This window comes from Equus caballus, chromosome 21, assembly GCF_041296265.1.
Source record: "Equus caballus isolate H_3958 breed thoroughbred chromosome 21, TB-T2T, whole genome shotgun sequence".
NCBI lineage: Eukaryota > Metazoa > Chordata > Mammalia > Perissodactyla > Equidae > Equus > Equus caballus.
The window spans coordinates 43609796-43681884 of record NC_091704.1 but is presented as its reverse complement, the minus strand read 5'-3'; the positions used below and the strand labels follow the sequence as shown (position 1 = coordinate 43681884).

General features: G+C 40.4%; 1 long non-coding RNA gene across 1 annotated transcript; it reads right to left on the bottom strand.

Moving 5' to 3' along the window:
- Positions 1–16104: 16104 nt before the first annotated feature.
- LOC138919720 (uncharacterized) lies at positions 16105–70421 on the bottom strand. Its single transcript, XR_011430170.1, has 3 exons — positions 69954–70421; positions 29733–29834; positions 16105–16856 (listed from the first exon to the last, which is right to left on the bottom strand). It is a non-coding gene; the product is annotated as an uncharacterized lncRNA (long non-coding RNA).
- Positions 70422–72089: the final 1668 nt, after the last annotated feature.

The following is a 72089-nucleotide window of genomic DNA, read 5'->3' as shown; positions in this document are numbered from 1 at the left end:
CTGGGAGACAGAGCATGAATGCTCTAGGCATGGCCAAGTGTTGATTATCCACAGATGGTCCAGCTGCAGATCCATCAGCAAATTGTGGTTATAAGAAACTCAATTGCTGGTACTAAGGACACTCTGTTCAACTCAAAGTTTTACTTAAACTTTTTATACAGTATGTACCAAACCCATACCATGTGCCAGAGTTTCATATCATCTCATACTTTCTGTTTAACTCTTACCCTATGTTATTGTGTTTTAACTCTTTATGAACTTCCGGGACTTATAAGCTCCTCTAGTATATTGTCTAGAAAACAGGGACACTGACCTGAAAGAGCCGCAGATTCCTACATCATAGTGTCCTCTGAGTATCGCTGACAGGAACTCCTTGGCATCGTGTGTTTAAACAGGGAAAATAGATGCACAAAAAATGCAGGCTGCAAAGGCTTAAACTTGTAAGAAAAATTGAAAAAAAATTTTATAATGAAAAAATTTGTCTTGGGGCTGGCCCTGTGGCCGAGTGGTTAAGCTCGCGCGCTCCGCTGCAGGCAGCCCAGTGTTTCGTTGGTTCGAATCCTGGGCGCGGACATGGCACTGCTCATCAAACCACGCTCAGGCAGCGTCCCACATGCCACAACTAGAAGGACCCACAACGAATATACAACTATGTACTGGGGGGCTTTGGGGAGAAAAAAGGAAAAAATAAAATCTTAAAAAAAGAAAATTTGTCTAAAGTTTGGGCTAGAAGTTATTAATCCCTAAAGACTTTCTTCAGTCAAGAAAATTCATTTAATGCAAAATTTCTGTTGACTAAAAAGGAGAAGGTACTGTACTCCTCAGGATAATAACCAAGCACCTTGCCAGGGGAATTACATGCATATATTACAAGCACATTTTTACATGTAATATAGACATTACAATGTACGGTATTTTTATTATTATCCTCATATTACAGAGGAGAAAATTAAGACAGAGGAGGTTAAAAAACTTGCCCAGGTTCATATAGTTAAAAGAAGCAAAGTTAGGGTTTAAATACAGGACTGTCTGACTCCAATACTTATCATACCCATAACTATTATGCTACATTCCTAATAGTTTTGCTGAGACATTGATTGCCTCAGACCTCCTGGGGACAGATGGAGTCCCTAAGCCCAGTTGCCTCTAGACATGAGCAGTTACATCTGATCAAGCCTCTTCCACTTGCCTCTCCCCACAACCTGAGCTGCACAAACTACTACCATTTTCCAAATATCTCATGACATGGAAAACGTTGGGAAGCCTTAATTTAGCCACCTAGGAATCACCTTTCTGATTAAAAGGTGAAAGTCATTGGGTAGAAGGAAGCCCAAAGAGTGACCATGTGCTGAGGCCCCCCTCTTTCCTATAGACAAGGAAAACTAGATTAAAAGGTCAGGAGCTGGTGGGGTGCAGGATGAGGAGGGCTGTCAATCTCATGTGAGCTTGGGAGGGTAATTAGGCTAAATGCCCCTAAGCACGAGTGAGAGTTGCTTAAGTCAAGAGAGTCTTCATGGCCGTTGTCAGAAGGCGGTGTCAGTCCAGAAAAGGGTTCAGTAAACTACGACCAGATCTGTGGGCCAATTCTAGCCTATGATCTGCTTTTGCGCAGTCCATGAGCTAAGAATGTTTCTTACATTTTTAAAGGGTCATAAGCAAAACAAAGAAGAATATGTGACTGAGACAATTTGTGGCCCCCAAAGCCTAAAATATTTGCTATCTGGACCCTTACAGAACAAGTTGGCCAGAACCCCTGGTCTAGAATCTACTCTGTGATCACCACAAGAAAGCCATGGGCCAATGAATGTGAAGCCAGAATAAAAAACATTGTAAGATGGCAATAGCCTTACTGACAATTTTCTAGCCTTTATGTCACTCTTTAAGACAGATTTACCTTAGCCTTTGAGAACCAAGTTTCGGTATTTGGTTGGAAAGCCAACAGAAAAATAACCTCTTGCTTCCAAATTTTGCACCTTCCAGTTTGATAGGTCTCTGGGTATTTTGTGAGCTTTCCCCAAACAGAGTCTGTGAGAATGAACAGCTGCAAAAAGATGTTTCCAAGAGGGGACATGAGGGATCTTAATCATAAAAAAGAAAGAAACCAATTCTTTAATACCTACTACGCATCAAGAACTTTCACACCTGCTGAACAAAAAAACCCCTTATGATCTGCCTGCATTTTACAGATAGCATTTTGCAGCCCTTTGGGTCTCCAAAGGGCTAAGTGACTCATCCAAGATCAAAGAGTTGGTAAGTGGCAAAGAGCTGGGCTGCGATTCTCGGTTTTCTGATTCCAAGTCCAGTGCTCCTTTTTCTACTCTCGGTTCCAGATAGTGAATTTGAATGTGTTCCGGACAGAGAATCCAAAATCCAGAGTCACAGCTAGGCCCTGCTTCCTCTCTGATTAATGAGCATATCAGACTAGAGGACTGCAAGGTCCCTCAAAGCTCCATCCTTCTATGATTGTTTCTGAGAAATGATGCAAATGAAATGGAAAAGGAAACTCAGGTAGGTAACTTTATGCTCCTGGCTTAACCAACTTCCTTGGAGTATGAGGTCAATGGGGATTAGGGGAACTTGTGCAGATCAATTTAAGTGAGAAATTTATGACAAAAATATGAGTACCAAAGGCTTTCAGGGCTGACGGTATGACAGCCTGACTTAACAAAGACTCTGTTCTACTACAAACACGTGTAAATGCTGGATAAATATTTTAAAACCTTAAAATACATAGTCTGAAAGAAAGCCAAGACAGTTCCCAGGTGCCAGAAACAAAAAGGAAATTCAAAACCAGAGAAGTAAGCTCCAGCTGACATGTGAGGGACCAGGAAAGAATCAGGCCTGGATACAGGCCCCACAGTAAATTCAGCCTGGAGGCTGTTCGGGTTGGAACTGAGACCTCTGCTTAAAACCGGGACTCTCAAAAATCCTTCCAGGACTTGAAAAGAGAACTAAAAGAACTCTGTCTACCAGCCAGAGAAACAACTAGGAAGCAAGCTGTGGGAAAAAATATGCGTCCTGTGAAAAGTCCCAAACTCAATCTGGGTATGGGATACAAATTTAAGCTATCTACATGTTATAAGAATTTCAAACATGAAATTAACATAATCACTGGTCCATGACCAGCGGAAACCATGGGAACTGGAGAGAAGTAAACACAAGACTACGCTGTAAGGAATTATCCAGAATCCAGGGTACATGGGACTTTTACTAGAAGAAAAAATAAAAGCTTACAGTATTCACTAACTATGCGATTAAAAAGTAACAGGGAGGAGCATCAGCTGATAGAACACATGGAAGAATAATCAACCCAAGAACTAGGAAAATCGAGTAATCTGAAAGACACAGCAAAATAAATATGTTTAAATTGAGGAGATAAAGGAAAGCATAGTGAAAATCAAAATGATAGGACTCACATATTAAGTAGAATTTCTAGAACTGAAAAGCATAATCATTAACCTTTTTAAATCAAGTTAAATAGCAGATTAGATACACTTTAAAAGAGCTAGTGACCTGATAGATTGATTTGAGAAAATCATCCAGAATAAAACACAGAAAGGTAAGAACATAGAAAATATCAAAGAGAGTTTAAAAGACACCGGGGTTGACTGATATATTTGGAATTTTAAATCTAAACCAAGTATAAATTCCAGAAGAGAATGGAGAGAAGGGGGTCAGAAAAAACTTAAAGAAATAATGGCTGGGAATTTTTTAGAATTTAAGAAGGCCATTGATCCCAAGTAGCACGAAAGAAAAGAAAACAAACAATAAAGCCATGCAGCTACACACATCGTAGTCAAACTTTTAAACAAAAGAGAAACTCAAAAACTCCTGAAAAGAGAGAGAACCTAAAAACAAGTGACAGCTAGGCTGACCACAGAATTGTCATTTACAACAATAGAAGAGTTTCTCTTATACCCAACTAAACTGTTGTTCCAGAATGAGGATGAAATAAAGATATTTTCAAAAATAAGGCTAAAAAAATTCATCATTGACATCCATTGCTGAAAAAACTACTAATCTGATGTGTTTCAGAAATGAGACCAAATTGAACCCCAAAAGAAGTATGAAGAAATGATGAGCAGAGCAATAAATAAGCGTTGACTTACAACAATAATAAGAGCTAATTTGGAAGAACCAAAAGCAAATTAAATTAAAATACTGAGGAAAATTTACATGGAAAATGGGAGGAGGTATACTAAATCCTTGTATTTTGGGAAAGGAAAACAAAGAAACCTTGAATAAGTAGTAAAGTATGCATGGTAAAATTTTTACTGTAACCAGTAAAATATTTGAAATATAAGGAATCCTTTCAAGATAATAGAGGGAGGTGGAGGAATAGTGTAATGAAAACAAACAGTATAATAAAAGGAAGAAAGACAGAAAAAGAAATAAAAAAGTAAAAGGAGCACATGGGCAAGGAGTTCTGGAAATCCCCTTTTCAGAATCAAATTTTAAATTCATAAGTCCCCACTGAGGTTGGGCGCCACCTAGTGGTGACTGTCTACTCTGCCTTAAGTACTGACTGAGAGGTTTCCGGGTGTAGTAGCTGGCTGGGGAGCCACCTCCTGCCTCCCCTACCCGCCGTTTCACCTCTGCCCAGGCCTCTCTCACCTACACAGAAGATGAGAACTTTACTCCACCTCCTGATGTAGAACAGGGCCTGGGCAGACAATAGGAGCCCATCGCCAACTGTGTTAGACCACAATTCGTGTTTTGGCCAGAATGTATCACATTCAAAAAGAATAAAAGCTGAAAATTAATATTCAGCATTCAACTCAGAGCTGGAAAATAGAGTATTCCAAAGTAATAACAAAGAAGGTCAACAAAATCTAAGTTTTTTTTAAGGTAAGTAAAATCAACATCTGGCACAGAAAAAACATATACAATATTAAAAATTTTTAAATGAGGCATACTTAAAGAAATATATTTTTAAATATGTAATATTATGTCAATCAAGTTTAAAATAGATTAAATGGACAATTTTATTACTATTAAATCATTTTCTTTTTACATATATCAAAATATATACAGAGCTATGCATGTAAATGATTATATGTGATCATATACATGATATTTTAAGTGGTCTTATATTTGCTTGTCTATGTCTTGACTTACCCCTTCCCCTACCAGCACACATATACCCAAAGATATCCTATGTGTATGATAGGATACACATTCACCATGAGCAAAACAAAAGGTATTTAGTTTTCTTCTCATAAGAAGAAGTACTGGAGATACTCCTCTGCTGCTGGCAATTCTTTTGGCCTTTACTTGATGGTCTCAAGATGGCTGCTGCAGCTTCAAGTATCAAGCCCACATACCAGTCAGGAAGGATGAGAAACAGAGATAAGACAATCAGTAGAATTCCACTTATGTCTCTTAAGCCAGAACTGTGTCACATAGCCATCCCTGGCTGGAAAGTAGCTAGGGAAAAGGGGATTAGGAATAGGCTTGGACCAACAAATCGACATTATCTGCCATACCATGTTCACAAGTTAATTTGTATCCTTCCATATTTTTCTTCATGTTCCTATAATCCTATACAGATATATACACACACATGTTCATATATTCACGGTTACAATGAGGCAAGGAAGTACTAGGAGGTTACACATGTAGTCCTCGTTTCTTCCTTGTGCGGAAGCAGTCCTAGCTCCTCCTACTGACCAGGGTCAGTGTGGCAGCCATGAGAATGTGCCTGGCAGAACTCCAACTGCAGGGAGTGTAACTGACCAAGGGCCCCAGCTGCTGACTCTGAAATCTGAGGCTGTGCCTCCCACAGGCTGCTCCCTGCCAGTGACAGGGCACTACAGGGATACTATGGTGACCCCTTCCTGGGAGACATGGGACTCATTTGATGGGTGAATTTGGGTCAAGATCTCCCCAGTGGCCTTGATGAAATTTCTGGGACTGCACAGAAGTCTAGGACCATCCCACCCTACCTTCATTCCCCCTCCACTTCATTCAGGGTCAGGCTTGCATCAGAGTCTGACCACTCTCCAAGCCTCAAATGACTCATTTTCTTTCCTAGACTTTTGTCCAATAAAATCCCTACATATTTAATCCTATCTTGGTGTCTACTTCTCAGAAGACCCAGACTAACAATCAGTTACCACTGTCAGTATGGTGACTTTCTTCTTGCACACTAGAACCTGGACACAACTGTAACTTGTAGTTGAATGGGAACCCTGCTGAGTCCCCTGGCAGGAGTGTTCCCATTTTGGGCACCAGGACCTTCAACTCTACAGAGATCAGATTTACAGGGGCAGGAAGCACAAAATCTGCCAGTGGGATCACTCCTGCTTCCACCCCTTGGTTCTCAGACCCACTTGTTCTTCCTACTGGTGACACAGCATCATACACAGGTCTATGATTTAATACATACACTACATGCTGGAAGATGGCACCTCATTATCACAGAATATTGCCTCTGAGCTAGAGCATCAGCTACAATTTTAGAAGACTGTTCTGCATTTCCAAGATACCAGCTGCTTCTGGATGGTATGGTATGTGATACAAAAACGGACCCCATTTTCATGCCCCATCTCCTTCACTATGAAGTGGGTCCCCTGGTCAGATACTAAGTTGTGTGGGTTTCCATGCCTGTGGATAGGTATTCTGTAAGTTCCTAGATGATGGAGGCTAGATAAAGACTCTGTAGGTGAAAAAGGCAACCCTATACCTAAAACTGGTGTCTGTGGTAGTCAGCCTCCGAGACGGCCCCCAACGGTTCTCTCCTTCTTGTATTCACATCCTTATGAGTCTCTCCTGCATTGAAAAGGGCTGATCTGTGTAACCAATAGGATTTTGCAGAAATGACATGTGTGACTTCTGAGGCTGTCATAAAAGACATGTGGCTTCTACCTTGCCCCCTTTTGGATCACTTGCTCTGGGGGAAGCCAGCTATCGTGTATTAAGACACTCGAAGAGCCTTATGGAGATGTCCACATGGTGAGGAACTGAGGCCTCCTGCCAAGAGCCAGCATCTGACTGAAACCTCACGGAGTCCCCTAGCCAGAACTGCCTAGCTGAGCAACTCCCAAATTCGTGACCTACAGAAATCACAAGAAATGAGAAATGACTTTCCTGTATTAAGCCACTTAGTTTTGAGGTGATTTATTATACAGTATTAGATAAGTAACATAATTCCCAAATCAGCCTGAAGTTTTCGATATCATTACCCACCCTGACTCCTGAAAAATCCCCCTACTTCTTTTTTGACATGGAAGTCAAAATCATTCTAACTATGTGCTAAGATAGCCTCTTTAATGAATCTGATTATTCTTCATGAATCTTTCATGTTTGGACTGTATAGAAATTACAGAAGAAGGTAATTCAATATCTGGATTATTGAATAAAAATAGACATTCTTCCCCTAGGTTTTTTCAAAATGTAAACATACTAAATCTACTAAAACTAACTATTGGAAAGACAGAGAGAGAAAAACTGATGCCATTAGTTGCCTTCTTCCATCTTGTTTTATTCTTTGCATAAACCTAAGATTCTGTGGACCACCAGAGTGCTGAAAACCCTATGGCCCTAGAAGACTTCCAATACTTAAAACTTTTTCTTATGATATTAACAAATGTGATGTTGGATATTGCATAATAAAATATGATAACATTTGGAAAATCAGCATAGCTTAACGAACCAATATTTCCCAAATGACTAATGCATGATGTTACAAAATTATGCATGGGTAAAAGATATGTTAAAAGTGTGTGATAGAACAATAGATTTAGTGTAAAGAATATTAAAAGTTTATTAATGGGGTTTTAGATTCCATATTGCAACTAATCTTTAATAACGTCTCGCTTTTCAAGTTTTATGTAACACCAAAGAAAAATATTCACAATATCTGAGAAGACTATGAAAATACTCCTCTCTTTTCCAATTAAATACCTGGGACCAGATTTTCATCACAGACTTCAATCAAAACGACATATTGTAACAGATGGAATGCAGACGCAGACATGAGAACCTAGCAATCTTCTAGCAAGCCAGACGTGAAAGAGATCTGCAAAAACGCAAAACAATGTCACACCTTTCTCTAATTACTTTTTGTTGTGGAAAATATGGTAATTTTCGTGAAACTATGCTGTGTTACTATTTAACGGCTTTATTCTTCTTATGTTTAAATTAATTACTATGTTTTAGTGTTCTTATTTTTGATTTCTAATACAGAATACATTGATAGACTTAACCCACAAAAACAAAAGCTCTTGTGGGAAGCGGGGATCCTCATTAATTTTTGGTGCAAACAGGTCAGAAGACCAAAGAGTTTGAGAACTGCTGACTTTTCACAACCCCATGAAGTTGGGACAATTGTTATCATCCTCATTCGACAGATGAAGAAACTAAAGTTTAGAGAAATTAAGTAATTTGCTCAAGATTATCCAGGAGGTGGCAACAGCAGAGGCAAGACGGAACCCAGGCTCCCTGGCTTCAGGCCCAGATTCTCCGTTATTGCACTACATTGCTGGAGTTCAGTCAGACGACGCAGCTCTAGGTTGCCTTCATGTTCCCCCTCAACTTTGCCCACTCTTAGTGCACAAAGTCTCATCCTTGCTCTCCCAGGATTACTGGGAAAGGCAGCATAACCTCTCCCAAATAGGACCTCCATGAGTGGAAGCAGGTTGGTAATTGTCAAGATCAGTACCATGCTGGGTACAGAAAGGAGTGGGAGAGGCGGTCCATTCTCACATGTCGTCCAAGTTGTTGTAGGTATTTGTCCAGATCTCCCAGTTCTTAGTCTTCATATTTCACGATAAGGTTGACGTTGAAAATTGTGACTTGATCTGAAACCGGGAGCTGATCGGGTTCTTCCTCCTCCCATTTTAGTTCTGCCCTACCTGACATGGTAGACACTGGACTCATGTACCTACTTAAATTTAAATTCAGATTCGTTAAAATACCATAAAATGAAATTTTCAGTCCTCAGTCTCACTACCATATTTCAGGTGCTCAAGAGTCACATGCCCTACAGGTATCTCGTCGATGCTGGGGACCTTGGAAATCCATGTGATCTAGAGAAGGACGTGCTGGCTTTGCGGTGAGTTGAACCTGGGCCATCAAACAATGATTATTCCCCAGGTGGAGGTGGTGGTGGTGCTGGTGCCGGTGGTGGTGGTGAGGGTAATGAAAGATGCTGAGGACTAGCATCCACCCTTGGGACTGACAAGTGTTGGGTTTCTCACAGCACAGTCTGCAGACTCTGCATCAGAGTCCCAGGTGGGCCTCAGCCCCACTAAGCCAGAATCTCTGGGAGGAGGAATCAGGGAATTTGCCTTTTTCATGGCTCCTTGGGTAACTATTAATCACCCCCAAAGTCTAAAATAACCATGATAGATTAAAGCTGTGGTAACATATTAAACATCCACACAAAAGAGTAAGAAGCTTTGGCTCTCCAGCAGCCTTAAAACTCTGAATGTCCTTGCACATTCCCATCGCCTGTCCTCCACGTTCAGCTCCAATCCTTGGGAGTCTGGCCCCAGTGAGCACAGCCTCCAGGCGGGAAGATCCACAGCCTCTACCAGGCAGCAGGATTCCCAGAGGTCGGGCACACAGCATGTTTCTTCTGAGAAGGGCTTAGGGCCTCACAGGCCTACTGGGGAGAAGGACCAAGTTCCCATTGGACCCCTATCTCTTACGGCTACACTAACACATGCCGAGCTCAGCAACAAGCTGCATTCTGGCCAGGCAGTCTCAGTTCTCTCCCATTAGCACTGGGATTTATCATTTCTCAGAACAAAAAACCCTTAAGTCTTCCCATGTCCTCTGTAGGGGTACTGACATGGGCCTCACCCTCTTCTGGGTTGTTGGTCAATAGGCTGAGGCCGAGATTTTAAAGAATTTCCGTGGTGAGTCTATAGGAATCCAATTGCCTAAGCCTCTCCTTTTATTTTCCTTTTTGTTAGGTCTCCTTAGGAATTCTCTGGGGTGTGAACTCCAAGGAGGCATGCCTGCAATCAGGTGTATGTTCCCTCTGCCTTAGGAGGTGGGGAGGGGACTTGAATGTGGGTCTGAGTGGATGGAGAATCTCATTAGTCAGTGTGAGTGCGACGGGTGGGAAAAAAAAATTTACACAGATGGCAAGCTTGGAAGACTCAGAGAATTTTCTGAAATTCTCTTCAAAGCATGCAGTTGGGTATTCTCATTTCAGGGGATCTTTGCTATAACATGACTTTCCTTGGCTCAGAGTACAGGGTTACAGAGGCCCTCACTGGGCCACAGCCAAGGATGTCAGATTAACAGAAGTACTGTGTGAGAACATAGTGTCACTCAGAACACAGGCCTGGAAAAGAGATCCCAGGGGCAGTCATGCTGCAGGGTTCCAAGCTACTATCAGGCCAGATCGGGAAGTTCATGATGAGAGAAGACAGAAGATGCTGAACCTCATGGGACCAGGTGACTGCAATGCAGGCTGAATATTCTGTAAGCCAAGGCAAGGCTCACACAGGCAGAGTTGCTGCTGGGCCGGTGGTCAAGCCCAGCCACTCACTGACACTGCCCAGGAAAGCAAGGAATCCTTCCTTCCTATGAGGACATAGCCAATTCAGCCCTTGCGAAGCACCTGGTATGTGCAGAGGAACATCAGTGGTTCTTCAGGGGTGAGGAGTAGGAAATAAATGAAATAGTTTCTCTGCAGTGAAAAATGTCTAGGTTCAAGTATAAGTCAAATGCGTGGCTGCGAGGGAAAAAAATAAGTAAACATAACATTATCTGTTAAGGTGGTACCAACACATTAATGTGGTTTAAGGAAAGGAACTCATAAAGGCAAATAAATAAATAAATAAATAATTTAATGGTAACTGCACTTTAAAAGAAGATGGTTAAGATGAACAATCTAGAAATTAATTCTTGGCTAACCTGCAGGCTGGGAGCTGGCAAGGGGTGTGTGTGTGTGTGTGTGTGTGTGTGTGTATGTGAGTGCATGCGCGCGCGCACACATACCTCACAAGCATGAAAGCTGAGAGCTGAGCCACATCACTCTCTCCCTCTCTCCTCAGGGTTCATTTCCTTATTATAGACTTTTTCATCCCCTCCCACTCTCTTTCTCCCCTCTTCCTTCATTCTTCCTTTCCCATGCCCACTCAGTGGCCTGTGACTTCACTGATAAAAGAGATTGGAAACAGATATTGTCTCTTCCTGACTCTGAATTCTTTCACTGCTCTGCATCTTCCTGCCCCTTCCACCCTCCTACCTAGCCAAACCTCAGCCGCACATCTTGCCCCAACTATTTGGGATTATTTCCCAATGTGTGGTAAGAAGAATTCTAATGCCAGCAATTCCCTGCCATTTCTGGATCTGAATAAGTTGGCAGCCAAAGAAATGCAGGCCAATACAATCAAACCTTCCAGGGAGCCAGCCTCTTTTGGATCACTCCGCGGCTCCCATCCACGCTTCACTCCTTACTCTTGTTTTCTTCTTTGTTAAACAGCAACAAATTATACACGGATTCCAAGCCCGGGCCTGGTGAAGTGGATTGAGGACCCTGTTGCTCTTTCTTCCCTGAAACGCTTGCTTCCCCCCAGGACCTCCCTGGCTGGGATGGATGTGGTGTTCTCATGTGAATGAGAGGACAAGGCAGGTCCAATGTGATCCAGTCTTTATCACGTGGTTTAGAGGGTCCGTTGGTCCCTTGGTCTACATCTCTTAGACCCTATCATAGCGCCTTGCTTAAAGCCCCTGTTCCTGTTCCATACCTACTAGTCTATCGGTTGTTCGGTGTGGACTTCAATAATGAGCCTTAGGAAAAAGTCCACACCTCCGAAAGCTTTCCACCTCCCTGGAGCGTCTGAGAAGTTGTGAAATGTCGGTGGTTATTATGCCGCTGTTGCTATGGTCTGGGTGGGTAGGTCCTCTTGGCCACACTCATTGGTGCTAATGACGTCAATGATTTAGTCCCCAAAAAGGCCAGCAGGCTTTGCACAAAGAAAAACGTGCTGTGCGGCCCTGACTCCTCCCGTCCTCAGTCGAGGGCTGCATAGTGTCGCCATGGTCTGGCTGTGGGGAGTGTAGGCTGGTTTAGGTCATAGTCATTCTGGGAGACAGGGGAATGGGAGCCTTCAAAGAAAACATCCCACCCTCCAAGGGCCATCGGCAGCAACAGGAAAAAAAAAAAAAGCTGGCACATTAACGTCATATCTGTTTCCTCCTCTTCTCTCTCCAAGCCCTGGATTTTCACCCACAGATGAGACCTACATCAATGCTACTCCAATCCGTTGGGCAAATGCTCCTTTATTAATTTTCTTCATACATCTGCTTGTTTAAACGGGACCAGGGACAAAAAGCTGCACCCACACATACCCGCACACAGGCTGTGGGATCTTGGGCAGGTTACTGAGCCTCTCTGAGCCTCAAGCTCCTCATCCATAGAGTGACAGAATGAAAATATCCACCTCACAGTCATACATTGTGACAATCAAATCAGATAAAGCATGCAAAATTGTCATGTCAATTGTAAATTAATGTGGAACTGCCATCGTTGTTTCTCAAGTGGATTCTTTCTCCAGAAGAGAAAAGAAACTCTTCTCAAATGCTTCCTGCTCATCTTCAAAACTATCCTCTTCAATCCATGGGAGTCAGATCAGCTTAAAGGAGGGTGTAGCTGGTGCTTCTAGCCCAGATGTGTGCATAAAAACTATGATTATCTGGATAAGGATGTACTGAAGTCAATGTCATCAGGAGTGGGCTAGGTGTATACACCTTTTTAAACTCCTCAGGTAATTCCAAGGATTAGATAGGTAGAGAAGCCCTGGGCCAGCCTCTCAGTACTCTGACATCCTTTAGCCTAGGGCAGAGTTTTCCAAACTTTCCTGATGATAATAATCACTTGGGGTACTTGCTAAAAATAAAGATTTCCACACTCCATCAAATCTCAGGGGAAGAGGCCTAGAAAGTAGGTGAATTTATCATCTGGAAATTGGGAAACACAGCCTAAAGTTTCTCAAATGTTTAAAGTACATAAGAATTACCTGAGAACCTTATTTAAAAAAAAAAAAAGTGAAAATAGCCAAGCATGCCCACTCTAACTCAAGAAATTTTTATTTGGGAAATCTGGGGTGAGCCCTGAGATTTTCGCTTTTAAGTAGCACCCTCAGTCAATCCCCAAGTCTGCTACTCCATCAGAAGTGCTGTCCCAAACCTCTGGAATGATCCCAGAGAATGAAGGATGAATCCTACAGAGGAGCCCCAACGCCCACACCTGGACTGGACACTCTTGCTTGAATGTCCTGGTGGCTGTTGAGGAGGGTTGACTATTTCTGAGAAGGGACAAGCCTGAGCTGTTCCAAGTCTTGGCAGTGAAAGCTCTGAAATGGGGCACATGGTGTGAGGTGCCGATACATGCCCCGAAAAGCTAGCGTCCAGAGACGCTATATTCCTAGGTCTGCTTCCTGGGGCTCCATAATCTTTAAACTGTGAGACAACTCACATGTGCCACTGACGCAAGGAAGAGCTCTCCTGCCCTGGCACTGTGGATGTCTACAAGAGTCTGGCCAATCATCAACACACCTGGGAAACTAGGTAGGTTTTCCTTTGTCACCTGTCCTCTCGGCTCCGTCTCTGCCACCATCTTGGATCCCAGGCCTACGGTGCCTGCAGACTCATCACCCAGAGTCCACAATGGACAAGGACCTTTCAGGGAACATGATAAAGTCTTTGCTCAAGTATATTTGTGTCCCCAAACAAGGAGCCATAGGTTACAGAAAATGTGAAGGGTAGGGGCATATTCCTCCTTTCTCTAAGCTCTTGTCAGTACACAAATGAGAATTTCTGCCTTCTCCAATGTATTGAAGAAAAATCTGCTACTTCCTTGCTGCCTCTCATTGCCTTCTCCCTGAGAGATAACAGAGGGCCCGTTTATCAACATGGGAGGGGGGTTCTTGTTGGGCTTCTGCCCTCGGCTTGAGGCTTCTATCCGACAAGTAGCTTTACGCCTGTTACTCTGCATCCTAGAGATCCTGTGGCTTGTCCTTTTAATGATATGAATCTTAAGGTATGGATCCAGAATAAAAAGTAAGGAAAAGCTTGCTTCCAAATACAAAAAGGCCAGGTGATTCACTATTTGTCCCTAAAAGATGAAGACTAATCTTATTTCTGCACTCCCAAATCCCATCTACTTTAACATTTCTTTAGAAACTAATATCAACTAAAAGTATTGTGGCTAACATAGATAATGAACCTCTGAGCAAGGGGAGCTGACCCTTCCTAAGACACTGATGGACAGACTGACCCACTGGCCGACCAACTAGAGAGACTCTCAGTTGAACTCATATCCCACCTTTATTGACTCCTACATTTGGCTTTTATAGTCACCAACTAAAGATTTAAAAAAATGGAGGGAGCTGACTTCTGGTAAAATCTGCAGATTGAACACAGCCATGTATTTTCTTGCTCTTTCAAAATACCACTGAAAATGCCAGTAAAGAGATTTTTTTCTTAAGACGTAAAACTAAAAGACTGGTGCTCCATGAGAAGAGGCACTAAGAGTGAAATTTTGGAAGACAGAAAACACGTGAATGTATTCCCTAAGCCAGAAAGCTGAGAACAATATGATTTGCACCGAGAAATTCTCAAAAGACTTAGAAATTCACAGCAATGGGTACCTCTAGAAGTCAGGGCTGAACAGGGCGGCCGAAGTAAACAGGATTTGGTTCAAAGTCTATATTTGAGTCATATCCCCGAAGCCCCTCTCAAGACAGTCATGTTCTCCAATTTGCTGCATTTCTCCTAACAAATCTTATAGATCTCTGTGACCCTTTAAACAATGTACATTTATGATTCTTTTTCTTTTTTCTCTGCAAGGAGGGAGGGAAGATGAGAAGAAGGCGTCCTCCATTGACGAGCATATTGAGGGCCACTTTCCCCCTCTTCCTCTCCTCTCTGGGGCTGGCCTTTTCAAGTCCAGCACACACTGTCAGCTCAAGATCCTAAACAAACTCTGCTGCAGTATGAGGAAATTTCACGGTGAGGAGAGTTGAGGGCTGTGGCACATTACTCAGTAGTCTGGCTTCAGCTTAAAGCATTCAAACAGGTCCATTCAAGCCCTCTCTGTCTTCCTCCCTTCTGCCAGGCCACATGCCCCACAGGAGTCCCGACCTACAAGGCTACTGTCCCACTGGTCAGCACAGCTGACTTCTACACCCCTGGCCAAAGCTGAGGTTGTTCCTTTAGCTCCACCTTGGTCCTGGAGGAGAAGGCCCTTTCCCATCCCAGCCCAGGTCTCCCTGTTGAAATCGAAGGCTGCCAAGACACATTCCTCGCCACCTACATGCTGGAATCCCATTTTTTCTCAATCATTTCTGCTTGCCCTTATCAAGACTCCTCTTGCCTGAGCCTACCAAATCTTTCCATTGTCAGAAAGCTCATTCTGGATTAGATATACGCTCATCCTTTCTAGGTATTTTTCCTTCTGCAAAATGGCTTCTTCCCAGCTCTGCCTCAGGCCAGCCCTAGCATGCCAAGTCCTGTTTGGGGCTCTTCTGCTCTCAAACTCTCAAATCTCTCTATTTGCAAGATAAAGACAATGATCTGGCTCTGGGAAGCCTGGTGGACTAAAATCATGGCTCTTTAAACTCTTAGAATCCAGCCTCATTTGCATTTTAATGTGTAAATCTCTGGTAGCTTGCCTGAACCCTAGTCACCATCTTTAGGGGAACAGGGATTTCTAAACAGGGTTCTAGAAGCACAGTTACCTGAAATAGGAACTTTCTGGATATTTTGCTTATGGGGACTCTATCGCTGGATACTTCCTCTTGGGAAATCCTAGATTCTAGTCTCACATCTGGGACTCTAGTCCACACTCTACCAGAGCACCTACAAAACATGTTAAAGATTACTAATCCACGCCTATTTTTTATATTCTTAGCCCTGGAGCAGCTTCCTGGAAATGCTTTCCTGCAGCACTGTGCAGTCATTAAGACTATGCACTGAGGTGTTGAATCCAGACTTAGCTGTGTGACCTTAAGCAAATTACTTACATTCTCAGTTTACTCATCTGGGGATAATACTAGTACTTGTCTCATGCATTTTGGGCGGTTGGGGGGAATTTTTTTTTTCTTTTTTTCTTTCTTTCTATCTTCCTTTTCTTTTTTTTTTGGTGAGGAAGATGGGCCCTGAGATAACATCTGTTGCCAATCTTCCTCTTTTTGCTTGAGGAAAATTGTCACTAAGCTTACATCTGTGCCAAGCTTCCCCTATTTTTTGTATGTGGGGCGCAACCCAAGTATGGCTTGGTGATTGGTTTGTAGGTCTGCACCTGGGATCCGAAACCATGAACCCCAGACCACCGAAGAGGAGCACGCAAACTTACCCACTACGCCACTGGGCTGGCCTCCTCATGCATGTTTTTAATTGGTTAATACATGTATACTTAGAACGGTGCCTGGAACACAGTAAATGCTCAATAAATACTATTATCATAGCCCGTCTTGCCCTTCAAGGAGGACCCAGCCCACCCTCAAGTTCCCCACTCCCTTCTCTGCTGGCCACTGTGTCTAGTGCCGCTGTTGTTGTGTTCATCACCTGTGTCCCCCCACTAGCCAGCAGCCTCCTGAGGACAAGAACTGTATCTTAATCATCTTTATATTCCCCAGTGTTTGGTGCAGAGTCAGTATTTTGTAGGTGTGCAACAACTGTTTGTGGAATTATTATCTTTTGGAGGAGAGATAATAGCAGGCAGTCCTGAGCTTCTCTGCAGAAGGCTTGACTACCTTGATTTTCAGAGACCCGAGAGGAGGTCATCCTTCTGGCCACATCATCTGTGGCACCTGGGAAATTTCCGCATGTGATTTTGACTTCTTCCTCTTCTTCACGGAGGAGTGGTGAAACATCTGCAGGGAAGACGGGGGCTGGAAGATGAAGGGAGAGAAGGAATTGAGTCAATGTGGCTGATCCCAATCAGCAAGGCAGCCAGATCCATTGCTCTGTGGTCTGAGACCTTTTCAAGATGTCGTTTTTCAAGACTTTCCCAGCAAGCACAACCTGCCTCCCCTAAACTTCCCCTAGCATTGTTGTACCACCCCCGAGTCTGCTGACCACAGAGATTTGTTTACAAATACTATGGCAACCCCAGGAGCTCTGGCAAATCTAAAATAGCTTGCCAGCAAATAAAGCACAAGGCTGGAACCATCAAAGCCCTCTGGACTCCCAGCCTTACTGATAGGGTTTAAAGACATCTGTTTTATGTTCCTCAGCAAGCATTGCACCATGATTTTCAGGGCATTTTTCTTCTTCAAAGGTCTCATATCCCTATCCTAAGGGACTTTTAAACAACCAATCCTTCTTGCCAGGAACTGCATTAGGTTTACCTCCAGAGCCTCGCGGAGAGGATTTTCAACTTTCTTTTTGATGTTCTCGTTTTAATGGGACAGTACATCAAATGTGATTTTTCATATGTCCACATCCCCTTCCCTTTACCTGCTTCGTTTGGTTGCAGATTCAGATAAAAGGATTCAAGTTTAAGGAGTGTCTGGGAGGTGATCTCAGGAAAGACTGAAAGAAGAGATGGGAAGTGAGACAGGAAAGAGAAGACAGTGAACAGACAGTGCATGATAGAGCCCCTTTCTGCTGTGAATAACTGAAGTGTAGACCCTTTTGGGAACATGAGGAATCAGTTAAAACATGTGCCTCAAAGTTACCAAACCCAAAGGGTGTGGAAGCTGAAGGATTTATACAACAACTTTCATCAGTCATTGGTTGAGGACTGCTGGGTGCGGGAGATGGGACTAATCCTCCAATGCTTCTCACCTGCTGAAAGAAAACCCTAGGCTGTGAGACGTGTGATACTACAAGGGTAAGGCTAGAGGGGACATGGACAGGGCACCAAGAGTGACCCCTTGATATCCCCCCTTGACCCTATGCCCAAGGTTGGGGGATGCCTCCCTTTGTCCTTGTGTATTTTTGTCTTTCTTATCCCAGACAGAATGGCTGTTGGCAATATACACACGAGATTTGTCCTTGGCAGCAGTTCCTTTTGGACTGTGAGTCACATCTGATTATATGTGCAGCACCCACATGGGGCTAGAAAGAGGATTAGGTCTTACAAGTCATCCACACCACGTACTTCTACCCTTTATTTCAAAGCTCTTCAGATAGTTGAAGGTGGCTATCTCGCCCTGCCACGTCTTTGCTTCTCCAGGCTGAATATCCCCAGATCCCTTTTAAATTTAATACAGTAACACCATCTGGTGTTTGTACAAGGCTTTACTTCCTTATGAATCACAGAACAGGGTCATATTGCAGTTGCCATTCACTCTGAGTCATCCCATGTCTTCCCCGTCCCTCCATTTCTGCTATTTTCTATAAGTTTAGATCTTGTTGGTATAGGGAGGCATGGTTAAATTGCCTGCAACCTAGGTAAATGTGACCTATTTTATTGTCAAAACCTGTGAAGGATCTGATATTTTAACCTCCTTGCAAGCAAACAATCTAGGTTGCCACAGTTTCATGGATGCTGGCAGAAGACACAAGATTCCTGGGTCAGAGACAAGGACTTTATTATTCATGGCATTGCAAACAGCAGACACATCAGAATATCTGTGCCAGTTCCCCAAGTCCAAATTCACACAAGGCAGTGAGAAGAAGGCCAAGTGACACTTGCACATTCAGTGGGTTGCTTCAGAGGAGAGTTTAAGGAACCTGAATCTTTTATAATGGCCGACAAGCAAACCTGCCTAGCCTTAGCTCCAGTGGGAGGCTTCTTTTTATACCAGACCCTAGGCAAACTTATCTTCTGCTCTAGAAGGAGATTCTATCTTGATCTTCCAAGCTGTTTGCCATATAAACATCTTTGAGAAGATAGCCCAAAAGAAAGGTGAGTTAGTATCTTTGCTCATTAGACATGCTGAAACTGAGAATTGGATAATTGTCTCTCAACTTTTATGTAACACGTAGGTGAGTGTAGGTGAGTACATTAATTTTTTTTTCTTTTTTTGAGGAAGATTGGCCCTGAGCTAACATCTGTTGCCAATCCTCCTCTTTTTGCCTGACAAAGATTGCCACTGAGGTAACATCTGTGCCAATCTTTCTCTATTTTTTATGTGGGATGTCTCCACAGCATGGCTGAGGAGTGGTGGTAGGTCCATACCGGGGATCTGAACCTGTGGATCCCAGGCTGCCAAATTGGAGCGTGTGAACTCAACCGCTACGCCACCGAACCAGCCCCCAAGTACATTAATTTTCACAAAAAGAACTGTAATTGACTTCCATTCTAATTTTGGAGGTGCTTCATTGGAATTTTGGGAAATGACATCTTTTATTTTAGCTTTTGGTTTCTAGCCACCAGTATCTCTCTCAAGTCCCTTAAGGAAGGAAATACAGAAACACTTAAAATATAATAGTGGAGTTCCTACATAAATAAACACTGAGTTTTAAAAAAAGTAAGTGAAGGATTGCAGAACTTCTACTGTGAGCTACAGTGAAGTGATATGGACCAAAATTATCCTCCCACCTGAAACAAAATTCCAGACAAAATATATGAAATGATGGTTTTCAAGACATTGAACATTAGGTGATGAACAACAATGAACACTAAAAGATGAGAAACAAGTGAGGTGAGTCCTACAATTCTCCCAGCTTACTGACCAGAGAAAGTTTCCAGGAAGTGGAACAGAAAGGAAAAACTGAGGCAGAGACAGCACCATTTCTGAGTTGAAGAGACAGAGCTGAGAGTCTGAGGAGACCAAAGTGCCTGGAGTCTGCTTGAGAGAGTACTGGAAAGAATAGGGCTACACAGAGAGCTCTTGAGATCTGCAGGTGATCCACCACCAATCTTTAGTTGAGTGCTGAGTAACAGTTCTGTATGAGGAAACAAACCAAGGCAGGGGGAAAAAATAGCCAATGAGATTAGAGAAACAATACCCAAAGATGATACAATGCCAAAAATAAAAACATTTCTTGGTTCCACAAATCAGAGAAGAAAACTTCATAATTCATGGTTATCAGGTAGCATACACTCAAAAGAGTTTTACCTTGATAGTGGAGGAAAATTAGCCCAAGACTAAAAACTGTTCTGGTCTTGTCTTACAAAACCTAAAAGCAAGACCCAAAACGATTGTATTGTTAGACTATTAAACTTAATGACACTATAATAGAAACTATTCAAAATGAAAAACAGAAAAAAGGCTGATAAAAAGATCAACAGAGCATCAGTGACATGTGGGACAACTTCAAGTGGCCTAATGTACGTGCAGTTGGATTGCTGAAGCAGGAAGAGGAAATAAGAATAACAATAGTGGTAGAAATAATAGTCAAAAACTTAATGAAGACTAAACTCACAGATCTAAGAAATTCAACAAAATCCACATACAAGAAGTATGAAGAAAACTAACTAAAGAACGTCATAATGAGATGGCGTAAAACCCCTGATAAAGAGAAAATCTTAAAAGCATGTAGGGAGGTCATTATGTGACCTTCATGGCCTATTATTAAGGTCGTTATGTGCAAAAGATCAACGATAAGAATTATAACAGACTTCTAGTGAAAAGAAAGCAAGTCAGAAGGGACTAGAGCAACATATGCAAAGTACTGAAATAGAACTCTACACCCAACAAAAATATCTTTTTTAAAAATGTGAAACATTGTAATTTTGATTTGTATTTCCCTAATAATTAGTGATGTTGAATATCTTTTCATGTGCCTGTTGGCTATCTGTATATCTTCTTTGGAGAAATGTCTGTTCATATCCTCTGCCCATTTTTTGATCGGGTTGTTTGCATTTTTGTTGTTAAGTTGTATGAGTTCTCTATATATTTTGGAAATTAATCCCTTCTTGGATATATGATTTGCAAATATTTTCTCCCACTTGGTGGGTTGTCTTTTCATTTTGTTTATGGTTTCCTTTGCCTGCAGAAGCTTTTTAGTCTGAGTTTTCAATTCTGTTCCACTAATCTGTGTGTCTGTTTTTGTGCCAGTACCATGCTGTTTTGATTACCATAGCTTTGTAGTATATTTTGAAGTCAGAGATTGTGATGCCTCCAGCTTTGTTCTTTTTTCTCAGGATTGTTTTGGCTATTTTATAAAGAGAACACATTAGTGGTTACCTGAGGGGAAGGGGTTTAAGGGTGGACAAAAGAGGTAAAGGGGCACTTATGTATGGTGACAGATAAAAATTAAATTTCTGGTGGTGAGCATGATGCATTTTATACAAAAATTGATAAATAATAATGTACACGTAAAATTATACAATGTTATAAACCTTTATGATTTCAATAAAATAATTGGGAAAAAAATGTGAAACAAAGATTTTTTGTCAGTGATATGAAAGCTGAAAGAATACATAATCTGAAGACCTTCACTATAAGAAATATCAAATGAAATAATTCAGGCAGATAGAAAATTACACGATATGGAAATCTGGATGGGCAGATGAAAAGAAAGAGCACTAGAAAGTGTAATTATATAAATATAAGTAAAATGTTTTTCCTTGTTACTTAAATCTCTTTGAATGATAATCAACTTTAAAGAAAAAATGTATTGTGAGGTATATAATGTAGGTAAAAGTGAAATGTACAACAATAATATCACAATGGTCAGGAGGAAGAAATGAAAGTACACTGTAATAAGGCTCTAATACTGTATACACAGTGATGTAATATCACCTGAAGGTATATCGTGATAAATAAAGATGTTTGCTGTAAACCATAAAGCAACCACTTAAAAGTACAACAGAGTTATAGCTAATTATCCAAAACTAGAGATAAAATAGAATCATAAAAAAATACTTAGTCCAGGGGGCTGGCCCCGTGGCCGAGTGGTTAAGTTTGCGCACTCTGCTGCAGGCGGCCCAGTGTTTCGTTGGCTGGAATCCTGGGTGCAGACATGGCAGTGCTCATCAAACCACGCTGAGGCAGCATCCCACATGCCACAACTAGAAGGACCCACAATGAAGAATATACAACTATGTACCGGGGGGCTTTGGGGAGAAAAAGGAAAAAATAAAATCTTTAAAAAAAAATATTTAGTCCAAAAGAAGAGCATACTATGGTCTGAATGTGTCCTCCCAAATTCATTTGTTGAAATCCTGTTCCTAAATTGATGGTTTGAGGAGGTTATTAGGTCATGTGGGCAGAGACCTTACAAATGGGATTAGTGGCTTACAAAAAAGACTCCAAAGATATCCCTATCCATCTCTACCATGTGAGGATACAACAAGAAGTCTGCAGCTGGGAAGAGGGTCTTCACTCAACTATGCAGCCACCCTGATTTCCAACTTCCAGCCTCTAGGACAGTGAGAAATAAATTTCTGTTACTTATAAGCTACCCAGTCTGTGGTATTTTGTTATAACAGCCCAAATGAACTGAGACAGGGCACCAAAGAAGAAAAGGAGAACAAACAACAGACGAGACAAATTGCAAACTCAGAGCAAAGGGAAGATTTATACTCAACTATATCAATAGTCATATTAAAGGTAAATAGCCTAAACACTCTAATTAAAAGGAATGGCAAAAAATAAAAAATAAAAAGAACATGCAGCCTATCATAAACCTACTTTAAACATAAGAAACAAATAAGTTAAAAGTAAAAGGATGGTGTGATCCCCCAAAGATATCGATGTCCTAATCTCTGGAACCTGTAAATATGTTACTTTACATGGCAAAAGGGATCTTGATGATGTGATTAAGTTAAGGACCTTGAGATGAGATTATCCAAATGGGACCAAAGTAATCCCAGCGGTCCTCATAAGAGAGAGGCAAGAGGATCAGAGTTAGAGAAACTCAGGTGACAGTGGAAGCAGAGATAATTAAGGAGATGTAGTGATGCTCTGCTTTTGACTTTAAAGATAGAGGAAGGGGCCATGAGCCAAGGCATCTAGAAGTTAGAAAAGGCAAGGAAGTAGATTCTTCCTTACAGTCTCCAGAAGGAACAAACCATGATGACATCTTGACTTTAGCCCAGTGAGACTCATTTTGGATTTCTGACCTCCAAAACTATAAGATAATAAATTTGTGTTAAGTCATCAAGTTTGTAGTGATTTGTTACAGCAGCAACAGGAAACTAATACAGACTGAAAAAGATATGCCATGTAGCACTAATCAAATTAAAGTTAGTGTGATTATTTTAATATCAGATAGTGGATTTTAGAGTAAAGAATATTGCTAGGGATAGAGAAGCTCATTACATAATGATAAAGGAGTCAATTCTTCTAGAGGACATAAAAATTCCAAAAATGTGTGTATTTAATAACAGAGCTTCAAAATGCATGAAACAAAAGCTGATGGAACTTCAGGAGAAATTTTCCAAATCCATAATTATAATTGCAGATTTCAGTGTCTATCTCTCAATAATTGATAAGAAAAGTAGACAGAAAATCAGTTAAGATACAGACATCTTGAACAACACTATCAACCTAATTGATATTTCTAGAACACTCCACACAACAACAGAATACATATTCTTTTCAAGTGCACACAGAACAACAACCATACTCTGGGCAATAAATCAAATCTGTGTCAATTTAAGAAGATTCATATCTTACAAAGTATTTCTCCCACCACATGGGATTAAGTTAGAAATCAGTAACAGCAAGATATCTGGAAAATCCCCAAATATTGGAAACTAAATAATATGCTTGTTTTTTAACAGCTTTCTTTAGGTATAACTGATAAAAATTGTGTATATTCAAGATATATAAATAATACATTTCTAAATAACCCATGGGTCAAAAAAGAAATCAAAGTGAAATTAGAAAGTATTTTAAATTGAAAAAAAGAAAACATATCAAAATGTGTGGGATGCAGCTAAAGCAGTACTTAAAGAGAAATGCATAGCAATAACTACATACCCATGTTAGAAAGAAGAAAGTTCTCTAATGAATGACTTCGTCTTTTACCTTAAGAAATTTAAAAAACAGAAAGAAATTAAACCAAAGTAAAGCAGAAGGAAGGAGGTAATAAATATCAGAGCGAAAAAAACAAAGAATAGAAAACAGAAAAACAATAGAGAAATCAATGAAATCAATGCTTGCTTGAGAAGATCAATAAAATTGAAAAAATTCTGCCTCTAGGCAAAATTATTATGGAAAAAAACAGAGAAAACAAAAATTAACAATATTAGGAATGACAGAAGTGAGTGCACCTTAAATTCTACAGATATTAAAAGAATAATAAGAAAATAATCTAAGCAACTTTATGCCAATAAATTTAACAACTTAGATAAAATGGACCAATTCTTTGAAAGATACAAACTAATAAAGTTCACTCAACATAAAAGAATTTCAAAATAATTATACTGAGTGAAATAAGACAGACAAAATAGAGTACATATGTATGATTTGTGGGGACCTGGAAATGGCCACCCCAAGATATGTCTCTTTGGCATCAGGATTATTTGAGGCTAATTGCTTTTGATAAACTGGGACAGGGAAGGAGGCTCTGGAGGAATGGAACTTGCCCTTTGTTAGGACACATTTACATTTGTAAGGTGAATCTCTATCTGTAAAAGGTGCCTCCCTCTCTGCACCAGGAAGAAGAAAGGAGATGATCTTCTCTCTAGAAACTCTTAATCAATGCCAAAGGCAAGGACTAAATCTGCATTTTATTGTGCTTGTCTGGTAACCTCCCGTAACTGACTTCCCTCCCCCTCCCAACTTTGGCATTTCTTTAAGGATTAAGCATCTTTCCTTAGGCTAGGAACTCATTGCTGCGCTTACCTCTGACCACCCAGCTCCAGACAATAGACTTGCCTCCTGCTACGCCCACTGAGATAGCAGACCCACTACCTGCTGTGTCCATCAAGCGCTGTGCCAACAAGACAATCTTGTGACTATTGTGGGAGGGACATTTCCATCATATGTGAAACACCCTGTTTGGGGGTATATAACCACTCTGTGCACCCCACTTCTTCGGTGCCCTTTCTTCCTTCAGGAAGAGAGGCCCTGGGCCATGGTTCCTCACAAAGCTTTGTTTAATTTTCTCTTGCTATTCTGTCTCATGTGAATTTAACTCGTTCTCTGGCCAGACAAACCCACATTTGGGAAGAGGAAATGTCTTCCTCCCCTACAGTTTCCATTTACATAAATTTCTAGAAGATGAAAACAAAACTAATATGAGAGAAAGCAGATCAGTGGTTGCCTGGGAAGGGGTAGGGAACAGGGGGCAGGAAGAAGAAAGAGGGATGGATTACAAAAGGCCAAGAGAAAACTTTTGGAGGTGATGAATATGCTCATCATCTTGATTGTAGTGATGATTTCATGGGTGTACATATGTCTAGACTTATCAAACTGTACACTTTAAGTATGTGCAACTTATTTTGTGTCAACTGGTGAACCAGTTTTATCAACAAAACTGGGTTTGTTTGTTTTTTCAATTTGAAGGATTGCTCTATACATCTCAATTCAATCTACCTGTTTTTTTTTTTGTTTTTTTTTTTTAAAGATTTTATTTTTTCCTTTTTCTCCCCAAAGCCCCCTGGTACATAGTTGTATATTCTTCGTTGTGGGTCCTTCTAGTTGTGGCATGTGGGACGCTGCCTCAGCGTGGTTTGATGAGCAGTGCCATGTCCGCGCCCAGGATTTGAACCAACAAAACACTGGGCCGCCTGCAGCGGAGTGCGCGAACTTAACCACTCGGACACGGGGCCAGCCCCTCAATCTACCTGTTTTTAAAGTTTGAATCTGGAAGACCATCCTGCTATAATAAAAACAAGCCCACTTGAAGCAAGGAGGTATGTGCCTATCATATGCCTATTTATGCACAGTACACAGAGTTCTGTTCTGAAGAGAAAACAAGGAGGGAAGCTGGGATGGAGAGAGAGGGAAAGCGTGGGCAGCAAGCCTTGTTGGAAGCTACCAGAAGTGCTACTAACACAAAAAACCACTTCACTTGCCCACCCTCTCCCCAGGCAACACACAGGGTACAAAGTAAGTTAAGTCACTTTTCTTTACTCCTGGCCTGACGTAAATATTCACTGGCCTGAAGCAGGAGGGCTTGTTCCAACTAGCTTGCTAGTTACACCATCCTGGCCAGGCCACACGCTTGCTGGGCGGCAAGCTTTTTTCCAAGTCGCTCTGTCCTGGCTAAGCCCCCAAGGGCATTGCTCAGGACCTTGCTATAGGCAAGCCAAAGATTTGCATTTTTTTAGCTGGGGGACTCCACTGAGGGGATCAGTTCTGGTGTCTGGAGCACACAGTGTTTTGTTTGATCTATTAAGGAAAGTGATGTTGTAACTCATTTGCAACTGATTTGATTTTACTCCAAAAGTATTTCCCTCCAGCCTAGACTTGGCTTAGATGTCCTGGAAATCAGTAGAACTGTATGTGGGTAAAAAGTAAAGAGGTCCAATGGCAGTGGGCAAGGAGAAAAGAACTCAAGGTCTCTCTGCATAAGAATAGTTTAATTACTTTAGCAGTCACGCCCCCCTCCGCTCTAGTGAGCGGTGGCATTTCCTTCCACTGGGGTGAGGAACGGAGCTGCTGGGAATGCCGCTGGGGCTCTCAGAAATGCCACTGCGGTTGCCATTGGCAATGCTTTATTGTGCAATGCCCTTTCTCAGGAAGATGAATACAAGCTGTACATACCAAGTGTCAGTCAAACACTCAGCAACCACCGGTCTCATTAAGTAGAAACTGAAAGGACCCCAAGGAAAAATGAATGTGACTGAATCTGGTGTTCAAGGGAGAAAGGAGCAAGGGAAAGAAACTTCCTTTAATGCGGGGGCCACTTCCAGGCAAAAAACCTGAAGCCCAGTGCAGTCCACATCCCTTCCTCCCAAGGGCAAAAGCCATTTTAAATTTCATCTCTTTGTCAACCTGTTTCTCCATTAAACCCCTCATTTGGGAGCCACAGGCAGAAAGATTTGCCATAGGTGAAAGTCTCCTGTGATGGACAGGACAGCACTTGTTTCTCCTAGAATGGAAGATGCATCTATGGAAAGAATGGTGCACCAGGGTCTTTCTAATCTAGGTCTGCCTTGTAGAGGAGGAAAAATCATTTTCCTTCCACCCTTCTGAGTTCTTAGCTAAGACTCCTGTAATAAAAGACAGATTAACAAGAGAAAAACAAATAAAAGCTTATTAACATGTATACCTCGTGTACACATGGAAACTACCCAAGGAAAATGAGTAATTTAAAGAGGTGGCTTTAGAATTCAGGATTAAATATAATCTTAATAGGAAAAGGGGGGAGGGAGTGTAGGCCTCTCCCGGGGAGAGGAAATGATTTGGGGGAAAGATGAAAAGACCCTTAGAAGAATAGATCAGGGGTGCAATAGTTTGTGACAAGGTTTGTCTGGGTGTGGTATTGACTTCTAGTCTCCTTGCCCATGATAAGAGTCAATTGTCCCTGGTTGATTTAACTCCCGGCTTGGGGATTGATGACAACTGAGTTCCTTTTGGAGGATGTCTTCTGACAGACAGGGGAGATCAAAGAAAGCCTCTTCCTGCAGCTTGTGTTTTTCAAATGCCTACAGCTCAAAAGAATCAATATACCAAAGGAGCATATTTCGGGGTGGCATGCACTGAACTCCTACAGTCACATTTTGGGGTGTCACATTCTGCTGCCCTTCCACCTCGCCTTAGATGTGAAACCTCATGCAAGTCGCTTTACTTCTCTGGGACTCTTTCTCCACCTGCAAATGAGAAGCTTGCACTCCGATTTTCAAGCTTTAAGCTTCTATAATCAAATATATAATAATAAAATCCACTCCTGGTTGCTCTCTGGAACTCTGAGCTCTTAGGAATCAGTCAGAATTCAGCAGAAAATAAACGTCATCTGCTAAGGAGAGCAATTCTACTTCGATTTGTTTTTGCTGCATTTTACCTTTTGTAGTATGCTTGGCACGTACTGACAAATGAAACAATCGATCTGACCTTCAAGGAGCCAAAATTGTAAGAGCAGAAATGATTTAATAAGAAAAACTTTTCTTGGCTCTGTGCTCAAAAAACTCCTTTCTGTATACTGTGATCAAGTCACCTTTGAGATTTCAGACTGTTAGTGGAAAGAAATAAATTCCTATTTTGGGTGTTTCATACAGCACCCAGTACTTGGCCCTGCACCAATTATCTTAAAGTTTACTATTATTGCTTGGATTTATCTGGTCTTAATTCCTTATAAGAACATAAGCCAACATACATATATGTATGATATATATGGCAAACTGTCACTCATCCAGCGTCACGGATGTTCTACCACTCAATGTTGTCAGTTGCACACCACAGAACCAGCCCTGAAGAGGAATGTCTTTCTTCAAGGATATCACTGTGGGAGGGATTTCTCACCTGTGACTTCGTGATCAGGGACATTATCCACATTATAGCACCAGACTTCTGCTGTTGCCTCTTGAGAAAATCAAGTCAGTTAGAACATCAGTTAACCTTTTCTTTTTTATTTATTTTTTTCCTGTTTTATTGAGATATAATTGACAGATAACATTATCTAAGTTTGAGGTGTACAATGTAATGATTTGCTATGTGTATTGTAGGGGTCTGGAATTGGCCACCCCAAGATATGTCTCTTTGGCATCTGGATTATTTGAGGCTAATTGCTTTCGATAAACTGGGACAGGGAAGGAGGCTCTGAGGAATGGAACTTGCCCTTTGTTAGGGCACTTACATTTGTAAGGTAAATCTCTATCTGTAAAAGGTGCCTCCCTCTCTGCACCAGGAAGAAGAAAGGAGATGATCTTCTCTCTAGAAACTCTTAATCAATGCCAAAGACAAGGACTTAAATCTGCATTTTGTTGTGCTTGTCTGGTAACCTCCTGTAACTGACTTCCCTCCCACTCCCAACTTTGGCATTTCTTTAAGGTAAGCATCTTTCCTTAGGCTAGGAACTGATTGCTGTGCTCACCTGTGACCACCCAGCTCCAGACAATAGACTTGCCTCCTGCTATGCCCACCGATATAGCAGACCACTACCTGCTGTGTCCATCAAGCACTGTGCCGACAGGGCAATCTTGTGACTATTGTGGGAGGGACATTTCAATCCTATGTGAAATATCCTGTTTGGGGGTATATAACCACTCTGTGCACCCCACTTCTTCGGTGCCCTTTCTTTCTTCAGGAAGAGAGGCCCCGGGCCATGGTTCCTCATAAAGCTTTGTTTAATTTTCTCTTGCTATTCTGTCTCATGTGAATTTAATTCATTCTCCGGCCAGACTAACCCACATTTTGGATAGAGGAAAAGTCTTCCTCCCCTACAACATATAAGAGAGAACATATAGTATTTGTCTTTCTCTGTCTGACTTATTTCATTTAGCATAATGCCCTCAGGGTCCATCCATGTTGTCATGAGTGACGGAATTTCCTTCCCTTTTTGTGGCTGAATAATATTTCATTGCATACATACACCACATTTTCTTTATCCATTCATTCATCGATGGGCATTTAGATTGTTTCCACGTCTTGGCTATTGTAAATAACGGTGTAATGAACATGACAGTGCAGCCATCTCTTCAGGATAGTGATTTTGTTTCCTTTGGATATATACATAGAAGTGGGATTGCCGGATCATATGGCAGCTGTATTTTCAATTTCTTGGGAAACATGCTGTTTTCCGTAGTGGCTGCACCAATTTACATTCCCACCAATATACCTGCTTGATGATGAAAGGTGTCACTTTGGATAGAATACAAGGTGACGTGAAGCATGTAGAGAAATTGGAAGTAGTGACATGCAGGGAGGAGGAAGGAAGCATGTGTAGCAGGCGGCTCTGTGCCAGAATCAAACCCTCAGCCCACCCTTGATTTCAGCCGTAGCTGCAGAGGACAGATCTGGAGGGCTCAGACTCACCTTGCACTAGTGGTGCCTCACCTCGTGCACACTGCATAGTCTTTCTGTATTAGAGTCTTTCTGCATTCTGCCCGCGGCCTTCATAGTACAGGCAAGTGCAGCCTGTGTGGAAGAAAATAATCCATAAATGAAAATTTGGGTGAGTTTATTCTGAGCTAAAATGTGAGCACCATGGCCCAGGGCCTTTCTTCCAGAAGGAAGAAAGGGCACCAAAGAAGTGGGGTGTACAGAGTGGTTGTATACCCCCAAAGAGGATGTTTCACATATGATTGAAATGTCCCTTTTACAATAGTCACAAGACTGCTCTGTCGGCACAGTGATTGATGGACACAGCAGGTAGGTCTACTGTCTAGGTGGACACGACAGGGTGGCAGGTCTGTTGTCTCAAGCTGGGTGGTCACAGGTGAGCTGGGTGATCAAAGGTAAGCACAGCAATCAGTTCCTAGCCTAAGGAAAGATGCTTATCCCTAAGGAAATGCCAATGTTGGGGGAAGTTGCACCTTTATCTTAAGGGCCTTTGTTCTTGCCATGGTAAATGTTTAAAGCAGACATACGATGCGAGCTCGATGGCCAAATCAGGCCCTTTTGGGGAAAAAAAAAAAAAGTCAGGCCGAATTAGGTTTACACCAAATGGCTTCCTCATATACTCCAATATATCCTATTGCTTGCCATTTCTATTTGTCACCTGTAAGAGCAGGAAGCTTATGCCCCCCAAGGGAAACCTTCAGCCAGTTCAGCATAGGGTACAGTGGGGAGGATAAATACTCCAGCCAGCCCTTCTTCAGGCAGACAGTCTGACAGGCATTCTGTATGCTTCTCAGGGGTCCCAACAGAATCAAGCACTGCTGTCCACAGCAGTAACTGTGAGTATGCATCCTTATGTTGGCTTTTCCTCCTTCCCTGTCTTTCTGTCCCCGTTCCCTTACTCCTGCCCCTTAAGCAAGGAGGTGTACCCACAGATGACTCAAGTGCATGGGTCAGACCCTGCCTTAGGGGGAACTCAAACTAACACGACCTGCCTCAGGAGTTGAATCCATCAACCAGGAGCTCCATCACAGGATTTTGCCTGCATCATGTACGAGAGGAGTGAAAGAAAGAAAAAAAGAGATGCTAGAACTGCCCTGAGAATTGGGAGTCAAAGTTTGACACTAGGGAAATGGGCAGGGGGCCAGGAAATAGAAACGCGGGAACAACTTAGTTCTTGCAGACAGCAGGCACCTGAGCTGGGGCTGAACTCAATGGACTGGATATGACGTGACCTTACATATAGCCATTTAAAGGTGCTGTCCAGCACTGGACAGTGGAATCAAGTGCTTATTGAAGATAGAGGACAGTCTCCCATAGGCTAACATGATCTCAACTCTCAGGAACCTGACCGGGGAACCAGACAGCCAGTCCAGGGCAAGGGGGACAGATCATGGGACAGTCAGTAAGATGGAGCAAATCAGGTGTAAGACAGTGCAGACTTGGCTATAAATGACTGGTATAAAGGATAGCTAAGGATGAAGAAATGCAGCGCCAACAGGAAAAGCACAAAGATGCAAGACCGGAGACAGCATCAAGAGAGGATAACACAGACGCTGGAAAAATCCATGTGAGCATCACTTTCTTGGTGACTTTTAATAAGCAATCGAAATGCATCACAGACCCTGTAGACTGCTCCCTCTTGGTGGAGCTCTGTTAAATATGTTTTTCTCATGAATGATAGGTTCGATTCCTATAAACGCAGGCTCCTAAATTCATCTCCCAACCCTATTTTTGCATCAGAGAGGAGAGTCTTGTCGCCCAGCCTGACTTGGATCTCCAGTGGCACACCCATGCCCCGAGCATTGTTGTATCTAACTTAGTCCCCAAATTCCAGGCTCTCTTCTCCTTCAGGTGAGCCCTCTTAGCTTTCACCAACATGCCTGGTCCTGCTTTAGGCTGGATGACTTCTGGCCTCAGGCAGAAAGACTTTAAAGAGATTTAGTTCAGGAAATTGCATTGCCCCACCCAAGCCCATAAGCAGATCCGTGTTTTGTGGGAGCTTGAAGTGTGTACAATTTCAGGAGTTCTATTTAGGAAAAATAATACAAAATTAGGTACAGGGCCTGGGAAGCTTCCTGACCAGGTTAAAATGCCTGAGACTTAGTCTTCATTAACTTCATAATAAGCCTACCCCTGCTCAAGCAGAAAACACAACAGTTTCAATTTCTCTCTTTTCTTCATCCCCCAGATAGAATCTATCAGTAGGTCCTGTGACTTTATATCCAAAAGATACCCCATTTATGCCCACAATTCTGTATTTCTACTGCTACCTCCTACTTCAAGCTGCAGGCACCCCTCCATCTCCTTACTGGCCACCAATTTTGTTCTCCATAGTTAATTTTCCACACAGACAATTCTTTTAAAAAAATTAATTTGATATGTCACTTACTTACTTAAACTCTCCAAAGTTTTTCAATTGCTCCTAAAATGAGGCAAATCCACTACTACAGCCAATAACACTCTCTATCACTGACCCTTGGTTATTTCTCCAGCTCATTTTGTTCCACTCCCTCTCTTCCTTTTCTCTCTCTCCTCCTTGGTCTTTTTTCCTTTCCTTTTTCCTCGTGCTGTTCCATCCATCTGGAATGCTCTGACCCACGACTGACTGCTTCTTGTCACTCAGGTATCAATTCCAAGGTCTCCTCTGGTATTAGTTTTCTGTTGCTGCTGTAATAAATGACCACAACTTAGTGGTTCAAACAATGCAAACATACAAAAGGTTTACAATTCTAGAAGTCAGAAGTCCAAAATGGGTCTCACTGGGCTAAAATCAAGGTGTTGGCAGGGCTGTGATCCTTCTAGAGGCCCTAGGGGAGAATACATTTCCTTGACTTTTCCAGCATCTAGAAGGCTCTCTCATCCCCTGGCTTATGGCCTCTTTACTCCATCTTCAAAGCCAGCAATGGTGAGTCAAGTCCTTCTTATATGATATCGCTCTGACCTCTTCTGCTTCCCTTTCCCTTTTAAGAACATTTGTGATTACATTGGGTTCATCCAGATAATGCCGGACAATCTCCCTATCTTAATGCCATCTACAATCTTAACTCCTCTTTGCTATTTAAGGTAACATAATCACAGGTTCTGGATATTAGGCCAGGGACATCTTGGGGCACCAATATCCTGTGTACCACGTGTCCTTGGGCTCCCAGACCACCTGATCTAACATAGCCAACAGTCCTTACCACCACCCCAGTGACTCTTGACTCTCTTCAGATCACTTAACATTTTCTGAAATCATTACACCCAACTTTTTTACTGTCTCTCCTTTGAAAGTGGGCTCCATAAGGGCAGGGCCTTTTCTGGCTCATCACTGCTGTGCCAGAGTGCTTAGCTCAGCATATAATAGGGACTCCATAAGTACAGAATGAATGATCAAATGAAAGAAAGAATTAGAAAAATGAGGCTTGCATTCAATAATAAAAAATAATAATAACTAGCAAATAAACACTTCATATACATCTTCTTACATAAAATTTACAGCCATTTCATGGCTTAGGTCTTAGGATCAGAGCTAGATTGGAATCCAGACTCCTTGACTCAAAGCTGTGTAACCTTCAGCAGGTTACTTAACCTCACTAAGCCTCAATTTCCTCATCAACAAAATGAGTATAATAATAGCACTTATCTCAGAATTGTTATGAAAATTAAATGAGATGTTTAAAGTGCTTGACACACTGCCTTGCACAGCTAGCTATTTTTATTATAATTCCCTCTTTGCAGATGAGGGAAGCTCAGGCCCAGATAATAACAAATAGAGCTGGGAATCTCATCTTGAGCTGTTTGTTGACAAAATCAAAGTAATTTTAGCTACTATTTGTCCACACTGTCCTGCTGGAATAATGGTCCAGGATTTGACCCATGGAAGTGGGCAGAGTTTGTCTTCATGACTGTAGGGATGATTCAACAGAAATCAAAAACAGTGTCTTCAGTTTGGAACAGTTTGTGGAAAATATCAAATGCATAAGGAGCCAATAGAAAATGAAGTCAGTAACTGAGCTACAACAATCCCAAGAAACCTCGAGAAGACAAATCTGAGACAATTAAAGACAAAGTCCTGGAGACATTAATATGCAGGAGGAAAGAGTCCTTTACAGGAAAACTCTGACTTTACTCATGGGTGGGGAAGAAGCTGAGAAGGGCAGTCAAGCAATCCAGACTCTGTTCTTGTCCTATCATCTCACCATCTGGAACCGCCATGCCATTAGAAGTCATACTACACCCTCCAGACTGAACTTTTTCCCAGGATATGTGATTCAGTCTGACACTTCAGTGTCTGCCTCATCCTGGAGGTCAGGGCCTCCAGCCCCTGATTCTAGTACCAGAATCCTGGCTATGATTGATGACAACCCTAATAACACAATTGTTCCGCTACTAATCCTTTAATTTCTTGGGTTATGAACAAGTGCTATACAAATGCAGAAACAAGATCTCAACACAGACTACTTTGCCATTCATTAAAGGCCAAGTGTCTCCTATTGTTTCCTCCTTTTCTGAAAGGTATTATTTCTCAGAAAAATATCTGATGACATCATTATAAAGAAGAAGGAAAATAGAGCTGTATAGGAGCAGAGCTTCTTATTGTATTGAAGTTACATTGGTATCAATTCAAACTAGACTGCTATAAATTTAAGATGTTAATCATAAAGAAAATATCTTAAAAGATACATAAAAAGAAATGAGAAGGGAATTAAAGCAGTTTGTTACAAAAAATCAACTAAACCCAGAAGTAGGCAATAATAGAGGAAATGAGGGATGAAAAAGGTATAACACACACAGAAAACAAATAGCAAAATGATGGAAATAGATCCTTCCTTATCAATAATTACATTAAATGTAAGCATATTAAACTCTAATCAAAAGGCAAAGATTTGAAGAATGGACAAAATAACATGATCCAACTCTATGCTGTCTACAAGAGACTCATTTTAAATCCAAAAACATGAAGAGGTTGAGAGCAAAAGGATGGAAACAGATATTCCATGCAAATAATACCCAAAAGAGAACTAGAGTAGCTAGTCTAATATCTGACAAACAGACTTTAAATCAAAACTGTTACAAGAGACAAGAAAAGACATTATATTCTTATAAAAGAGTCAATTCATCAAAATGATAGAAAAATTATAAACATATGCACCAAATAACAGGACCCAAAATATATGAAGCAAACATTGACAGAACAGAGGAAGAAATAGACAATTCTACAATAATAGTTGGAGATTGCAATACACCACTTTCAATAATAGATAGAACAGCTAGACAAAAGATCACCAAGGAAACGGAGGACTTGAATAACACTATAAACCAACCAGACCTAACAAACATCTATGGAACACTCCACCCAACGAGACCAGAATACATGTTCTTCTCAAGTACTCATGGAATATTCTCTAGGATAAACCATTGTTAGGCAAATAATAATAAGAAGAAGAAGATTCAATACATTTTTTAAAAGATTGAAATCATACAAATCATCATCTCTTAGCACAATGGAATGAAGCTAGAAATCAATAATGGAAGGAGAACTGGAAAATTCAAAAGTATGTGGAAATCCAGTGATGCACTCTTAAACAACCAATGAATCAAAGAATAAACTACAAAGGAAATTAGAAAATATTTTGAGATGGATGAAAATGAAAACACAACCTGCCAAAACTTATGGAATGCAGTAAAAGCAGTGCTCAGAGGGAAATTTATACTCATAGATGCGTACATTAAAAAATAAAAAACAGGGGCTGGCCCCGTGGCCGAGTGGTTGAGTTCGCACGCTCTGCTGCAGGCGGCCCAGTGTTTCGTTGGTTCGAATCCTGGGCGCGGACATGGCACTGCTCATCAAACCACGCTGAGGCAGCGTCCCACATGCCACAACTAGAAGGACCCACAACGAAGAATATACAGCTATGTACTGGGGGGGCTTTGGGGAGAAAAAGGAAAAAATAAAATAAAATCTTTAAAAAAAAAAAAAGAAAAAACAAAATCTCAAGTCAATAATCTAACTTTACACCTTGAGAAGCTAGAAAAAAAGAGAGTAAACTAAACCAAAAACTAGCCAAGCAAGGAATTAATAAAGATTAGAGAAGAAATAGATGCAATGGAGAATAGAGAAAAACAATGAAAGCAATGAAAATCAATGAAAGTTGGTTCTTCGAAAAGATCAACAAAATTGACAAACTGTTAGTTACACTGACCCGTGAAAAAGAGAAAAGACTCTCACCCTTCCTTTCATAGCCCAAAGAAACATGGATTAAAAGTAACACCAAAGATCAAAGTGTAGCTTGGAGGGAAACCATATACTTGTCTCTGATAAAAGGTGTTTTAGTTTGGCTTTTCCCCAAAAGCAGACCCTGAGTCAGGTATTTGTATACAGATGGGTTATAAAGAAAATGACCCCAGGAAATACAAGTGAAGATGTGGGGAACTGAGAAAAAGGAAAGAAGACAGGCCAGTAAAGGAGGAGCGATGGCATTGATCAGGTGACTTTTATGGGCTTTTGAGGCTAAATGTTCTGAGACCTTCTGAGAAATTGTGTGGAATGCACCTCAGAATTGTCCCACTGGAGGACAGGAAGATTAGGACATTGAGAGTATCAACTCCTCCACACAGGGGTAGGTGAACTCAGGTGGGTTGAAAGGGTATAGGGAATGCTATCAGCAGCATCTGCTACAGTCACCCTTAATAGTTCCCAGATCTGCTCATGCCCCACCCCACTTACACTCTTTTAATGATGTTTAAGGGTGAAAGCTGGAGTCCCTGCTGCTCCTGCTAGGAAGGTTAATGGGGAAAGCTGAAGTCCCTTTAGCTTCAACTAAACTAAAAGTAGCTGCTTTTATTATCTCCTTCCCCTCTCACTCATTCTAGTTTTGTCTCACACTCAACCAGAACTTTTGCTATCTGTATTGCTTTCCCATGGGGTAACGTGGACTTTCATCTCTGAGGTATCTAAATCCCTGGTTTCCTTAACCTTGTCAGTCCCTAGTTACTGAAAGTGCCCTCCTATCAATCACAGAATCATTGGCAGTTCCCTGATGGATCCACTGAGTTCTAGACTATGCCTATTGTTAGGCTCTCATGATTAGATGATTAGACTCTCATGATTATCAAGGTTGATTACCCCCACCAATATGTTAACTTTTTTTTTAGCCCAAGAGACTATTGACATGAGATTCCATAAATGGCCCAGCAACGGTCATATTTTAGGTTCAATGGAACACTAATTGTGTCCCCTGGTAGAAGTGATACTGCCCTAGGGATCAGAACCTTTAATTCTGAAGACTCTAAAGTTGTAGGAATAAGAAATAAAAATTTCCTGATTGAGGCAGTGATGGTGAAGTTGAGAAGACTCAGTTCATCTTCCACCCCTTGGTTCCACCCTTGTATTTTAACTACCAAAGACGAAGCAGCATATTAGAGTCTGTTGGGGACACAGCACCATGTAACACACCTTGACCCTTAAAATGTTATTCCCCAAGCTGGAGCCTGATCTGTGTCTTTAAGAGGACATTCCAACTTTTTATTTTGCTGGCAACTTCCAGGTGATACAATATATGGTAGAACCAATGTATTCTCTCGCCATTGCCCATTGTCACACCTCCTCTTGGTAAAATAAATGCCTAGGTCCTTTGGTCTAAGGCAACATTAGGCAGGATCCTATATCAGTAAATCAGAAATTCTACCTTCGGTTAGTGGTGCTGGCCAAGACATTGTGGGCAGAGATGGCAAACCTGTATGTGGAATATTTAGCAACATCAAGTAGGAAAATTACTTTTCCTCTAAGGTGGGAGGAGTCCAATGTAATCAACTTGCCACCAAGTAGCTGGTGGGTCTCCTTGAATGATAGTAACAGACCAAGTGCTAAACACAACCACAGCCTGAGTTCGTTTCCCAGTCAGGGAACTATACCACCTGTCAGTTGTCATACTGTGGCAGCTGTGTGTTGTTGTGATGCTGAAAGCTGTGCCAACAGTATTTCAAATACCAGCAGGGTCACCCATGGTGGGCAGGTTTCAGCGGAGCTTCTGGACTAAGACAGACTAGGAAAAAGGACTTGGCCTACTATTTCTGAAAAATCTTGCCCAGGAAACCCCGCAAATAGCAGCAGATCATTGTCTGATACAGTGCTGGAAGATTAAAGGATAGTGCAAAAAAAGACCAGGCAAGGTTCCCCTCTGCTATGCACAGTGCTGCTAGGAGTCGGAATCAACTCGATCACTAACAAGAACAAAGATTAGCCTTGATGAGAGAAAGCCCATGTTGCTGGACCCATAGAGATTCTCCACGCTTGATGCCCTTGTTATAGTGTTCATGAGCCTACTGTGCAAGCACTATGGTGGCTGAGGACAGACACTGGCTGATCTCTAATGGCTGAGTTATCCTGTCCACTTGTTCAGTGCTTTCTCTGTGGTTGATACTCTGATGAGTATTTATTCACTGACTCTTATCCCCTATCAGTTAAGGGTTTCACCCAGGAGCGTAATTCCACCCATACTTCTGGAGTGTGTGTAGGGACCTGGAATTGGCCACCCCAAGATATGTCTCTTCGGCATCAGGGTTATTTGAGGCTGATTGCTTTTGATAAACTAGGACAGGGAAGGAGGCTCTGGAGGAATGGAACTTGCCCTTTGTTAGGACACATTTACATTTGTAAGGTAAATCTCTATCTGTAAAAGGTGCCTCCCTCGCTGTACCAGGAAGAAGAAAGAAGATGACCTTCTCTCTAGAAACTCTTAATCAATACCAAAGGCAAGGACTAAATCTGCATTTTATTGTGCTTGTCTGGTAACCTCCTGTAACTGACTTCCCTCCCCCTCCCAACTTTGGCATTTCTTTAAGGTAAGCATCTTTCCTTAGGCTAGGAACTGATTGCTGTGCTCACCTGTGACCATCCAGCTCCAGACAATAGACTTGCCTCCTGCTATGCCCACCGAGATAGCAGACCACTGCCTGCTGTGTCCATCAAGCACTGTGCCGACAGGGCAATCTTGTGACTATTGTGGGAGGGACTTTTCAATCACACGTGAAACACCCTGTTTGGGGGTATAAAACCACTCTGTGCACCCCACTTCTTCGGTGTCCTTTCTTCCTTTGGAAAGAGAGGCCCCAGGCCATGGTTCCTCATAAAGCTTTGTTTAATTTTCTCTTGCCATTCTGTCTCATGTGAATTTAATTCATTCTCCAGCCAGACAAACCCACATTTGGGAAGAGGAAATGTCTTCCTCGCCTACATGTGCATGCCACAGTTTGGCACAAACTCCCATGGTGCCAAAGAAGGCCTTCAGGCAGTAAAGAGGAGAAATGCAGGTGGCTGAGCAGGGAAGCTGTCATCATGCCAGGAACTGTCTGCAGCTGCACATATACTCAGGTGAGTGAAGGGGATATGGGGGGGTGGGTATTAAAAGCATCTGCTATAAATGGCAAATGTGTCAAAGCTCATGCTATGTTACAGAAAGTAGAGGTTTGGACAAAGACTTCCCAAACATAAGCAAGATTAAAAGAAATTAAATAGAAGTTAGATACAACAAGAAGAAGATAAAGGAATAGAGCATAAAAAAACAAATGAAGGTCTAAGAGTGGAAAAGAGCTCCATAAACAGAAGCATATTCTCTTAGAATGTCTACTATAGAAGGACTTTAATAAGAATATTATTTCAATAAAATAAGAGTGCAAGGCAAGATGATATAGCAATATGACAATGGAAAAGGAGATGCAGAATTAAAAAAGCATATTAAGAATACAAAAAAAACCCTCACCATTTTATATCAGATAAGTAACATAGATCCAGCAAAGAATAAAATAGATATGGCTGAATTTTAAATCAATGGTGGGGAGAAACATCTTAAGATAAAAAGAGTGAATGCATAAGAAAAAGAAAAATATGAAATGAAGACAATATGACAGACATAGATGACAAAGACAGTTCAACTTAAATATATTTGTGCTCTTGAAGAAAAAAGAAACAATAGAGGGAAAAAATGTATTCAGAGGTATATAATCATATAAAATCCTCCTGAAATGAAGAGAATCTGTAAACTTGAAGGAGCACACTACCTACCAGGTAAAATTCATACAATATAACATCATGACATAGCTTGGTTAAACTATTAAACTTCAGGAATAAAGGTACCTGTACGTGTACTACATTTCATAATAAAATATGTAAACCAAAAAATAAAGAAAGACAGACATCCAGACAAGGGAGAAAAAAGTCATAAATAAGGGCAATAATTCAGGATGATCTCAGACTTGTCCACAGAAAATTTAATTCCAGAAGTCATTGGAATAATGTGTACCAAATTTTGAAGAAAAGGTCCAAAGATGTTCTCAGGCAAGATGTCAAGTGTAAAAACCACAGGCAGAAAATTTCAAACACGAAAAACCTCAAGCTCCTTTAAAGCACATCTTCAAAAAAAAAAACTACTTAATGTTGAAATCAAGTCATGCAAGCAGGAATTGAAGCAAAGAGTTTGGGAATCTGAAATGGTAAAAGCCATGTAAAAGGATTGGTGATGAGCCCCAAATCTATGTAAACAGCTTTAAGTAACCAGATAAATACATTTTGTTTCAGAATAAAACATAAATACTGATTGAACGTGAAACAAAAACCAGTAAGGATATAATGGAACTGAAAACACTACAAACCAACTTTACTGAGCTAATACTTACAGAACACTATATCCAACAATTGCAGAATACATACTCTTCTCTGTGCGTGTGGAATGTTTATGAAGAAAGACCAAACACTAAGCCTTAAAATAAATCTCAAAGGGGCCAGCCTGGTGGTGCAGTGATTAAGTGTGCACGTTCCACTTCAGCAGCCCAGGATTCACCAGTTCAGATCCCAAGTGCAGATCTACACGCCATTTGTCAAGCCATGCTGTGGCAGGCTTCCCACAGATAAAGTAGAGGAAGATAGGCACAGATGTTAGCTCAGGGCTAATCTTCCTCAAAAAAAATTAAAAATAAAAAAAATTAAATAAATAAATAAATCTCAATAAAATGAAACATACCAAAATCATAGAATAATATCTGTGACCGTAATGGAAATAATTAGAAACAAATAAAGGAATATATCTGAAAAAATATCCAAATGCTTGGAATTAACAATATATTTCTAAATCCATGGGTAAAAGAATAAATCACAGTAGAATTTTAACTAAACGAAAATTTTTTTAAAAGCACAACAAAAATTGTTGAATGAAGCTAAAACAGTCTTAGAAGGAAATTTAAACAATTATTTAATTTAAACAATTATTTAAAAAAGCTCTAAAGTCAATGAGATTGGCACAGATGTTAGCTCAGGACAATCTTCCTCAAGCAAAAAAATAAAAGAGGAAAATTGGCAACAGATATTAGCTCGGGGCCAACCTTCCTTACAAAACAAAAAAAAAGATACTATCAACGGATTAAAAAGGCAACCCACAGAATGGGAGAAAATATTTGCAAATCATGTCTAATAAGAGTAATATCCAGAATATGTAGAGAACGCCTAAAACTCAACAGCAACAAAACAAGGAACTCAACTTAAAAACAGTCAAAGGACTTTAGATAGTTCTCCAAAGAAGATATACAAATGACTAATAAAAGATACTCGATAGCACTAATCATTAGGGAAATGCAAATCAAAACTGCAGTAAGATAACACCTCACACCCATTATCAAAAAAAAAAAATCCCAGAAAATAAGTGTTGACGAGCACGTGGAGTCAGGGGAACCCTTGTGCGCTGTTGGTGGGAGTGTAAAATAGAACAGCGATATGGAAAACAGTATGGCAGTTCCTCAAAAAATTAAAAATAGAATTACACCATGATCCAGCAATTTCACTTCTGGATATACACCCAAAAGAACTGAAAGCAAAAATATATTTATACACACCCGTGTTCACGGTAGCATTATTTGCAATAGCTAAAATGTGGAAGTAACACAAACGTCTATCAATGGGTGACTGGATAAACAAAATGTCGTATATACACACAATGGGATTTGTTTTTTAAAACCTGTTACATATTTCATGTTGTTTTCACTATTTTGATTTACGATATTCATAATTTAAATGTCATTTACAATTAACCCTGGGAATTTCTTGTTCATGTTCTTTGTCCATTTGGTTTGCGAGGTAGCCTCATTTTTTAGTTGAGTTTTAAAGTCTCTCTATATATTAAGAAAAATAACTTTACGTCTGTCATGTATCTTACCATTTATCATTATCATGTATCTTACCATTTCCCTCTACTTTGTCACTTACCTCTTAAATATATAGATTTTCCCCCCGAATAGATTGTTTTAATTTCAAACTTTTCCATTATGATTTGTGCTTTGGGGCCTTCCTCATCTCAAGATTAAATATTCACTTACATTTCTTTTTGTATTTAATTAATGTTCCTTTTTACACTCAATACTTTAATCCTACAGGAATATATTTTAAGATATGCACTAATAGTCTAACTTTCTCTTTTTCAAATAGCTAGTTTCCCTTTCATATATTAAGTTAAAATATATATATACTTGGGTCCATTTCTGATATGTTTCCATTTATCTGTCTATTTCTTGGCCAGTTTCATATAATTTTATTTATTGTAATATTATGATTTATCTTAACCTCTAATACAACAGAGCCTTCTCCCTCCTTTTCAACATTTTCTTCAATTTTCATCTATGCTAATTGTTCTGTGTCAACTTTAGAAGCATTTTGTCAAATTCGAAGAGAAATTCTATTGGCATTTTGATTGAAAATGTGATAACTGTAGATGTTTGGGGAGAATTGACATCTTTACTACATTAAGCCTTCTATCCACTCACATGACCTGTTTCTGTGTTTAATCAAGTCTTCTTTTAGTTCTCTCAAAAAAGCTTTTAGTGGGGCTGGCCCCGTGGCCCAGTGGTTAAGTTCACACGCTCCGCTGCAGGCGGCCCAGTGTGTCGTTCGTTGGTTCGAGTCCTGGGCGCGGACATGGCACTGCTCATCAAACCACGCTGAGGCAGCATCCCACATGCCACAACTAGAAGGACCCACAACAAAGAATATACAACTATGTACCGGGGGGCTTTGGGGAGAAAAAGGAAAAAAATAAAATCTTAAAAAAAAAATTGTTTTAAAAAAAAAGCTTTTAGTTTTCTTCATATAGGACTTACACATTTTAAGTTTATTCCTAAATATTTTGAATTTGGGGTTTTTTTAATTGTATGATTTAGTTTTTATTCCACTTTTTTTCTAAAGGAAGTTTCATTTTTATGTTTTACTATCTAGTCAACCAGCAAATTAAATTCACTTGTGGAGTGAGAGAAAGAGCTAACTCTTTTTTTCTCCAAAACAATAAGCATTTTTTCCAGCTGCAGCCTCCACAGAATATTTAGTCATAAAGTCAGTACAAAGTATACATATACTGTGGTTGTAATTACGTAAAATATGCATTCCCGTTGTCAAAGATTAGAAAAGAATATGGAAAACTGAAAAGTGGTTTCATAAAAGGTGAACTTTTTTTCTGTTTAAAATTCACGTTGGTTTTCTTTGTAATCCTTCACATTCAACATAAACTGAGTGTTAAAGAGCTCATCTTTCTTTTTTTTATGCTTGTCATCATTTCCTTTAAGTCCTTTTCCAATAACAATTTGAATGGAACGGTTTCTTGATATCTCACATTGTATAGTTAGTGTTTGGCACATATTTTCCTTCAGGTGTTAATTGAGTGGCATCTCACAAGCTAGACAACCTGGTGCCTGCTTAGAATAAGTACAGACGAAGAGAAATCCATGTGTGCCCTCAAATACTAAATTCTGGAGGAGGGACACTTTTTATATGGCTTGAGTCATGCAATGTTTTTCTCCTTACCTAAAAACTTGAAGCAAACGTTGTTCCATGTGGCATGAACACAAAAAGGTTTTTGAAAGAATCATAGCTTCTGTTGGCAAATACCTGGCACTCCATTGCCTGAATAAAACTTCCTCAGCCCCTTCTAGGTTGGGTGTCTCCATTTTTCTAGAAATTTCTGTTTCTTCATTAGTCATGCCAAAATAGGAACTGCACTTTTTAGCATCTCTGTACCCTCGGCATTCTTGTCATTGTTTTCTTCTCTCGACTTTTCCTTTCTTTTTCTGATTGAAGTAAATTTCCAATACAGATGTACATAAAGACCCTTTATGATTAGAATTAGAAGACTCTCCTCTTTCTCAAGAGGATGGCCAAGCTTGGATCATTGAGGAACATCTTGTCTGATGTTTTGTGAAGTAGAAACAGAATAAGATACAATTATTACTGTCCATGTCAAAGGAAAGTGGATTTTCTGAAAGATTTAGAGAAATAAAATCAACGTGCTAGTAGCTCAGTGGCCCAGCATCATTTGGAAATAAACTAGTTCACATAAGCAAACTTTCCAGATAACTGAAAATTCTCACGGCCAGCGCAATTATTACATTTTAGTATCACATAGGGAGGATCTCAGTAAAGTTTGTAGGGTGATTTGCCCCTGCCTTCAATAGCCTCACACTCCTCCACTTTCCTGAAATTGGGCCTGCCTTTTGCCAGACTGTAGGTTGTTCTCTTGTTCTCTATCAAAGTCGTCTCCTTCTAGCAGCACCCGACTTCCTTGTCTCCAATTTACTTCTGCTCTACTGTAGCATAGAAACCAATGACCACACCTATTGAATTGTGCTCCAAATAAAAGCCTAGGAAATTCCTTAGTTGTTCCCCTGCTATGACTTCGGGAGGTCTAATGCCTCTTCAAATCTTTCTTCCTTGGTAGGGTCACATAGGAAAACACACCATTCTTTCATTCATTCAACAAAAAGTTATCATGTGCCTCCATGCTCCATTCACTGTTCCAGACACTGGACATGCAGGAGTGAATAGAGCAGACATCCAGTCTTTGCAAGCATGAAGTTTAAAATCTTGTGGGCAAAGGGATATTGTGAAGAGAGCTTCAAGAAGTACCATGAGATCATGAAACAGGGGAACTAATCTATATAGATGACTCAGAATTCAAATTTCAAAAAGAAAAAACCCTGCCTTTCAAAAGGACAGCTTTGCAACCAGGAAACCATAATAGTCCTATTAGAGGCATGAGTCAGAGGCTCTTTAGGGAATGAGTTGTTGCTGGCAGCGGAGGTCTGTTCTGGAAGCCGATCCAGTCCCATACACAGCCTCACTCTCTTGGGCTGCAACAAGAGATCTGCCCCCAACATCTTCACACCCTTCCCATCCATGCCCTCAGCCGCTCTTCAGACTGAATCTACACAAGCTATTGTGCTACTGGAGAAGGATGTGAATTCAGTACCTGAGGGGTTTGAATTTGCATCCATAGCTGGCTGCACCAGGCAGGAGAAAAGTGCCATGACATAAGGTTTCTCCTCCAACAAGTTTCAGGAGTTGGCCAGGGGGCCCTGCTTTCAAGAATAAATAAAATGAGGGAATATAGAGTTGTCTCTGAACTGTTTCACATTTGAAGAGACAGCTAAGACAGAGAAGTGTGGACACTTCCATGAGATGAGTATTACGATCCACTGGTAGAAACATCAAATTTGCAATTTAGTTTTGCAAAATCTGAACCAGTATTCCTATTCTTTCCTTACAGCTGCAAATTTTGTGCCAGCAAAGTGAAAAGCCCTACCCCCCCCCCCCCACCCCTGCACCTCCCCAAACCTCCCACTTTGTGTTTGTTTGTGAAAAGAATATAAGCCGTTGGCTGTCTCCAACAATTCTTGACAATAAGCAGGGCAATAGACTAAATGATTTTAAAATTTAAAAAAAGCTGGAAAAACATTTAACAAGCTAACTGGTGGTTTCTGATGTGTTTCAAAATGAGAGGCATTAAAAAGAAGGGCCTTTCTGCTCCCTATTCAAGCAGGAACTCAAGATGTCAAGTCCCAGACCAGTGCCCCCAGAGCAGTAAGATGAGGTCATGGCTGACCACGTGAGTGGACCTTATCCAAGAAAACTCTTTGAAGGTATCCCTTCTGGGGACTGAACAGATTGTCCCCTGAGGTTGAAGCAAACACAGATAAAAAAACACTCGGGAAAAGTCACTGCACATGGCAGAGGGATGATAAAATGCCTGCTGATTTCGGCTACTTTCTGTGGGCTTTGAGCCCTTTTTCTTTAATTCATTCTTAGGTATTCACTACAAACTTTTCTCTCATATCCAATCTTCTCACCACTCCAAGGATCTGCAGACATAAGAGATCATTACAAAGTCTAGGGCTTTATATATTTTGGATATAAACCCCTTATCAGATACATGGTTTGCAAATATCTTCTCCCAGTTGTTAGGTTGTCTTTACTTTTTGTGGATGGTTTCCTTTGCTGTGCAGAAGCTTTTTAGTTTGACGTCATCCCATTTGTTTATTTTATCTTTTCTCTTGCCTGGTCAGACATGGTATTTGAAAAGATGCTGCTAAGACCGATGTCAAAGAGCGTACTGCTTATGTTTTCTTCTAGAAGTTTCATGATTTCAAGTCTTACATTCAAGTCTTGAATCCATTTTGAGTTAACTTTTGTGTAGGCTATAAGATAATGGTCTGCTTTCATTCTTTTGCCTATGGCTTTCCAGCTTTCCCAGCAACATCTGTTGAAGAGACTTTCCTTTCTCCATTGTATATTCTTTTTTTTTTTCTGCTTCATCTCCCCAAATCCCCCGATACATAGTTATATGTCTTAGTTGCAGGTCCTTCTAGTTGTGGCACGTGGGACGCTGCCTCAACGTGGCCTGATGAGTGGTGCCATGTCCACGCCCAGGATCCGAACCAGTGAAATCCTGGGCTACTGCAGCGGAGTTGGTGAACTTAACCACTTGGCCACGGGGCCGGCCCCCACCATTGTATATTCTTGATTCCCTTGTTGAAAATTAGCTGTCCATAAATGTGTGAGTTTATTTCTGGGCTCTCAATTCTGTTCCCTTGATCTGTGTGTCTATTTTTGTGCCAGTACCGTGCTGTTTTGATTACTGTAGCTTTGTAGCATATTTTGAAATCAGGGAGTGTGATACCTCCAGCTTTGTTCTTTTTTTCTCAGGATTCCTTTGGCTACTTGGGGTCTTTTGTTGTTCAATATAAATTTTAGGATTTGCTCTATTTCTGTGAAAAATGCCGTTGGGACTTTGATAGAGATTGCATTGAATCTGTAGGTTGCTTTAGGAAGTATGGACATTTTAATTATGCTAATTCTTCCAATCCATGAGCATGGAATAGCTTCCCCTTTGTGTTTTCTTCAATTTCTTTCAACAATGTTTTATAGTTTTCAGCGTACAGGTCTTTCACCTCTTTGGTTAAATTTATTCCTAGCTATTTTATTCTTTTTGTTGCAATTGTAAATTGGATCGTATTCTTAATTTCTCTTTCTGCTATTTTGTTGTTAGTGTATAGGAATGCAACTGATTTTTGTATGTTGATTTTGTAATCTGCAACTATACTGTATTCATTTATTATTTATAATAATTTTTGGGTGGATTTTTTAGGGATTCCTATACATAAAATCATGTCATCTGCAAATAGTGACAGTTCCACTTCTTTCCAATTTGGATCCCTTTCATTTCTTTTTCTTGCCTGATTGCTCTGGCTAGCACTTCCAATACTATGTTAAATAAGGGTGGTGAAAGTGGGCATCCTTGTCTGGTTCCTGTTCTTAAAGGAATAGCTTTCAGTTTTTCTCCATTAAGTGTGACATTAGCTGTGAGTTTGTCACATATGGCCTTTATTATGTTGAGGTAATTTCCTTCCATATCCATTTTATTCAGAGTTTTTGTCATAAATGGACGCTGTATCTTGTCAAATGCTTTCTCTGCATCTACTGAGATGATCATGTGATTTTTATTCTTCATTTTGTTAATGTGGTGTATCACATTGATTGACTTGCAGATGTTGAACCATCCCTGCATCTCTGGAATAAATCCCACTTGATCATGGTGTATGATCTTTTTACTGTATTGTTGTATTTGACTTGCTAGTATTTTCTTGAGATTTTTGCATCAATATTCTTCAGTGATACTGGCCTGTAATTTTCTTTTTGTGTGTTATCCTTGTGTAGTTTTGGTATAATGGTAATGATGGCTTTGTAGAATGAGTTAGGAAGATTCCTCTCCTCTTCAATTTTTTGGAAGAGTTTGACAAGGATAGGTATTAAGTCTTCTTTGAATGTTTGGTAGAATTCACCAGGGTCCTGGACATTATTTGGTGGTGGGTGTGGGGGGGTGGGGGTTGATTACTGTTTTGATCACCTTGCTGGTGATTGGTCTATGCAAACTCTCTATTTCTTCTTGATTCAGTTTTGGAAGGTTGTATGATTCTAAGAATTTATCTATGTCTTCTGGATTACCCAATTTGTTGGCGTATCACTTTTTGTAGTATTCTCTTATAATCCTTTGTATTTCTGAAATGTCCATTGTAATTTCTTCTCTTTTGTTTCTGATTTTATTTATTTGAGCCTTCTCTCTTTTTTTCTTGGTGAGTCTAGCTAAAGGTTTGTCAGTGTTGGTGCTAATGTAAACTGGTGCAGCCATTACGGAAAACAGTATGGAGGTTCCTCCAAAAATTAATAACATGACTACCATCTTATCCTGCTATTCCACTGCTGGATATTTATCCAAAGAATACAAAAACATGAATGTGTAAAGATATATGCACCCCTAAGTCCATTGCAGCATTATTCACAATAGCCAAGACTTAGAAACAACCTAAGTGCCCATCAGTGGATGAATGGATAAACAAGATGTGGAATATATAAATAGTGGAATACTACTCAGCTATAAAAAAAAAGATGAAATCTTGCCATTTGTGATAACACGGGTGGACCTTGGAGGTATTATGCTAAGTGAAATAAGTTAGAGAAAGTCAAATACTGTATGATTTCACTCATAAGTAGAAGATAAAAACAACAACAATAACAAGCAAACACATAGATACAGAGGTTAGACTGGTGGTTAGCAGAGGCAAAACGGGGAGGGAGGAGGGTAAAGAGGAGAGAATAAGGTACATTGTACAGTGATGGATGGTAATTAGTCTTTGGGTGGAGAACATGATGCAGACTACACAGAAATCAAAATATAATGATGTACACCTGAAATGTATATAATGTTACAAACCAATGTTACCTAAATAAATTAAATAGCCATGCCATCCAAAAAAAAAAGAAAAGAAAAGAAAATCTAGGGCTGCACAGGTGTCCACAATCCAGCTGATTCTACCACTGAAACAGGTGGTCTGTGAGTTCCACCCCTCACCCACCCTCCCTGGCCTGCCTTTCAAAAGTTTCCATAGAGATGATGATAAAATGTCCACCTTTCCACTGGCTTCTCCTTCTGTGAGGGGTGTTATCATTAGTGGTATCTTTTACACCAACCTATATCCACCCCAAGCTTTTGTCCCTGGTCTTCCCAGTGCTTGGAACATCCTTACTCTCCTTTCCTGCTTGGTAAATATCTTCCCAGCCTTTTCAAGTTCCAGCTCACATGTAACTCCTTTCCTCACCTTCTCTTTACTGAACTCTTAGACAATATTAACCACTCTCTCTTCCTTATTCCCAAGGTATATCATTCTTTACTCTATTTTAGAACTTAACAGTTGTGTACAGTCAATTGTTTATTCATAAGTCACTCCCAGAGCAGTGGAGGGGAAGGACTGTCTTATTTAATCCTTATATCCACAGTTCCTAACCTTGTGCCAAGCACATAGTAGATGTTCCATCAATATGAAGTATTGAATGTGAATAGGCTAGAGGTTCTTGAAATGGACCCAGATGCCACACTGCCCAGGCAGGTAGAAGTCCAGCCCAGGGCAATATTCTACTGCTGCTGTTGATTGCTCCAACTCTCACATATCAACATGGAATTTCTTCTTCTTATCCCAGCTCTGATACTCACTTCTGGCTATGCTTACTCTGCAGGCCCATTGTAGGCCGACATCTCTAGCTTTATTTTTTTTGAACTCTCTCTGCACAAGCTTAAGCAATTGCCTACTACCTCTGAGCTTCACTTTCTTCATTTGATAAAAACCTACTTGTAGCATTATTGTATAGAGGGAAATGAGGTGTATATGTAAAAAAGTGTTTTGTACTGAAATGTCAAACAGTATGGCAAACAAAAGAAATTCCACATGCACATTTTAAAGTAAAAGAAGGTAAAACTTTAAGGTAGCATTTCTAATCAAAAATGGTGATAATAAAAAAGCAATTCATAGAATATGAATGCAAAGGAGTCAGGAATGCAAAAGAGGGGCCAAATAGGTCAAGAAAAAAATTATAACAATGTAAGTATGGTTGAAAAAATACACTGGACTAAAAAGTTACTGAATATTCCCAATTGTCAAAAGAAAAGACAAAAATCATTCTTTTCATTCCATATTTAAACATCTATTATTATCTCCCCATAGACACCTCAAAACCAGTATGTTCAAAACTAAACTGAGAACCTCTTACCCACCCACTCCCAAACTAACTTGCTTCTCTAGTCTTTTATTCATTCTCGTGGGCAGTGCTGCTGATATCCATCAGTCTCTCAAACCTGGGACCTTACCCCTAACTCCTCCTCATCCACCCATCCTCCATCCAAGCCAATCCAAGTCCTCTGGCTTCTAAGTCCTAAAATATCTCTTGTATCTATCTCTTTCTATACAAATTCATTGTCCCACTTTCAGGCCTTTACAATTTCTCATCTGTTCTGCTTATGTCCCATTAAACCTTCTGTCTACAATCCACCCTCCACAATGCTACTAGAGAGAGCTTTCAAAGGTATAAACTTTAACATTTCCCTTCAAAATATTCTGCGGCTCTCTGTAATTCAGATTAAAGACTGAATTCCTTAACATGTCCTTCAAATTCTTTAATGATTTAGCCCCTGTTTATCTTTCAAGTTATACTTCTGTTCTTCTTTAAGCATCTTCTAATATAGAAAATCTTCTCTGACCTTCCCAAGGTGAGGTTTCTTTGTATTCCCCCATAATACTGTGTGCTCACCTTAATTAGAGCATCTGTCTCAAACATTGTCATCTCTGAACAGGTCTCTTCCCTGCCAGACTATACACCCTTTGCCTGTCAACTGAAACTTTTACATGAAGATTTTAATTGGAATTCTTCTATTGCCTCCTCATCCAGGCAGGCAGCCTATGAGTGAGGTGATAAAAAGAAGAGAACCGGAAGGGAATGAAGGAAAGAAGAAAAGGTTAGTCCTGACATTGGAGGGAGAAAAGATTAGGGCCTTGTAGCCTCTGTTGGTGAGTGAAGAAAGAAAAATACTGTACTCAGCATAACTTTGACCACATAACCCCAGGAAGGATCAAGGAATTTAACCCTTTATATGAATCATCTTAAAACAATACAGACAGCAAGTCTTCCCATCAGGACCCCTGGAAAAGGCAACTGACTAGACAAGCTTTTGCCTGATGGATATGGACTAATCCCCAAGAACAAATGTTTCATTGTGAACTATGTCTTGACCACATGCCAACAGGTGACTGCATTTAAAGAATACAGAGGTTTTTTAAGCATTCTTACAATGTTCTCCTCACTGAAACCCCCAGGGGCAGATAAACATTTCAAAATCAACACACTGACCCAAACAGAGTACAAACAGATCACAAACACAAATTTAACCAGTTAAATTTAGTTCTCTGTGTTCCTCTCTCCACACTACCATCCTCATCATTGGTCTCAATACCTAACCAAGCCGAAGTTTATGCCATAAAAAATAGGACATTCTAAAATTCTACCTTCTTTAGGAAGAAGACTTATACAAATGGAAACGAGGGTTTTATCCACTTAGTAAACATATTCTCAACCAAACTTTCTGCACTAAAAGCACTAACATTTATAGAGAACGTAACATATACTATAGTTCTAATGTGATCATTGACTCTGCTGCCCGCAGTGTTAGATGTTATCTCAGCTATTTTCGTGATTGATATGACCCTCTTTACCAACATGGGATATAATATAAACTGTCTTTTTTTTTTTTTTCCTGCTTTTCCCCCCCAAATCCTCCCAGTATATAGTTGTATATTTTACTTGTGGGTCCTTCTAGTTGTGGCATGTGGGATGCCACCTCAACATGGCCTGATGACCGGTGCCGTGTCCGAGCCCAGGATCCCAACTGGCGAAACCCTGGGCCGCTGAAGCGGAGCGCAGGAAGTTAACCACTTCGCCACTGGACGGCCCTTAAATTGTCTTTTTTTAAAATTCAAATTAAACAACTATGCATCCTACTCTTCTATTGTGAAAAGTATTCCTCCCTCTTCAGGGTGTCTCACCTCCCACACCAAGAGAAAAAGCCCGAGGAGGCGTCTTACTCAGCTCAAGGGGTCAATCCTGGTTACAGTCCTTGTGATGGAAGAAAACCAAAAACTATGACGAGTCCATCCACTGACGGGTGCCAGGATCTGTGGCAGTTGCTGCTGACAGAGAGTCTGTGGAAAGCAGGTGGTTTGATAGTGAGATACAGTACTTGGTCTTTGCTGCAAGAACAGTGGTGACTCACGCTATCTGTGCTGGCCACCATGCCACTGAAGAAAGGGACCTGGATGTCAATCCACAGCTATGCCACTGGTCTGGCAGGAGTTTCTCCCCAAGGCAGAGTATGGAGAAAGAGAAAGATGTATTAAGGTCAGCAATACTCACTAGACAACAAGGGCACACATTCTCATTACGTGGCTTGTCCTAAATGATCACACACAGCTGTTTTTCAGAGGCATATCCGCAGCGCCAGGGAGGCTGCATCAGAGAAAACTTGTAGCCTCAGCCATGTGTTGCACTCCAAGCCAGCCCTTTTCTTGACCTTGGTTCCTTTTCTTCATAGTGAATGTTCCTACCTACCAGCTGGCCCTCGGTCTGAGCCGCCTTAATTCAGTGGAGATGGTCTGTTAACATTAATCTGTAAAACAGAAAGTATTGGAGTCTCCATCCTCATCCTCCTAGATGCCTCCACAGATCTTCCCAAATTGCTCACTACTGCACCACATACACACATCCCAACGAGGAGGGTGTCTCAGTCAGAGTCCTGACAGTGAAGAGACGGCACACGTGTAGTTTGGGGATAGTCAACAAAGGGACCATTTAAAGTTGTGTGGGCAGGAAAATGTAGTACCATGCTAGTAACAAAAGCCTGAAAGGCAAGGGGACAGAGTAGATACTAGAACTTAAAGAGAGCAGCCGTAATGAGAGGGCTACCTGATAGGAGCTGTGGACTTTAGTAGAGGGACAATCCTCAGTGACTCATTAAGAAAGAGCTGTAGGAACAAACCCTCCAACCTCACTCCTCTCCTGCCCTTCATTTCCCGCTGGTTGTCTCTATTGGCCAAATGCAGCAGGAAGCCAGACGGCGAGAGCTCACATTCTGTACATGTCAGTCTCCTGAGGACAGAGCAGGGCAGAAAGGGTGAAGAATAAAACTAGAGATGGGGACGGGGAGAGATCCAGCCCAGAGAGCTAGGGGGAGAATGTCGTGTATATCAGTGCTCTCCACAGTGTGTTCGCGGGCTGGTGCCAGTCTGTGAAAGGTTTGTGGCTGAACTACTATGAGAAAAATGCAGAATCGGAGAATATGCATTTAGAAACCTTGAAAGCAATTTGATGCTCAAGTGTGTAATTGTGGACTCAGTTCATTAAACAGCAAATAGGGCAGTTCAGGGGCTGTTGAATGCGGCATGAGCTACCTTCCAGTGATACACAAATACCATCAGTTTAACACATGAGATATTTTAAGGTAAGTTTGTCAACTGTAATCCAAATATTTACAAAAACCTTTTAAAATCTTTAAAAATTTTATTTTTACCACTTATTCTACCATTTCAATTATTAATTCTATATATAGCATATTTATCCTTTAATAGATAAGTTAGGGAGTAATATTTGTATTACTGTTTCTATATCTGATATTGGCAAAGTAGCTTGTATTTTCTGCAGATAATGCTGAAAAAAAATATTTAAAAACAACCCATGGAAGGCTCTGGAGAGCAATCAAAAGCAGTATAAACTGGATGATAGTCTACATTTCAAAGAGAACTAAATTGGATAAAATTTGTGTTTATGTAGCTATTTTGTCTGAGGATACTCCCCAGTCCACACAGGCATAAGGCAACTAGAACGTTAGCAGAAATTTCCAGTCTTACTGGTTTGAGGAATCAACCTGTAGTTTGAAGAAGTCAGTGAATTTAATAACGGGTCAATAGAAATTATCCAATATAAAAAGAAGAAAAAGATTGAAAGAAGATAAACAAAGCTTCAGAAATCTATAAGACAATGGAAAGCAGGCTGCATCCTTGTAATTAGAGTCCCAAAAGAAGAGAAGAGAAAGAATAAGGAAGAAAACTATTTGAAGAAATAATAAAACGTTTCCCAAATTTTGTGAAAAACAGCATAGAGATCCAAAAAGCCCAGCAAACTCCCAACAGGATAAATACAAAGAAAAATACACTTAGGCACATCCTAATCAAACGACTGTAAACCAAAGATAAAAAGAAAATCTTGAACACATCAAGAGAAGAGAGAAAATGATGTGGGTGATGGTGGACCACTCATCAGAAGCAATGGAAGTAATAATGTCAGTCTTACATAAACTAAGAAATAAAGGGCAAAAGATTCAAAAAGAAGAAACAAGACAAAAAGTATCTCTAACCACAGACATCATAAATGTTAAGTTGGAAATCCTTAAGAATCTACAAAACTGTAGTAGAACTAATGAGTGATTTTATCAAAGTACAGGATAAAAAGTCAATATAAAAACATCTATTGGACAGCATTTCTATACACTAGCAGTGAACAATTGAAAAATAAAATTCAGGGGCTGGCCCCGTGGCCGAGTGGTTAAGTTCTCACGCTCCGCTGCAGGCGGCCCAGTGTTTCATTGGTTCGAATCCTGGGCGCGGACATGGCACTGCTCATCAAACCACGCTGAGGCAGCGTCCCACATGCCACAACTAGAAGGACCCACAACGAAGAATATACAACTATGTACTGGGGGGGCTTTGGGGAGAAAAAGGAAAAAATAAAATCTTTAAAAAAAAAAGAAAAAGAAAATTCAAAAACAATTCAATTTACAATTGCATCAAAAAACATAAAATATATAGAAATGCATTTAGCAAAAATGTGCAAGATTTCTACACTCAAAACTACAAAATGTGCTGAGATAAAGGTTAAAGACCTAGGGGTCGGCCCCGTAGCCAAGTGGTTAAGTTCTCTCGCTCCACTTCAGCAGCCCAGGGTTTCGCTGGTTCGGATCCCGGGCATGAACATGGCACCACTCATCAGGTCATGCTGAGGCAGAGTCCCACATAGCACAACCAGAGGCTCTCATAACTAAGATATACAACTATGTGCTGGGAGGCTTTAGGGAGAAGAAGAAGAAAAAAAAAAGAAGGTTGGCAACAGTTGTTAGCTCCAGTGCCAACCTTTAAAAAAAATGTTAAAGACCTAAATTAATGGAGAAATATGCCGTGTTCATGGATTGGAAAACTCAATATTGTTAAAATGTCAGTTCTCCACAAATTGATCTACAGATTCACAGCAATCCCGGTTATAATTCCTGCAAGTGTTTTTATAGACACTGACAAGATAATTTTAAATGTATACGGAAAATGAAAAAAACCCTAGTATAACCAAAATAATATTTAAAAAGAGGACAAAGTTGGAGAACTTACATTACCTCATTTCAAAACTTACTATAAAGCTAAAATAACCAAGAGTGTGTCATAATAGCGTAAAGATAGACAAAACCAATGGAAAAAAATAGAGTCCAGAAATACACTTACACCATTAATTGATTTTCAACATGACCACAAAAGCAATGAAATGAGAACAAAAGGAAAGCCTTTCAACACATAATACTGAAAACACTAGATCTATGTATGAGGGAGAAACAATCCTCAACTCTTATCTCATCGTTCACAAACATTAATTTGATGTGGATTATAGACCTAGCAGTAAAAACTGAAGTTGTAAGACTTCTAGGAAGATCCAGGAGTATGTATTCATGACCTGCATGTGAAGTTCTAAAATAGGTAAAACTAAATTAAAGTGGTTTTAAAAAATCAGGAAACAAAAATTTTTGAGTGTGTTTATTGCGGGAGGGACTTAGGAACTGTGAAAAGCAAGAACAAACTCACTCAAGTGACAGAAATGCTCTTTATCTTGATCGGGGTTGTGATACCTGGGTATATCCATCTGGAAAATCCCATTGTGTTGTACACTTAAGATTCTACACTTCACTATATGCAACTTTTACCTAATAAAACTGTAAATATATTGTAAGCTCTAGTAAGTATGTCTGCTTTTCACGGCGGTATGATTGAGCAATTCCGAAGCTAATTTCTATGTATTCTAAGCATTGCCAAATGAGTAATTATATACTATAGATATGGAAAGGGAGAAGACTGGGATGTATTCTGTGCTGTTGGATTGAATTGGAAGTTATAGCCTAAATTCATGGTTCTATATAATACGTACAGAGAAAGAGAAATTTGTGGACGTATAATTTTGTGGGTCTGTGTGTATGCATGTGCGTGTGTGAGCATGTGTCAGCAGTATCACTGAAACAGCCCGTAAGCAATGACACACAGGTAACAATAAGTACACCTAGTTCTCAGATCTTGGTTTATAAACACCATTCTTGACCAAAAAGCCAGGGCTGCTTGGAGGAAAGGTCGATGGCAGGGTTGGAGCCATAAGAGTATGAGATGATCCTGTAATACCTCATGCTGAAAATTAAGGAAATACTTAAAGAATAAGAGACAATATCAAAAGAACAAGGAAGCACCTTAAAAGATATCCCATTGATCAAATCTAGAACAATTGATAAAATCAACTGATGTTAAATATAGTGGGTAAAAATTTGATTTACATAATTTCCAAGTAATTCTCACAAAATATATCTCCACCTTCCAAAGGAGAGATCTTGTAGATAGCACTTCATCCAAATGATCTAAGTCTACATAACTAGTATTGGGACAAACTGACATCATGTGCCTCCAGAGGAGATGCAATGAGAAGGACATATCACTTTATCCCTGCCAAAAATGCATGGCCTGAAACTAATCATACCCAAATTGAGGGACTTTCTACAAAATGACTGGCTTGTTCTCTTTAAAAATGTCAAGGTTAAGTAATTCAAAAACTGAGGAACTATTTCAAGTTAAAGGATGCCAAAGAGAGCTGACAACCACAGCTACATGTGATAACTGGATTAGATCCTAGACTAGGAAAAAAACGGCTATAAGGGACACTGTCAAGACAAGAGATGAAATTTGAATGTGAACTATGTGTTAGATAGTATCGATATAGTAATGTTAAATTTTCTAAATTTAATATCCTTATTTTAGGAAAATCCACACAAAATGATTTAGTAGAAAAGGGACATGATGTCTTGAACTTACACTCAATGGTTCAGAAAAAATGATTTCATATACGTACACCAATTGACATGAAAGAGAGAGCATTTTCCTTTCTCTAAATGAAAATGCTACAGTTAATGGAGTAAAATGGAAACTGTGAAGGAATCCTGGAGCTCTTTGTAGTATTCTTTCACCTTTTCTATAAGATTGAAATGGCATCAAAATAAGAACTTGATAAATAATTAAAATTCTTTATTTTGAAATATTTATTCAGTGACCAATATATTGGTGTTACTTTATTGAAGAACTTGTAAATTATTTCATTAAAAATTATTTTCAAAAATAAAATTCTTAAAAAGTTAAAATAATGTATCTGAGTATATAAGCACAAATTTTTTGTCTTTACATTAATTATCTGAACAGTAAAAATAATAAAACTGAAATATTTAGTAAATATTTAATCAAATTTAGAGTATGCAGAATCATGGGTCTTCTCAATTTCAAACCATTCCAGAATAGAATATAAACTTATCAAGTTAAAAATAAAATCTCCTAGCCAGGCCTAGTGGTTAAAGTTCAGCATTCTCACCACTTTGGCGGTCGGGGTTTGGTTCCTAGGCACAGAACCACACCACTGGTCTGTCAGTAGCTGTGCTGTGGCAGTGGCTCACACAGAAGAAGAGAAGGACTTATAACTAGAATACGCAACTATGTACTGGGGTTTTGGAGCGGGGTTAAAAAAAAAGAAGATTGGCAACAGATGTTAGCTCAGGGTGAATCTTGCCCAGCAAAAATTAAAAAATAGAAAATAAACAAAATCTTCATTAAAAGATTTTTTCCATATGTTATTTTACCATTTCAGCTCTCATTAATTAATTTACTTGCATCTTCCCTTACTTTTGTATGGATAAATATCAACATCTCCCTGTTTGCAAGCTTTGTCTGTAACAAATGCAGTTGTTAAAGCTAAAGGTTTTGGTTGTTCCCTGCATTGGACAATTTGATTAAATATTTCCAACCAATTTTTAGCAAAATGAAATCAAAATTTAGAGGATCTTGCCCTATGGTCGACACTTAAGCTGATTTTTCAAGCAATTGTTCGAAAAGTTCAAACTTTTATAAGATTCAATTAATGACTCATGGCAAAGACAAAGTACATACTACCGACCTGAAGTTTTGGGGTTTTTTTTTTTTCTGCTTTTTCTCCCCAAGTTCTCCCAGAACATAGTTGTGGGTCCTCCTAGTTGTGGCATGTGGGACACAGCCTTAGTGTGGCCTGACGAGTGATGCCATGTCTGCGCCCAGGATCTAAACCAGGGAAACCCTGGGCGACTGAAGGGGAGCACTTGAACTTAAGCACTCAGCCATGGGGCTGACCCCCTGGGTTGTTTTTTTTTTTTTTAACATCAGCTTCATCACACAGACTCAAAAATTGTAATTCAGTTACTCTGTGTACATATAAAAATATTTGTAAAATTGAACAACTAACAGCTTCTATTCCAATTGGTAAAATACTGAATTTTTTTCTGGATGCAATTAGGAGTTGAATGTGCACCAAAATCAATTCCAACTATATTTCTGCCCCATAGATATCTTGATTAGAACATAGTTTTAATCTCTGCCATGCTCTGCCAAAATTTGTATTCATATTTCAGCATAGCAATAAATGATTTCATCTTCAATGTTGAATTTTTAACTGAATTTATCGTAATATTCACAGTGATGTCAGATGCTTTGTTTTCAACAGATGAACTTCTAAAAGGTTTACTTTGACTTCATGAATTGTCAGATGGAAAAAGAATTGAATCATTAACTGGAATTAACTTGACAGTTTTCCTATCTGAAGTATCTGATAACCCTGATATTACTGGAACTATTTAACTGCAAACTTCTTCTATTGCTAATAGAGCCAACACTTTAATATTGCTTTGTACATGCACAAGAAATCCTAAAACTGAAAATGATTGAAATTAATTTAGAAGAACAGACATTTGATCTAAATGAAAAGTCACTCTTCAAAGAGTCATGTGTAAGCATACCTTTTCACAGCTGCACATATTAAATTGTTTTCTCTGGGTCCAATCCTCTTAAAGTAACTTCTAACTTTGAGGTAGGTGCAGTCGCTTCTTCAGCAGATGTATGCCTCTATTTTTCACATTTAGTGATATCACTAAAATTCCTCATGTTAACAAACATTTTGTACAAGTTTTCTATTTGTCGCTAACCATCTTGAGAAATGAACATTCAGGACCTTATTTTTCAGTAAATAGGCTCTTTCAAGTTCTTGGTTTTGTTTTGTTTTGTTGTTGTTATTGCTTTTGTTTTTTAGCTTGTTGCTGTTGAAAGTGCTTATTGCAATATATTTAAATAGAGTTCCCAAGTAATAAATGACACAACTGTCACAGCAAGAGAGTTCATACTATTTTCTGAATATCTATTGGTGTCCAGACTGCTCAGCCTTCACATCCAGCACATATTTCACATACATCTAACCTGTTATTTCCTGTGTTTCCCATTGATGGACAATCTCATGGGTTTGTGAATCTCTCCAGCCATGGCACATACTGCGGTACAACCAGCTGGTAGACCAAGTGGCCAGCAGAGGCAGCCACTTGTCAAAGAGCAGAAGGACACAAGTGTCACATGCTCCAGGGTAAACACATTTCCTTTCAACAGTTAGCCTCCTGCATGCTATTCTTGAAAAGGAAGGTGTTAATTACACTGCCTCTGGAAATAGCTGGGAAAAGAGAGACCAGTTATCATTAGTCCTCGTTTAGATTTACCCACATTAAAACAAAAACTCTGTTCACTGCACATGCGTCTTACATGTGACCATGACCACACAGAAGCTAAAAGCACAAGGTGGAGGGCTACCGTATTAGTCTTCTAAGTACTTAACACATGTTCCTTATCCAAAAAGTGGGAAGAAATTAGATCTATTCATTAAGTTGTTGTGAGGAATAAAAGAGTTAATTTGTATAAATACGCCTGGGTCAAGGGAAGTACTATTAGAACAGAATTAGGTATTATTATTATAATTATTACTGCTTTCTAGAAGAAAAAAACCACTATCATTCCTTCAACAATTCCTCAATGTTCTCTTAGTGTTCTATTTGCCAATTCCCGTCCCTTTATAGTAGTATTTCTGCAGATATTGCTGCAACCACAGCAATTAGCTTTTTATGGGCAGCCGTGTTACATATTCATTGGCTCATAGTAAACTTAAGCCAAAAAAAAAAGTAAACCCAAGTGTATTTTACATGAAGTCTTACTGAGCCATAGTTTCCCCATTTCGAGCTCTAACAGCTGGTTTTATGAAGGTCCATTCAGAATTTTCCATCTATCCCCATTTTATCTAATCTCGTTAGTTTCAGTCCATAGCTCTATTTCTTTTCAGATCTTTCTGATCATCAAATTATCAGCTTTGGAGTCTTTGTCATTAAGAACACGGGTTTGGATTTAAATAGTTCTAAGGTTCAGTAGTAGCTCTGCTCTTCATTAACTATGAGAACTTGGGCAATTTCAACCCAAGTCTCAGTTTTCACATCTGTCAAATGGAAATAATAATAAATATTTTACATCACAGGATTCTTGGGATTACTAAAAGGCATAATACCTGGTGTATATCTCTCAATATATTATTATAGAAATAAAATATTGCTATAATTGTATATATTATAACAGCATAACATTAAATATTTTTATTTATTATAATAATTAATATGAAATTATTATGGAAGATTATTCACCAGAATAAGAATGATCCCTGTGATATTCCAATAGGGACCTCCTTCCAGGGAGATATATGACTATTATATAACAGCTACAAATTTACCTATCAACCAATTTTAAAATCCTACCTGTAAGAAATGAATTTCTTTGTTAAGACTGTCAATACAAATTTTGGTTGGCTTCTTATTCTCAGATCTTTCTTTTTTGATGCATGATTTTTTGTGCCTTATTCCCATCTTATTCTTCAACTCTTTCTCTATGTCCAAATCGGTGTGTCCACCTCAGACAGTAAGTTCCTGGGCAGAAAACATGTCTTCAATCCAGCGCCATAAATAAGCATAGTGCATAGTATTATGGACACATGGGGGCTAAGAAAGTATTTGATGGGGATGATTTTTCTGACCACAGTTAACACTTATTGACCACCTTCTAAGCGCTAGATACTTAATAATAATAATAGCCAGTGCTTCATAGATCTTACCACACGCCAGGCAGCCTTCTCAGTGCTTCATGTGTAAACCTATTTAATCTTATAACAATCCTACAGTTGATACTACTATTATCTGACTTACAAATGAGGACACTGAGTTCAAAGAAGGTTAAGCACTTGTCCAATCGGCAGAGCTAGTTTACAAAACTAGAGTGTGATGCTAGAGTCCATGCTTCTAACCTCTAGCTTTGCTGCCTCTCTGCTTGCACAAGACACGCGTGCCTCACCCAGTAATCTAACCAGGCAGCTACACTACACTGGATGGAGCATGCTGGGCCAGAGTTCTACTGCCCTGGAAAGCAGGCATAGGAAACACATTCCAAGATAACACATCCCAAATGCTGCAAATGCTACAAATGCTATTCCATTTTTAAAAAGCTGTCTATTTCAGCAACACACACGGAGCGGGCATTCCATACATACGGAGATAAGATTCCCTACGCTGCTTCGTTTGTAGATTCCCTCTCCCGTCCTGGTGCCGTGTGGAGGTACCCTAGAATGTCCTACATTTTCCCTCTCTCTGGGCCGACTTTCTCTCTCTTCTACATTGTTTTCAAGGCACCCTACATCAGTGAATCCTCTCTCTCTGTCTGGGTGGACTTTGGAGGTGGCAGGATGGAGGGGTGGAGGGGAGGGTCCCATTGGATCTTGCACATATGTCTGAGCACTGAACAAAGCACGGCGCCTCTCAGGGCATATCCCCTTCCCTGCACAGTCCAAGACACTCCCCAGCCGGCCTGTTTCACCATCATCCTGGCACTTTCCACTGGGTTTGTCTTTCCTTTGCCCTTTTTTTTTTTTTTAAAGCCCTTTCATCACAGCTTTTCCCTTTGGAGTACAACAAGGAGGGACAGAGGTGGAGGAGTGATGACTCCTCCTTGTCACATTCTCTGTGGTACTAAGGAGCCTGTACTTCATGAACAGCCACACCATCCCCAGGCCCCAACCTTCCCTGTGGCACTTGGCCAGGTCAGACTGCCATGTGGTCAGCTGCCTTGTCCTCCTTCCCCTTTGCTCCATTTCCCTTTCCTCTGAGTGCTTTCGCCATCCATCACCACCACAGCATCAGGTCCCATTCCAGTAGATTCTGCTGGACAGTGCCCTTCTGCCAATGAGCCACATCTCCCTGGTGAATGCCAGAATCTTCCTTAAAATGCCTACTGAAGAAGCTCGTTCTTTAACATCCTGGCTCAAATCCTCCTTCTTGCAGAACCAAATACTCATTACTTCATCTATACTCCTTCAGGGAGGAATACTGCCCACATCTTTAGGGTGTATAAACTGAGACTCTAAAAGATTAGTAAGTGGAGGAAGGGAGAAAAGATCATCTTCTGTGCCTGATATACCCTCCTGCTCTACATGCATAGTCTCCAGGGAAGTGTTCCTGGGGCTGTTTATTAATGCTCACAACTATCAGGCAACTCATCCTGGACCTTGGAGTTGAGCCTCACCCCTCCAACTCCAAATTGAGTGTTCTCTCCACCAAGCCAGAGAGAATATTTCCCCAGATCTCTCAGGAATAAAATCACTCCCTCCCCAACTCTCCCACAGCACATTGTGGAAATCACTCCCACCTCCCACAGCCTCAAATACTCTCATAGCTGCCTTTCTCCATCCCTGTCTGAAGGGTAGGGCCGACGTTTTGCTCATCTTTATAGTCAACACCCTCTCTCCCATCTTGGAGGCTCTCAACAATATTTGCTTTATGGGATATTTTAAGACAGACCACGGTCTCACAGAGAGAGAGCTCTCAATAATACTCAGGATCCGGCTCATACATAAAGGGGACTGGGGACATCTTTCCTTTCTCCCTAGGCGATCAGCTCCTAATTTGACCCACCCACCCAGCACGATTAAAAACATAACAAGCATCTCCTTCTTCTCCTGTCCTTCCATGGGATTTAGTAAGAGTCTCTATTATAGCGCTTATCACAGTGTGTCAATATAATTTTTTCCTTGTTCTGTTTCCCTATTAGACCGGGAGTTCATCAAGGACAGGAGACCTTGTAACTCATCTCTGTGAAAGATGAATGGTAGGTGCTGGGTCAAAGCTTCTTGAATGAATCCATGAACTGAAGATTGTACAAACTAGATTCTCCACTTGAAATAGGAAGTGAGGCAGGTTGATACTGGATGTGAGGTTGTCAGTCTTAGATCTGTAGAATGCTAGCATCTAAAGGCACGTTAGAAGTGAAGCCCAACTCCTCATTTTACCCAGGGGAAGCCCAGGAAAATCGAGCAACTTGCCCAAAGTCACCACTTAGCCGTTGTGCTGGAACTAGGTCTCAGGTCTTCCCAGTTCAGAGTCCCTTTGAGAATTTGAGACAAAAGAGGGGAGAAGCCTTCAAAATCTCCCAAAGTGACCTCCTTTCTCCTTCAGTCCAGGCTCCTCTGGAAGCCAGCCTCAACTGCCATCTCTTCTCAGAGGCCTTGTATCGGAGGCAGCCGAGGGGATAGGAGGAGTCTGGACTGAGACAGATGAGGAAAACGCTACCTCCACTGAGTTCTCATCCTTCCCCCAATGATTCCTTCTACTTTCAGGAATTTACCTTCACATGGAAGGTAGATGAAGTTTTATATTCAAGGATGTTTCATCACAAAATTATTGATGATAGCAAAAGTTTTACCCTATATAAATGTCCAAAATAGGGGAACAGTTAAATAAATCATGAAGCAGTTATAAAATGACATATTACGCACTCGTTGAAAAATCATACTTTGATAATATAACGAATCCATGCATGACATGAAATATATTAATATATTTGTATTAGCTTGGGAGTGCTTACCATATGCCAGGCACTAGCTAAGGGTTGTGCATATATTATCTTCTTTAGTCCTGAGAGCAACCTTCTGAAGGAGGTACTACTATTGTCTCCATTCTACAGATGAAGATGCTGAGGCTGATGCCCAAGCTAACACAAGTAAAAGCAGAGCTAGAAATTTTAGGAAAATGTTTGTATTATAATGTTAGGTTTTAAAAATCAGATGCACGGGGCCGGCCCAGTGGCATAGTGGTTAAGTGAGTGTGCTCCACTTCAGTGGCCTGGGGTTCGCAGGTTTGGATCCTGGGTGCAGACATACACACCGCTCATCCAGCCATGCTATGGTGGCATCCCATATACAAAGAAGGGGAAGATTGGCACAGATGTTAGCTCAGGGACCAACTTCGACAAGCAAAAAGAAGAAGACTGGCAAAAGATGTTAGCTCACATTCTTCCTCACAAGAAATTTTTTTAAATCAGTTGCACAATTTCATGTATTATATATTCCAACTAGCTAATTTTTTAAAAGGAAATACCATTTAAGGTACAGTGGTCCCCCCTTATCCACGGGGGATATGTTCCAAGACACCCCGGGGATGCCTGAAACCACAGATAGTATCAAACCCTGTATATACTATATCTTTTCCTATACATACATATTTAAGGTGCCATAGCAAAACTCGCATGAATTTCTTTTTCCATCTTCGCAATTTCAGTGATAAAAGATTCGTTCTTACCATAGATCTTAGCAACCTCAGCATATGATTTTTTTCTTTCCTTGTTAAGTCAAGAACTTTCACTTTTTCACTTAAAGGAAGCCCTTTATGGCTCCTGGTTGGCATATGCAAATTGCCAGCATAACCACTCTTGTGCTTTGGAGCCATCAAGTAAAACAAGGGTTATTTGAACACAGGCACTGCAATACCATGACAGTTGATCTGATAACCAACATGGCTACCAAGTGACTAACGGGTGACTAGCATATACACCGTGCATACGCTGGACAAAGGGATGATTCACGTCCCAGGTGGGATGGAGCAGGACAGCACAAGATTTCATCACGCTACTCAAAATAGCACGCAATTTAAAAGTTATGAATTGTTTATTTCTAGAATTTTCCATTTAATATTTTCAGACTGCAGTCAACCGTGGGTAACTGAAACTGTGAAATCGAAACCACGGACAAGGGGAGACTACCGTAGTTGTCCACGACTCATGGAAGTGTGTCTATCTTTTGTTTTCTAAGGATGCTCAATATTTTTCAAGTGTTCTACAATGAATAAATATTTCTCTTATTTGTTTGTTTTTATTTCTTTTAAGACACAATAAAAGCTTTTCTCAAAGTATTGCTCCTAGGGAAACGGTAGTTACATCTCCAGAATTTGAAAAAAAGGAAAAGAGGGGCTACCTTACAAAAAGCATATGGGAGAGTGAGAGAGGCTGAGCTATCCTGCGGCCTGCACCCTGCTCCCACCTCTGCCAAGCCTCCTCCCCAAGATCTAGCTCAGATCCTGCCTTCGCCAGTAAGAACTTCCCCAGCTCGAGACCTGGAATAAGGAGACAGAAGCTGTTTGCCTCATAGTACCAACTACCCGAACACCTACCTTGGCCATCTCCCAAAGAATTTCCCCAGAAGGGCTCTGGGTGGGAAACTCCAAAGTCCCCTGCTCCAAGCCGTATTTTTCATCAGAGAGTAAGAACCTAGCACCCACCTCAGACCTCTTAACTCAGTGAAATCATCCAGCCCCTGTACTCAACGTTTCACATGATTGCACAAAGGGTATTATAGAGAAGGCCAGGAAGGCAAGAGGTGGGCACAAGAGTCCCTTGCCCATTTCCTTCCCGCAGCAGCTCTACCCAGTTTCCCCAGAATGACCTAGATTCAGTTTGAGGAATGGCTGAGAAAGGGACGGTTAGACATGTACCTCGCTCTTGCTTCACTCAGCTTGAAGCTTGGACAGCCACACTGTTCTTTCTGAAGCACTAGGACAATGCTACTCACTTTCTTTCGAGACACTCACTTCTGAGAGTGACTCCCCTTCAGGAACATGTGTGTGTGGACACAGACACACGCAAACACACTTGCCAAGCCATAGCCACAATCACCAGCACACATCATCCAAACCCATGAGTAAGTTGACAGTTCCAGCCAACACTCTCTAGTTAAGTCTTATAAATCAGCAATGTTTAGAGACTACCTAACCATGGAGAGCAAAATGATGACTAGAAGTAATGTAGAGACTTCAATATCTACCTTCAAGAAATTTCCACTGTATCTTGGGAAGTAAAGTTCTCTCTGTCAAATCTTTGAAAAGGAAGGAAAGGGAAGAGAAGGGAAAGAAAGTCTGCTTTAAAATGCTTTGCAAAGAAGTTTAAGACAGCTCCAATGAGCAAAGGAGAAATGAGTTTCACAATGTGGACAACTGTAATAACAATAAAAGTGTACTTTTATGTAGTCCTCCTTATTTTTTGAAAGCACTTTCAGATTTGTTTTTTCATTTGATGTTCATAAGAACCCTATACAGCCAGCAAATGGAATATTTTCAACCACAGTTATCCTGTGAAGAAACTGAAGCCCAGAGAGAGAAAGTGATGCTCAGAAGATCATAGTAAAAGTGTGACTTAGCCAGAAACCCAGGCTCAGTCTCTCAAATCCAAGCCTGGGACAGGTCAACCATACCTCATTGTCCCCCATTCCCCTCTTTGAGCCGACTACTGATTGTCAGCCCCTAGATAGCACGGCAATAGAAAGAAAAAAAGAATGGACCTGGATTTTCTGCATTCTGCATCTGATACACATGTTAGTCTTCGATATCTACCACTGAAACCCTAAGAAAGTTTGTTAATTAGGATTAGATTCAACTACATACCTCAGGGCAAAAAATTGGCTTAAAAGAAGATAGAGGTTTATTCTCTTTAATGTAAAAAATACTGGAAATAGGTATTCCAGAGCTGAACAGGATCATCAGGGACCCAGGATCTTTTTTCTCTGCTCTGCCTTCTTCACCACTGGTTTCCATCCCCAAGATCCCTCACAGTCCAAGATGGCAGCTGGCGCTCCAGTCATTAAGTCCACATTCCAGCCTGACATCAGAAGGAAGCAGGGGAGAGCTATAGGGCCATCTTCTCCTTACTTTTAAAAAGCTTTTCAAGAAGTTCCACATGATCCTTCAATTTAGATTTCTTTGAACAGAACTTCATCATGTAACCAAACCGAGCCACAAGAGAGGCTTGAAACATTGTCTACATTCTAAGTGGCCATTCCCCACCTAAAAACTGTGGTTCCATCACTAAGAAGGGGAGAATAGATATTGGAAGGCAATCTGCAGCCTGCCACCTAATTATATTCAACTGAAGGCTAAGAAAAAGTTGTCCTCATATTTTAAAAGCCCCTAATCCAACACTTACCTCTCGTTCCACTCCCCATCCCCTACTACCTTCAAAGCACCTGGTACACATTTATCCATCAACTTTGGTACAATTTAGGAGAAGATGAAATCACATTAAGGCTAACATAGTCTATTTTCTTGTCAAATTTCACTTTTTAGCATGTTCTGGTGCCAGTGTGTAGTATCTCTTATCCTTTCCTGCACACTTAACATTCCTACACATTGTTTACCCACTTACATAGTATCACTGCCTAAAGAATATTTAGTTCTTGTTTTCTAGGAGGTTAAAATGACTTCAGAAAATCTGAATACAAAAATAATTTGAAAAATAAAGAAAGAATTACAAAAGAAAAAAAATAGTAGTTCTAAGATGATTCCAGAGTAATCCATTTACATCCAGGTGACATTTTTATTTCTAAAATAACAAAGCTTTAAGCCCATGGCAGTACCACATGTCACCTTAAGAAGCAAGAAATTCTGTGCTATCTTTGAACAACAAAGGCTGATTATTTTCTCTGAGATTATTTAACCACCTAAACACCTCAGAGTCATCTTCAACTCCTCTTTTGTATCCACATTTTGCCACCTTACTTCATCCGTCATTCTCTGCTTGGATGATTGCAGAATAAAATGTCTAAAACGTCCTGAAATGTCCACGATGTCTCTCCACTGTAGTTTCCTTCTCTCCCAATCCAAGCCCCGTTAACACCACGCAAATCTGAATACGGCTTTCTCTTCATCGAATAACCTCCCAGAGAATTTCTAGTTGAAATAGCAGAGGAATCACAAGCCCAGTTCTACCCCAACACATCGAAAGAAACAACAGATAAATGTTGTTTAAACTATTTTTTTAATGTGGGTATTTTACCTGTGACACTGACAGATTAAGTAGTACCACACCAGTGCTCAGACCTCAAAATTACCAAAGAAAGACAAGAATATGTGTGAAACAACTGTTTTTAGATTTTAGACAACCGGCATCAGAGAATAGCAACCTCTGTGAGAAGGAAAACTAATGAAATGCTCCCTAGGATGACCCCATATTTCTCTCTGAAGGAATTTGCCAGACTCCAGACCATGGAGGCGTAAAGAAAGTAGAGCAGAGCAGTCTCACTGAGTGGAAGAGACATTCATCGAAGTTTAAGGAAGCTGAGGTGGTTGAAATGTGCAGGGCAGAGAGGAGGGAGCTGTGCAGAGGTAGAGCTTCAGAAATCTGCAAAGGGGTCTCCGTGAGTCTTTGACTGAATGCTGATCTGCGCATGCCTAGGGTAATACTACACGAGACCAATCAAAGAAAGCTAGAAATGCCATTCACAACTCTGGATGTTTTCTTTCACTGAAGATCCCATAGAGGACATGCCTTAGAATTAGGGCCAAATTAATCCTAGAGTCACAGTTACTCCAGACTGACCCTAACACAGCTCAAAAACAAGCCTCAAAATGCTGAAGCAGATCTGCCAGTAAATTAATTGCATAACAGAACAAATCTATCCACTCTTCCATTAAAGGAAGATAAAAAGATGCAGCCAGGAGAAAATGGACCAACATCTTTACAAGTTTGAAGGGTTCAGAAAACAAATCAATCTGGAATGCTATATCAAAAAAACAAATAAAAAAACACTTTCAAAAATGAAGTTGAAACAAAGACATTTTCAGACCAAAAAAAAGCTAAAAGAATTCATTGCCAGGAGATAGGCACTTCAAGACATGTTAAAAGAAGTGCTTCAGGCTGAAGGACAATAATTTCAGATGGAAATTTAAACCTACACAAAATAATGAATAGTGCCATAAATGGTAAATATGCATATAAATATAAAAAACATTTATTTCTCATTTTTAAAAGTCTTTTAAGTGGTAATTGACTTAAAAAAAATACTGTGAAGTTTATACCATAGGGAGAAGTAAAATCCATCGCAATAATAGAAGAAAGGGAAGGAGGAAAGGAAGTGTATTGCTGTAAAGTTTTTAAATTTTATGGAAAGTAGCATAAAATCAACTTCTTACCTCATCTCTTACCCTTACACTTTCTTATTCCATCAAATCCTAATGAACCCAATCTTTGTCCTCATCATGACTTCCAGTACCTGTTCTACTAGCATTATTCCCTTGCCTTCCAACTCAGCAAGACCCTGTGGTCACAACATACAACCACAGAAGCTACAGTGCTAAGGGTTGGACAGTATGCATTACAAAAGGCTCACTTTATAGATAAAGAGAGAGAATTCAGACCTGTAGCTCCTTTCCCTGCGATGATGCTCTTACCATGATCCTTTGCTTCCATGACCAGTGCTCTCCTTGCCTTGCCAATCTTCATGCTATGCAAACACCTCAATTCAATTTCTCCAGCTTCATCTTTTTATACTCATTGCTGTAGTTAATTGCTTAAGAAATTCATTAGTAACATCAAAGGCCGCTATTGCCATTTTCTGCATCACGTCTCAGCCAGGCTTTCAACACTGTTCTGTATTCCTTTTGTCCATCACTATTTAGTTCCTTAGTAGAATTTATAACTTCAGTCTCAGATGCTTACCTTTTAGTTTTCCTATGTCTTCATTTGTCCTCTTTCTTCCTGTGGTAGACATTTGTAAAGTTTTTGATTTCCCAACATTTGAACCACTGGTACACCTTCCTGTGTTTGAGGAATTTCCCACTGTGGTGGGTAGACTTCTAAAAGATTCCAAGGTTCTTAGTCCCTGCTGTACACATACCTTCTCCCGGTTACTCAGACACTAACACTGTGAAGCCCAGTTATTCAAACACTCATTTCAGATGTAATTAAGTTCCCAAATCAATTGACCTTAAAATAGGGAGATTACCCAGACGAGCCTGACCTCATCACAGCAGGCCTTCACATCTGGATCTAGAGGTCAGAGACAGAGAAAGTCAGAGAGATCTGAAGCATAAGAGAGGCATTGAATGAGAGAGAAATTCTCCATTGCTGGCTTTGAAGAGGGAGGGGGCCACATGGCAAGGAATGCAGGCAGTGTCTAGTCTCTGAGAGCAACCCATAGCTGACAGCCAGTGAGGAGACAGTGACCTCAGTATTACAACCACAAGGAACTGGACTTTCTACAACCACATGAGTCTGGAGGGAGACTCCTAGCTCTAGAGGAGAGTGCAGTCTGACTAACATCTTGGTATGAGTCTTGTAAGACTCCAGACACCAAGACTTCTGACCCACAGAACTATGAGCTAATGACTAAGTGTTGTTTTAAGCCGCTAAGTCTGTGGTAATTTGTTATGCAGCAGAAAGAAACTACTAGACCCACATTTTACCTTTGGGGAAAAGCAGAAACCAGCCTCTTTCAGGATGTAGGCATGTGGTTCAGGTTTTGTGTCTATTAAAAACAAGACAACAGGCTCAAAATGGAGTCGTTTATGCTAAGCCCCATGTCACCAAACTGAGACTTAATTATGGTTTTGGCTTTCCCAGAAATCTGCCTGGTAGGTAATCTGCCTGGTAGACCCCTGCCATCCCCTAAAGGAAGGTAACTTTGCAATAGCCAACCTGCTTTTTTGGCTCATATAACTTCCTTGTTCCTGCTCGCTTCTACCTGTAAAAGTCTGTCATTCTGTACAGCTTTCTCCTTTCTATCGGCTAGGTTGGCTGCTGCCCAATTCTAGTCAATTTTTGCTCAAATAAACTTTTAAAATGTTTAACATGCCTCAGTTTACCTTTTAACAGGTCTAGTATCAAACAAGGGAACTGAAGGAGACCCCCGACTGCCCACAGGCGCAAGGAGAAACCAGATCTAGCTCCAGTGGAGCCCCTTGAGCACGCTGCTTTCTCTCTGCCTCTGAAGGTGGTGGGTAAGTCCCTCTTGGATCCTAGACCTGAAACTTTGCATTATGAGCTTTCAGGCTATATTTAAGGATTTCTTCTTCCAGACTGGGGCCAGAAATCAGCCGGAGTTGGAATGGGTCCAACTTAGAAACCAGTCCCAGTCAGATTGGATCCAACTTAGAAAATGAACTGAGTTCAGGATCAGAAGAGGTCCAACTTAGAAACCTGAGTGGGTCCAGCATGAGGCCTCAGGTGAGTAAAATTTCGTTTTAAGGCTGAATAAGCAGGTCAACCTTACCAAAGATAATCTTGAATTACAGTGGCCACAGTAGAGAACTTTTGATCTAGATAAGCTTATCCATTTACACAACAGAAGTTATGAGTTTTAGCTGAGCACATGGCCAACTAGACACTACAGTTCCCGCCCTTCTAATGCAGCTCGACAGAATCATATGACCAAGTTCTGGCAAATGGGATGTAACCAAAAATGCTATGTGCCACTTCCAGGTTATACCCATGAAGAAATAAGCCTGCCCTCCCCTGACCTTTTCCCTTTCCTGCTGGTTGAGATGCAACTGGAGGAACCATCTTGGTCTTAGAGATGAAGCTGCATGTTGAAAATGGCAGAGATACTCTTTCAGCCCCAGACCTTGTAGCTCTGGGAGGAGAAAATAAGACTTTATGCTATGCCATTGGATTTGGGACTCTCTTTGTTACAGCACTTTCGTCGGTACCCTATCCAGTATGATAGCTAATTTTTATACTGAGAGGTTTTTACGTGGCAGACACTGTGAGTCACACCATTTAATCCTCACGATGATATTACGAGGAAGATAATATCAGAGATGAGGAAACTGAAACTCAGTAAGAGTTTGCAACTTT